Raw genomic sequence first — 72,089 nt, 5'->3', positions numbered from 1 at the left:
ATAATATCTGTTGTAATGAGCTCCTGAGGCCATCAAGTTATGTTTGTTGAAAGAGGCTTATGGACATCCTTGTATGCATATTGTTATGCAATCTTTCATGTTAATGCTAGTTCCTTTATTTACCTAAGAAACAAGTTTTTCGCGAAAGGATTTAATTTCTTTTTTGGAAATTTTCAAGAATTTTGTTAACTCTTAAACCTAAAAAGGTATTTTTTTTAAATGTTTATGACTAATATCAAATATTGCATAAAAATATATACATTTATAAATACTATTTAAAATTAGTTACCAAAAAATTTAAATTATAGTACCAAAATAATCCTTAAATATTTGAATAATATATTAAAATAATATCCATATAAATATTGAATATAAATAATATTTATATATAGTAACACTGAATTAAGATTTTTAAATATTAAATATGATTTATTTAAAATTATTATTTCGGTAATTATATTTTATTAGTTTATAATATTATTTTATAATAATTTTTTATAGATTATAATGAAAATTTAAAACTTGCTGTAGGGCCTAATTTTAGCCCGGGCCCAAGACCCACAAACAAATGAACAGAAATAAAAGTTTTTTTACCGACCAAATTACAAGCCCAGTTATTTTTAACTCAAATCTAAAGCCCAAAATAAAACTCAAATCCAAGCCCTAAATAACCCTAAAGCCCAAAGGGGCCCAAAACCTAAACTTTTCAACAAAAATCCCTAGTCCCCAGTACTTGCAACCCGCCGCTCCACTAACGACCTCTGCGTCCCACGCCACTGGGGCCTCCAAGGCCGCACTACCCGAGCCACATCAGTGGGATGCTCGCCCACGTACCTGCAAACATGTAGAAAAACAGTTGTAAAAAGGCTATAAAAGCCTCATGAAAATCCATTATAAGGGACTTTTTTTTTATTCTTATTTTTCCAGAGAAATTGGTTACGGATTGTATACAAAATACACACAAAAATCAGTAGAAAGCAACCAAAGAATATTTTCAAAGGTGATTATTTACTACAGCTTTATTTTGTTTCTTCTTTTTTTTTTCATTTTTTTCCTTCCCCATTCGAATCCACAACACGAACTAAAGATAGGAAAGAAAAAGAGGTACTCACCGCGCATCGTGCTCACACCGTCAGAGGGCCCTGCTTCGTTGGTCGCAAGCGACTTTTGGGGCGGTTGAAGGCTTGGGTATAGGCCTTTTGGCGAAGAGCAGAGGGGAGAGTGAGGGGATCTCAAAACTTTAGGGTTTTTTTTTAAAAAAAATCAAAAAAATGTTTTTTTAAAGCAAAAAAAATGATTTAAAACAAGTTTTAATTTTAAAAAATAAAACAAACAGCATGCCGGGGGGTAGAGTCTGTACGCGGTTTGACTGAATCCACGCGCATTTTCCCCTTAAATGGGTAATTTCCGCAATCAGTCCCCCTCCTTCACCCTAGCATTCAATCGAGCCCTGTTTAAATTTTTTTAAATTCTTTTAAATTGTCCCTGTAATCTGTGCGTTATTTCAATTTGTCCCTCCCCTTAGCGCAGTACTTTGAGATTTGGGGCATTTTCAGTTTTAGTCCTCGAACATTTGTGCTCATTTAATTTCGGCCCAAAATTCTGTTTTAATGATTTGTTTTGTTTATAAATTATCCCTTGGATTTTGTTTTTCTCACAATTAAGTTTTAGATATTATTTTTTTTAGAATAAACATGTTATTTTAACATATTATTTTAAATTATTTTGATTTCACACTTTATTTATTTATTTTATTTTCATGTGCATATTTGTCTATCTGAAACACTTTCATATATTGTTATTACTATTATATATATTATTTATATTAGGTTTTTTTTCATGTATATATATTATTTTGTTTGTCATTTACTTTTAACCTTTTATTCATATTATTTATTTTGAAATTTCATTTACGTATTACACATATTATCTTTTTTTTGGATACAGTTCAAACTTTCATTTAAATTATTTACCTTATAATATTTATTTTAAAATTCATTGTACATTACCATTTAGTATATTATTTCTTTTATTTTTCTATTTATTTTTAAATTCTTATATCTATTACCTGTTTTAAAATTTTTGTATAGTTTGTATAGTGATATTTCCAAATTTTCTTTTTTCCTATTATTCATTTTATTTTATTTTAAAACTTGTTACATTTTATTTGTGTAACTTATTTGGAACTTCTTTTAAAATTGGTTTCTTATTCATTAGCCCTTGGGTATAAATGGTGGTATTTATATAGAATATGATATGCTGCCATTGCATGTATTCTAAGTTGTTCCTTTGCATTTCCTTATTATTTTAGATTATTCATGAAATGTTATTGCCACGTGTTTATTCCTTATGTTATCGAATTATCCTTTTAAATAAAAATATATTTCATTTATTTATTATATTTTATTCAAAAAAAATTAAATAAGGCAATATTCGGTACTTGGGAGCTTTGAGAAAATTGTGCCCTAACTTACTCGTCGAATCTAAGTAATCGAGTAGCCTTCTTTAAATCAAAACAATTAAGTTTCAAATAAAAGTTTATTCTCAAGAATTCGAAGTGTTGTATCCTAACTCACTGGATATGGCTCTTTGCATCTCGAGATAAGGATTTCTAAAAAATAAATGAAATATTCTGTATTTGAAATTTTGAGAGACTGTGCCCTAACTTACTGGGTTCCGATTTTTCATTTGACCCAAATAACCGAATATATTTTTTTAAACTTAAAGGCATGACTTTTGAAAATTAAAAGACAAACTTATTTTCGAAGGTTTAAAATGTTGTATCCTAACTTACTGGGTGTGACATTTTATTTCTTCGAGATAAGAGGGTCTTAGCATTCCATGTAATTTATTCAAATGTTCTTTTTTAAAAATAAAAAAGGATTGTATTCTAAAATCTTTTCAAACATTCGACGTTAAGAAATTAATTAATCAATTCGGTACCAATTTTGAGCGTTACGAGGGTGCTAACCGTTCCTCGTAAGTAACCGACTCCCGAACCTTTATTCTCGAATTTCGTAGATCAAAATCATTGTTTTAATAAATCAAAATGTTTTATTAAAATGATCAAACTCAAGGTGATCCAATCATACGTCGAAAAAGATCGGTGGCGACTCTATTTTTTTGTTTTTAAGTCGACTCTTGTATTTCAAATTTAAAACTGGTTTCGACAGCTTGGCGACTCCACTGGGACCAATAAGAGAGTCAAGTCGTAAAATTGATTATTTTCTTTCCTTTTGTCGAAAATTTAAAATTTGCTTTTTAACATACGATCATTTTATTGCATTTTATTGGTTTTATGGTTCATCATTTTTTTTCATGTTTTGTATTTTTAGTTTTTATATCCCTTTGCATCATCTTGCATACCGTTGTGGTCGCTCCTTTTAAGTGGGAGTGGGAAACTATTTCCTTCGTGAGGTTTTCACCTCCGTGCAGGATAGTGGATCGCTTTCAGGATACATCCGCACCTTTGTTTTCGTGAGGTTTTCACCTCCGTTCAGCCATAGGGAAATGTATTCCCTTGAACTGAACTTGGTCCATATGAGCCTATAATGGGTGAGGATTAAGGAATTTACTGGTTCAGGTACCCTTTTCTTTAGAACTAAACCGCATGTAAAAAGCCCTAAAAGCTTACCCTAAGTAGGACTACGCCAAACCTTAGCAATCACCCAGATAGGTGTTTGATTTTTCCCCCCTCATTTGCTTTGACTTTTATTTTTGGTATATGATACTGACTTGTTGTGTTTTATTTTGGCCATGATTGCATGTCCTTTCATTTCAAAGAGGTGTCGATTCACATTCGATTACTAACTTAGGGAGCTTGTCATGGAGAACGAATTTCTTGATAAAGTGGAAGATAATGCGACTGTCCGTATATGGTCAGAGAAAACGTAATTAGAGAAAGGGGACAGTCTAGCCGAGGGGTATACATTAGAATTGTGTGATTACACTCGCATTAGTATGACAAAAAATGATCTTCAGGAATTAAAACAGATATGGGACCAGTGGGATGAAGAGACCAAGCAGTTGTTCTATGGTAATTATGGGGATTTGACTTACTTACTTGACGTCAAGGTAGACGAGCATTTATTCCGGGCCCTCGCTCAGTATTGGAATCCTGCCTACAGTTGTTTTACCTTTGGGAGGGTAGATTTGGTACCTACCATAGAAGAATATACAGCTTTACTTCATTGTCTGAAGATCCAAGTCGATAAGGCCTATTCGAGAGCCGCTTATGTCCCAACCTTTTTGAAGAAATTGATGAATATTACAAGGATGAGTGAGCAGGGGATTACTGCAAGGGTCAAGCAAAAGGGGGAATGTAAGTGCATCTCATGGAGGAATTTGAGGGATTTGATTCTAGTGCATCCTGATACGAAGAAGAGAGTTGATGTTTTTGCTTTAAGCATCTATGGTTTAATGATTTTCCCTAGGGCATTAGGGTATGTAGATGAGGCGGTCTCGGATCTCTTTGACCGACTTGACAAAGGAGTCACATCTGTTTCTTCAATCTTGGTTGAGACATTTAGATCTTTGAACGCATGCAGGAGAGCCGGCGAGGGCAGATTTATAAGGTGTGCGAAGTTATTATTAGTTTGGTTTCATAGCCATTTTTGGAAGGTAGATAAAGTTTCTTATCGGGTTTTCTCCGAGAATTACTCCCCGTTAAAGGAGGTAGCAACCACGTCTAGGAGAGACGACATATCAGAAGAAAATTGGATCTCGCTCCTTCAAAATCTCCAGGAGGAGGATATCGAGTGGAGAGCTCCTTGGTTGGTTCTTGACGAAATTCTTTTCCGATGTGGGAGCTTTGACTGGGTCTCTTTGCTCGAAATTCGGAGAGCCATTGGTATGCTCCTTTGCTCGAGCTGGGCAATATAGATCGAGACAGTTCATACAGCAATGCATGGGCTAGCTCAATTTGAATTCACGTGTGGGGGAGTTAACTACAAGAAAAAGATTAAGGAGATTTCTAATGCTTGGAACCAAACTCGCCAGATGAAGAGAGTTGCTGTAGGTCCAATGACGACCCCTGAATATGATGGTTGGTGGGGTAGAAGAATTAATGATAATATCCCCCGACCAAAGCAAGAAGGCACTCGACCGATAGAAGAATACCTTGAAGTAGTCTCCTCCGAGTTAGAGATTATAAAGCAGGACTTCCAAAAGAGAAATTTAGAGTTAAGAAAAAAGATAGAACAATTAGAGGAGAAAAAAATGCACTTGAGGTTAGATGCCAATGTTCAGAAGCTCGAGGCCGAGAAGTTAAGGAAGGGGAAGAGGAAGGCCGAAGAGGACTTGGACAGTTTGAAGGCTGACTACAACAAGCTACGTATGTCGATGAAAACAGCCAGATTGAGGAAGACATCGAAGCAGTGGCGACAAGAAATTCAAGAAGAAAAACTAGAGCTGATCAGTGGAAGAAGAGGTTTCATGATGCTCGAACATGTAAAAATGCCTTGAAGAAGAGTTTGACTGAAGGCCAAGATGAGAAGCAGATATTAGCAGCTCGGGTAGCGGAGTTAGAAAAGGCACTACACTAGCATCGGGTTCGTGACTTCGACATTGAATTAAGAGCCAACCTGATTAGAATCGAGGATTTGAAAGGGAAGTTAGAAGAACTCGAGTCTGTACTACAGAACTGTGAACTTCGAATCGAATTCCTTGAGTCGAATAATGAGCAGTGGAAGGAACAGTTCCGTCGATCGCAGGACCAGGTTAGGGATAGAGATCATATCATGGGCGAAGCCGTGGCTCAGATTCGGGAAGTGGCCGATCATTTACAGACCTTAGCAGTTCAGGCTGATGTGCTAAGTGTGAAGTATGAGTTAGAGTCAGACCGGGGTCGTGAGCTAGCTTGCCTTCTTAAGAAAGTTAAAAATTTGGGCATTATGGTAAAGTCGTATATATGATCTGTTTTATGTAAAGGATTTAGTTTTCTAATTAAGTTTTTTAAATGAAATTAAATCAGAATCAACGCCTCTTTAGTCTTGCATTCATCTCATGCATTTTCATTACATTGCATTATGTGCATTAACTTTCACAAAGGAACCCTAATTAATTAGAAATCTTTTTTTTTATAAAAGTTACCCTGGAACATCAATACTACACACGGAAAAAGACCAAAACTATGGATCAAAATCTGGAAAAACTGGAACAAATGCAGAAAGAAACGCAGGAGCAACTGCAAGCACAGATGCAAGAGCAACTGGTCAAGATTCAGCAGGATATGAAAGATCAGATGCAAGAATCGCAGAAGGACATGATAAATCAGCTAACTCAGTTGCTGCTCGGAGGGCCAGAAAAAGGAAATAGCCCTATGGTCAACCTTGAGGACGATAGTGAGATACTTGCTTACCCTCCAGGTTTCACCCTAGTAAATATCCCAGTACCACTGCAAAGGGTGTCTGTTAGTATCAAACCCAGTATCAGGCTGGTATTTCAGGACCGATGAATTTTTCGACAAGCTCGTGTTCTAAACCCGAGGACAATCGGGTAAATCCTTTGGTCCCCGACTTTGATGAGATAGCAGAGGTGGAGAAGGCAAAAGGAGAACTCCCAAAGCAGTTGGAAGTCCGATACAAATGGCTGGAGGAGAAATTTAAGGCGCTGAAAAGCGCAGATTATCAATATGGTATGGATGCTAAAGAGTTGAGCTTAGTTCCGGATCTAGTGCTCCCTCCGAAGTTCAAAATGCCGAAATTTGAGAAATACAACCGAACCAGTTGCCCTGAGGCTCACATCACGATGTTTTGCAGGAAGATGACTGGTCACGTCAATAATGATCAGTTGCTAGTTCACTGTTTCCAGGATAATCTGAGTGGGGGCTGCGGCCAAATGGTATAATTAACTGAGTCGCACCCAAATTAAATCGTGGAGGGACCTAGCACAGGCCTTCATGAAGTAGTATGGTCATGTGACGGACATAGAGCCTAACTGGATCACGTTACAGAACATAGAGAAGAAGTCAAATGAAAGTTTCAGACAGTATGCTCAGAGGTGGAGAGAAGTCGCTACGCAAGTTCAACCACTGCTCTTGGAAAATACAGTAGTGGAGCCTTAACCCCCTAAGCGGTAGGGTAATAGGTTGGAAAATAAAGATCTCCCCTAAACAGTAGTGGAGCAGATCGAAGATAGCAAGCCTTAACCCCCTAAGCAGTAGGGTAACAGGATGGAAATAATAGATCTTATCTCTTTAAATAGTAGTGGAGCAGATCAAAGACAGCGAGCCTTAACCCCCTAAGCAGTAGGGTAACAAGCAGAAAATTATAAAACTTATCTCCCTAAATAGTAGTGGAGCAGATCGAAGACGGTGAGCCTTAACCCCCTAAGCAGTAGGGTAACAGGCTAAAAATTACAGATCTTATCTCCCTAAACAGTAGTGGAGCAGATCGAAGACGGTGAGCCTTAACCCCCTAAGTAGTAGGGAAACAGGCTAAAAATGACAGGCCACCCTATCCTCCTAAGCAGTAGGGAACGGGTTGAAAATTACAGATCTTATCCCTCTAAGCAGTAGTAGAGCAGATCAAAGACAGTGAGCCTTAACGAGGCTACTTGAAGAAGAGAGGCCAAAGGAAGTCAAGACTCAGCAAAGACCGGGTAAAATTGGTCCTTTTAAAGTCTTTGCTTCATTCTCGTTACACGAAAATAAGCAAAGAAGAGCAGTTGTAAGGCTCAATTTTAGCCCGGGCCTAGGACCCACAAACAAATAAACAGAAATAAAAGTTTTTTTTACAGACCAAATTACAAGCCCAGTTATTTTTAACCCAAATCTAAAGCCCAAAATAAAACTTAAATCCAAGCCCTAAATAACCCTAAAGCCCAAAGAGGCCCAAAACCTAAACTTTTCAACAAAAATCCCTAGTCCCCAGTACTTGCAACAGCCGCCGCTCCACCAACGACCTCCGCGTCCCACGCCACTCAGGCCTTCAAAGCCGCACTACCCGCTCGCCCACGTACCTGCAAACATGTAGAAAAATAGTTGTAAAAAGACTATAAAAGCCTCATGAAAATTCATTATAGGGGACCTTTTTTTTTTACTCTTATTTTTCCAGAGAAATTGGTTACGGATTGTATACAAAATACACACAAAAATCAGTAGAAAGCAACCAAATAATATTTTCAAAGGTGATTATTTACTACAGCTTTATTTTGTTTCTTCTTTTTTTTTTTTCATTTTTTCCTTCCCCATTCGAATCCACAACACGAACTAAAGATAGGAGAGAAAGAGAGGGACTCACCGCGCATCGTTCTCACACTGTCGGAGGGCCCTGCTTTCTTGGTCGCAAGCGACTTTTTGGGCGGTTGAAGGCTTGGGCATAGGCCTTTCGGCGAATAGCAGAGGGGAGAGTGAGGGGATCTCAAAACTTTAGGGTTTTTTTTTAAAAAAAAATCAAAGTTAAAATGTTTTTTTTTAAAGCAAAAAAATGATTTGAAACAGGTTTTAATTTTAAGTAATAAAACAAACAGCATGCCAGGGGGGTAGAGTCAGTACGCGGTTTGACTAAATCCAAGCGCATTTTCCCCTTAAATGGGTAATTTGCGCAATCAGTCCCCTTCCTTCACCCTAGCGTTCAATCGAGCCCTATTTAAATTTTTTTAAATTCTTTTAAATTGTCCTTGTAATCTGTGCGTTATTTCAATTTGGCCCTCTCCTTAGCGCAGTACTTTGAGATTTGAGGCATTTTCAGTTTTAGTCCTCGAACATTTGTGCGCATTTAATTTCGGCCCAAAATTATGTTTTAATGATTTTGTTTTGTTTATAAATTATCCCTTGGATTTTGTTTTTCTCTCAATTAAGTTTTAGTTATTCATTTTTTTAGAATAAACATGTTATTTTAACATATTATTTTGAATTATTTTGATTTCACACTTTATTTATTTATTTTATTTTCATGTGCATATTTGTCTATCTGAAACACTTTCATATATTGTTATTACTATTATATATATTATTTATATTAGGTTTTTTTTCATGTATATATATTATTTTGTTTGTCATTTACTTTTAACCTTTTATTCATATTATTTATTTTGGAATTTCATTTACGTATTACACATATTATCTTTTTTTTTTTTATTTTTTTTATTTTTGATAAAGTTCAAACTTTCATTTAAATTATTTACCTTATAATATTTATTTTAAAATTCATTGTACATTACCATTTAGTTTATTATTTCTATTTATTTTTAAATTCTTATATCTATTACCTGTTTTAAAATTTTTGTATAGTTTCTATAGTGATATTTCTAAATTTTCTTTTTTCCTATTATTCATTTTATTTATTTTAAAACTTGTTACATTTTATTTGTGTAACTTATTTGAAACTTCTTTTAAAATTGGTTTCTTATTCATTAGCCCTTGGTTATAAATGGTGGTATTTATATAGAATATGATATGCTGCCATTGTATGTATTCTAAGTTGTTCCTTTGCATTTCCTTATTATTTTAGATTATTCATGAAATATTATTGCCACATGTTTATTCCTTATGTTATCGAATTATCCTTTTAAATAAAAATACATTTCATTTATTTATTACATTTTATTCAAAAAAATTTAAATAAGGCAATATTCGGTACTTGGGAGCTTTGAGAAAATTGTGCCCTAACTTACTGGGTTTCGATTTTTCTCGTCGAATCTAAGTAATCGAGTAGCCTTCCTTAAATCAAAACAATTAAGTTTCAAATAAAAGTTTATTCACAAAAATTCGAAGTGTTGTATCCTAACTCACTGGATATGGCTCTTTGTACCTCGAGATAAGAATTTCTAAAAAATAAATGTAATATTCTGTATTTGAAATTTTGAGAGATTGTGTCATAACTTACTAGGTTCTGATTTTTCATTTGACCCAAATAACCGAATATATTTTTTTAAACTTAAAGGCATGACTTTTGAAAATTAAAAGACAAACTTATTTTCGAGGGTTTAAAGTGTTGTATCCTAACTTACTGGGTGTGACATTTTATTTCTTCGAGATAAGAGGGTCTTAGCATTCCATGTAATTTATTCAAGCGTTCTTTTTTTTTTTAAAAAAGGATCGTATTCTAAAATCTTTTCAAACATTCGACGTTAAGACATTAATTAATCAATTCGGTACCAATTTTGGGCGTTACGAGGGTGCTAACCCTTCCTCATAAGTAACCAACTCCCGAACCTTTATTCTCGAATTTCGTAGATCAAAATCATCGTTTTAATAAATCAAAATGTTTTATTAAAATGATCAAACTCAAGGTGATCCGATCATACCTCGAAAAAGATCGGTGGCGACTCCATTTTTTTGTTTTTAAGTCGACTCCCGTTTTTCAAATTTAAAAATGGTTTCTGACACTTGCCATAGTTGTTTTCATTTTACTAATAAATATAATTTATCTCTAAAAAAATAAATATATTTATTTAAAATTTATAAGATATTAATAATATAAAAAAATATTTATATGATATTTTCAATCTATTTCTTACCCATGTAATATTATTATTCAACTCAATTATTTTATATACTAAGTTTTATCACATCCACACGATGTGGGTGAACAAAAATATTTTATAATAAAATGGTAATAAATTTATATTTTAATATTACTGACTACATGTTTGATCTTCGAATTCATAATTTTTAAATTTCATAACTTAATTAATGTCACTTAAATAATAAATATAATATAGAAAACATAATCCATTGAATCAACTATGTAAATACTTAATACATTTCAATCCCCTTTTTCTATTACTACTCTACTCTATTGTAGTTCCCCAAAACAAAAGTTGAAAAGAGCAAGGTAGTAGAAGGATGGTGAAGAATATACAAACAACAATTGAACTAATTTATCTATAAAGGCCTATTTTTAATTATTTTTATGGAAATAACCAATTTCTATATTATTTACCGAAAAGGATCGATTTTGGCAAAACGCGTCCATGTAGGAGCGTTTTAGGGTGAAATTTCAGCAAAATACGCCCCTAAGAGAGCGATTTTGCGATGTCAACACAAAACATGCTGACATGGACACACTTTACCCTGTGTCAACAAAAACACACTGACATAGACACACTTTTGCCCATTCTCAGGTTAAACTTTCAAAAAATATAATTTTTTAAAAATAGACAAATTTTTTTAAAAATTTACAAGAATAAGCCTTTATAAAGACCCAAAGTGGCAACACTATTTTCTTTTTATTATAAGGTGTCACCAATTAATATGAAAGTAAAACTAACGAAGCAGATTTTTATATAAACCTAAAGTCTCATTTCCCTTGTTTTCTTAAGTAATGAGAGATATGAGACATGTGTATATATAGACTCATGAATAGGTTTGTAGCTTGTTCCTAAACAATGTGGGATTATTTCATCTTTTAACTAACAACATAAAATTATAGGCTACACTATATTTTATATTTTTTTACTTATAAAGTTTAAATTTTTTTTACAAAAAGTTAACATTTGTTACATTATAAATAAAACTTTTAAACTCTATTAAAAAAATTATAAAATATAAAATGAGTATGGTAAAATATTAAAAAATAAATATTTAAAAAATTACTATTAGTTGAGTGATTATTTTGTAAGTTTTTATAATTCGATAGCCAAAAAATCATAGTTAAGTGACTACTAATGTAATTTAATCTAGATATATTACTATAAAAAATAATTATTATATTTTATGTATATTATATATTTCTATAAAAAAACTTATTTAACATAATTATATACTATGTTTTAATAGATTATCTATCTAGTCAAAATACATCTGAAATAAATTTATCAGCATTCGTTAGGTGATGAAAATTAAATTAAAATTAGGATTAAAAAATTAATGAGTATAGTAAAATATTAAAAACAAATAAATATTTAAAAAAGATATATTAATTTTTTAAAATTACAAAAAAATACTATTTGAGTACCAAATACTCACCATTTATTTATTAATCAAACATTCATAATATAAAATAAAATAAATAATAAAAAAATTAAAAGTATAACTTCTAAATTTAAATAATAGAAAATTATTTTAAAAATTAGAATTGCATGGATATTAACTTCAAACATTTAAAATTGAATAGAAGATTATTGCATGTATAAGTTTCATATGTGCAATTTATTCTTTTTTTAATAGTCTTTTTGTATATGCTAACAATTTTAAAATACAACAAGATTAAAGATCTCAAAAGATAATTTTATAATATGAGAAAGTATTAACAAAATATAAAAAAATAGACATTGTTTTGTAAAAAAATTATAAAATATAGTGTAGCCTTTAATCTTATGTTGTTAGTTAAAAGAGGAAGGAATCACACATTGTTTAGAAACAAGCTGCAAACCTAATCATGAGTCTATATATACACATATCTCATATCCCACATTGCTTATGAAAACAAGGGAAATAAGACTTTGGGTATATATAAAGATCTTCTTTGTAAGTTTTATTTTTATATTAATTGATGACACCCTAAAATAAAAAAAATGGTGTTGCCACTTTGGGTCTTTATAAAGGCTTATTCTAGTAAATTTAAAAAAAATTAGTTTATTTTTATAATTTTTTAAAAAAAATGTCCTTTTTTGAAAATTTCACCCCAAAACGCTCTTATGTGGACGCGTTTTGCCAAAATCGTCCATTTTCGGTAAATAATGTAGAAATTGGCCCATTTTCGTAAATATACTTGGAAATGGGCCTTTATAGGTAAATTAGTCCAACAGTGAATATGATTGATCAAGAAAGAAAATCCTATTTGAATATGAAAGCAGGGTTTGGGTTGAAATAAATAATAAAAAAAGTTCTACTTTACATCACAATAATTGTTAATAAAAACATAATAATCATCAAAATTTGATAAAAACAGGCGTGAGACTGGACCGTGTGAGACACACTGCTAGCACACGAGCGTGTGGCTTGGCCGTGTGACCCAAGTCAGAGAGTTACACGGGTATAGACATAGGCACCGTGTGTCCCTATTTCGAATGCCCACACTACTTGAGATAAGGACGTGTCTCCTAACCATGCAAGTCACACGACTGTGCGGTATTCTCTGAGTTCCCAAATTAGTCCCAACTTGTTTTTAACAAGTATTTTGGGCCTCGAGGGCTCAAATAAGGGACATTGTGTGTGAATTTAATTGGTTTTTTATCTGAATATTATATGATATCAATGTTTGAATTTATGTCTATTTGATCAATAAGCTTCGATCATGCTCCAACCCTATTTCAGCGACGGATGTGGGTTAGGGGTGTTACAATGTAACTCACTATTTATGATTTAGGACCACATGAGCATGGACATAGGCAAGTGTCCTGGTCATTTAACTCACTATTTGCGAATTAGGACCACAAGGGAGTGTGCCAGACCGTGTGGAGCCACACGGGCCAATTCTCTAAGCCGTGTGAAACCATACGGGCGTTTAAAGCTGTATTTGGAATTTTTTTCCTGAGGCCACAAGTATCATCCGAAACAAGCGCAGGCCCATTGTAGGCCCATACAATCTGAATTAGACTACATAACTTGCTATTTGATAATCTGATAATGAACAACTTGTGATCTGTACGTATATCTATTATGGTTGAACCTAAGTGAGTAAGATCTGTCAAAACGTAATATGCTATTGTCTATGTGTGCGAATTATCAATGTACGATCTGTATTATGTTAAGTTTTTTAGTACGCCTCTGCATCACTCTGTTGATGAGGAATATACGATATCTGAACATGTTAGACTGATTGTTACTGATTCTGGTTTATAACCGTGCATGTGACTTCATGGAAAATTTGATAAGTCTGTTTTACAAAACATGGACTCCTATATTTACTGATTCTGTTATTGAGATATAGCATGACTTACAAGTTCATTAGTCTTGTAACAACCAAATTTTTCAGTGGTATCGAAAAACAGTGATTCGAGATTACAAAATCCAATGAGTAAGTTTAGAAATTTTAATAAATAATAATTAAGTTTAGAAATTTTAATAAATAATAATTATGGGCCAAGCGTGAATTTAAAAGAATTTTTGAATTAGTGAATTTTGCGATTTTAAAAGAATTAATCAGGTAAATTGGGTTGAAAACGAGATATGAGACCTCAAATTCATAAACCGAGCCATAAATATTTTTAGAAATATTTATGGAGTGTTAGTAAGTCAGTATTAAAGTTTAGTCAAGAAATTTTAAGGTTTTGGTAGTCAATTAGGTAAAAAGGACTAAATTGAATTAAGTGCAAAATTATGAAATGTGATTAAATAGCTCTAGTAATAATTAAAGGAGAACTAAATAGGCAATTAAACACCCATTATTGGGCTGGACGGCATGTGTGTGTAGGAAAAATAAAAATCAAGTGTGAACAAGGGGCAAAATTGGAAATTTTGCAAATTAAGCATATAAAACAAGACAAAATTGAAAAATCTAGAGATATCATCATTCTTCTTCAGCAAAAACGCCATGAGAGGTCTGAAAGTTGCTGTTTTTCATAGTTTGACATATGTGAGTTCAATTCTTGCCCTTTTCTTTGAGATTTTTATGTTTTTGTGACTTTTACAATTAGGTCCAAGTGTTTAATTCATTAGTTTTTGATTTTATGGACAAAATTGAAAGCTACCATTGATAAATGTTGGCTTTTTATGATGAAATAAAATAGATTTGAAGATTTTACTTTGTTGTTTGATGATTTTATCAAGTAATTTCAATAGAAATTGATTTTAGAACCTAATTGTGAAAAAGTTGTGAATTAAGGTTTAGTGTTGAAATTATGATTTTTAAAGGTTGTGTAATAGTTTAGAATGATGGAATAAAATGTTAATTGAGAAAAATTAGCTTAAGTGATGGGCTAATTGAGCAAGGACTGAATTGTATGACCAGTGAAATTTAGAGGAAAAATGGTAATAAACATCTTGAACTAAAACAGTTTTGGACAGCAGCAGTAGGTTAATTTTGAAAAATCACCATAAATTTTATAAATTGAATCAGAAGATGAAAAAAATATTGAATTAAAGCTTATTGAGTCTAGTTTCTTATAGAAGAAACGGTGTAAGCAATTGAATTGTAAGTTATGAGATATAATAAATTTTGTGAGACAATATCAGAATGAATTCGGGTTCCTCTGTTCTGACTTTGTAAAATCACAAAAATTTGGAGAAAAATAATTAGAGGCTCAAAGTTATATTTTTTAGAATCCTTAATGAGTCTATTTTCAAGATAACCAATGAGAACATTATCCGAGTTTTGTACTGTAAGATAATTAATTTTAAGTGAAGAGAGGTTAAAACTGTCGGATAGTCAAACAGGGGAAACTTTAATGAATAAACTGTACTAATTGGCTAAACCAAAAATTATGAAAATTTTTTGGTGGAAAGATATGTGAGTCAAGTTTCATGAAAAATTTACGGATCTTAATTTGGATCTCTGTAGCTCAAATTAAAAATAATTTAGTGACTATGACACGAATAGACAGCTTTAAAAAAATTTGTAAGTAAATAGTGAGATCATAGATAATGTTACTTATAAGAATGCTATATACATTTAGGATGTGGAATGGAGAGGAGGAGAAGAAAAATAAATATATGAATTTTCAGCTAGCAAGGGTTTTGTTGGGTTTTTCACACAGGAAGAAAAACATAACTAAGTTATCCGGATAAAATATGAAGCTCTTGTTAAAGCTAGAGCAACAAAGTAATTATTCCGGATGAAATATTAAGCTCTTATTGAAGTTAGAGCAACAAGATAATAATTCCGGATGAAGTATGAAGTAAGTTTGAGATTCAAAAACTTAGGAGTTGTAAACAAACGAACAGAAGCAAATGGGATGAAAAATTTAGAGAAGTATTTCATATTTCATCCGGGTAACATACATACTGTTGTTTGTTCCCACCCTTAATAGGTTTACATTTAAAATGGATAATTTGTATGTTTTAGACTCAGGGATTAAATTGAATAAAAGAAAAACTGTAGGGGCAATTTTATAAAAATGTCAAAAATGACCAAAATGAAGGAAATGAATTGTTTTATTATTTAAATTATAAAATTGAATGAAACTATTAATTTAGATCAAGATCGGGTGAAAACATGTTTTAGGGATTAAATTAAAAAGTGTTGAAATTGTGGAAAATTTTGTTATTTTATAGAATTTATGGGGTTTTATCAATATAGATAAGAATAATTAGGTTCAAAACAAGGATTTAATTACAAGAACTTTATTTTTCTTTGTCTAAAGATGAAATCGTCATTAATCAAAAGTTTAGGGTAAAATGGTAATTTTGCCTAGAGATTAATTGAATGTATTAGAATATGAAATAAATAAAAATGATGATCAAATTTATTTATAAAGATCTGGGTGGCTCAAATATGAGACTTGAATGTGAAAAAGAAAAAGTTTTCGGATTAGTAAAACTATAAATACGAATAAGCAATGAAGTAAGTTTGTGCAACTTGAATTGAGTTATTGAACGTTTAAATTTTACATTTATGTGACATGAATGTGAATTGAATGTTTAAATGTATGTTTTGGGCTTTAAGGGCCCAATAGAGGGATATTATGATTATTTTTAGAATATGAATAATAAATTATTCAGAATTATCTGAAAATGCTCAGTAAACTCTAATAATGCCTCGTACCCTATTCCGGCAACGGATACGGGTAGAAGGTGTTACAAGTCTAATTTTGTAATAGCATGCCATGACACATTGCATGGGAGTTAGGTTGATGTAAAATGAGGAAGTTTCTGGCAGTTTAATGATCTGCATTATCTGGTGGTTTATCAACACTTCTGTTTCAACAGTTCGACTGTACTGTAGTGGCTTGACCACATGTATTCGATCTAGCAATTTTAACTGCAAAATACTGATGGCTCTGTCCACAGTTATCTATTGGTGTGATCTGGCTGAACTAGTTCTGGGAAACTGTATTTTAGTGTATAGCGGAGTTGGGTAGAATGTTTTTGATAAATCTACATTCTGGTTTGTTGAAGAATATTACATCTGCATAAACATACATGCTCTATTCTGCACTATTCTTTTCTTTTCCATTCAGCATTGCTTTGCTCTGCTCTGTTCTGTTATGTTCTATTCGGTTCTATTTTGTTTGAATTGCGTTGTTCTGTTCTATTTTTCTTTGTTCTGTTCTATTACCTTGGTTGAAATCCCTATGATACTCCAGATCTTTCTATACTGGTTATACAATTGTTATCAAATGCTTGCATTACTACGATTTATATATTACGTTCTGTTTATTGTTATTTGAGTTTGGTTATACGTGGTGTTTGGTGACTCACACTTTGTCTTACTTTTATCTGTCAGGAAGACATCTGACTTAGTATTGGACGACGTGTGGGAGTTCGGATTGTTTTGCACTGAGATAACTACAATTTAATCCTTTGGATCATTTGTAATCCATTTTGAACTTGTTTTATTTTTCTTTTTATAATCTCGTCAGTCTCTGTCAAGTTTATCTAAATCGTCTAAAATGAATTTCTGGTTTTCAAAGTTAAAAACTCTAGAAAGAAATACATTTTTACTACGTTGGTGTAACTCGTCCAAATTTAGTTTAAACTTAAAAATTGAGTTTAGGGTTTTACAATTAAAGCAACTGTCAATTTATTATTTAATTCCTTCAAAATAACTGCACATAATATATATCATAATATATCTATTACTGCTATTGGTCTTATACAAAGAGATGTATAAATAGAGAGGCAAAGAAGAGTAGAGCATTATGAAGGTATCAGTGAGACAAGACGGCAATGGAGAGGAAGATAGGTATAGTTGGAGCAGGTGTAAGTGGCCTCCTTGCCTGTAAATACATCTTATCTAAAGGTTTCCATCCAATTGTTTTTGAATCCCAAAGCTCCATTGGAGGGGTTTGGACCAAAGCGCTTGAGACTACAAAGCTCCAAACTCCCAAGCCATTTTATCAGTTCTCTGATTTTGCTTGGCCATTATCTGTCACTGAATATTTTCCCGACAAACACGTGGTGTTGGATTATATTGAGGCCTATGCAAAGCACTTCCACTTGCTTAACCACATCAAATTCAACACCAAAGTTGCTGGTATTGAGTATGAAGGTTTCCAGGACGAAGAGATCCAGTCTTGGAGTTTATGGGGTGGCACTGGCGAGCCTTTCAGCTCCAGAGGCAAGTGGAAGCTCATTGTGGAAGACTTGAATACGCTTTCAACTGAGGTAGGTATTTACATGCATGTCACTCCATCATCCATGTCCATCCGGCATCCATCATCCATCAACTTTTTTTTTTTGCAGATATACCAAGTGGACTTTGTAATATTTTGTGTGGGACGGTTCAGTGGTCTGCCAAACATACCAGAATTCCCCCCAAACAAGGGTCCGGAAGCATTTCATGGTAAGGTCATACATTCCATGGAGTATGCAGCCATGGATGATGAAAAGGCTGCTGAATTCATCAAAGGCAAAAGAGTCATTGTTGTTGGGTTCCAGAAATCTGCTTTGGACATTGCAATGGAGTGCTGTGCAGCAAATGGTAAATACAATCTATTTAAACTAACTCTTAGAATTCATCCATATTTGTTTCTTCTTTCAATTTGGTTTGCAGGGGTAGAAAACCCATGTACAGTTTTATACAGGACAGCACACTGGCATCTCCCTGATTATTTTAAAAGGGGGTTTTCACTGGCATATATGTATTTTAATCGGTTCTCAGAGCTTATGGTTCATAAGCCTGGTGAAGGGTTTCTCCTCGGTCTCTTGGCCACTATTCTTACACCACTGGTAACAAAAACAATAACTCCGAATCAAATGGCATGCCATTTATTTTCTTTGCTCTTATACTTTTTTTTTTCTCTGGTGTGATTATTTGACAGAGATGGGCATATTCGAAATTTGTTGAAAGTGATATAAAAAGGAAGTTTCATTTGGCAAAGCATGGCATGATCCCAACACATAGCTTCCTCCATGAACTCAGTTCTTGCTTGACCTCAACAGTCCCAGAAAAATTCTATGACAAAGTTGAAGGTGGAGAAATTAAATTGAAAAAGGCCCCAAGTTTTAGTTTCTGTGACAATGGCGTTATGGTGGAAGATGAGACAGCACCTATAGAGGCAGAGGTGGTGATTTTGGCCACTGGATTCAAGGGAGAAAAAAAGCTCAAAGACATGTTCGTGTCCCAAACCTTTCAAAACTTCATAGCTGGATCCCCTGATACTGCAACCCCACTCTACAGGTCAACTTGAAAACTAATGATGATGATGTTGTTTTGTCGGTTCAAGATTTTCATAAAAGTATTGTCATGTTTTCGGAACAGGGAATGCATTCAGCCAAGGATACCTCAACTAGCTGTAATAGGATACTCTGAAAGTAATGCAAATTTGTATACCTCAGAGATAAGATGCCGATGGCTAGCTGAACTTCTTGACGGCACATTCAAGCTACCAAGCATTGAAGAGATGGAAAAGGATGTGAGAAAATGGGATGAATACTTGAAACAATATTCGGGTGGATACTATCGAAGAAAATGTATCGGTGCACTCCATGTCTGGTACAATGATCAACTGTGCAAAGATATGGGGTGGAACCCTAGGCGGAAAAAGGGACTGTTTGCTGAATTCTTTGAACCTTATGGTCCCTTGGATTATGTCCCTTCTTGAACCTGCCTTCTTTTAATCCATTAGATGCTGACCATTGTTACTTTCTTTACTCTTGCATGTACCAGTTCATCCTTTGTTTGTTTATAATATATGGATGAATCCAAATAAAAACAGTAGCTTTCCAGCATATGGTTCATTACTTGATCAACTTTTCTACAGTTAGCCATCTTTCACAGCAACATGATATCTTCAACTGAAATACATTATTAAATGTAATAGGCCATTTTTCTGTTTTCCAATTTACCCTATGTGGTTGGGGGGAATGGTTCAGTTCTGGATTTTATCATTTAATTTTGAGGAGGTTAATTAAAAAAATTAAATTGTTTGATAAAAAGATTGATAATCCTATCAAACATGTTCTTCTTGCTATATATGCTTTATTAATATTTTCTTATCAATATTTTTAAAAAAAATCGTGTCAATATATATATATTTGTTTGGTTCGAGTCGCGCTAGTCGCGTTGGTTGTTCGAGCTTTATCTTGTTACTGTAATTCACAAAAAAAGTAACATAATTTTATTAATTTTTTAAATATTATTTTTTTAATCGCAGTAATTAGCATAAAATAATATTTCTTATTTAAATTATTGATTATAATTAACATATATTAACTTAACAATTCAAATATTATAATATAAAAATTTCAAATAATAATAATTAAAACATTTTTAACCTATTCGGTATACAATACAATTTTATTTTATGCAAGTAATGGAAAGTAAGATTACTCGAAATAATAACTAATTAATATAATTAACTCTAATATTAATTATTCTTAGAATTCTATTTAATAACTCTACTTTACATCAATTAAATTAGCAAAACTTTTGTTTTAATAAAAATTTTTTAACTAATAATGATTAATTATAATTGTAATTATCACAGTTTTTTTCTTATATTCAATTAAAAACTCTCTTTTAAAATTAGCACAATTTTTTAACTAATAATTGTAATTTAAATTCTAATTGTTTTTAAATGGGTAATAAGTTCTATTAAATTATAATTGTTTTTAAATGTATAATTATCATAATTTTTATTTTATTTTAAAATTTTAACTAATAATTCAAAATTAAATATTATAATTATTTTTAAATATGAATTTAGTAATATGATGAAAAATAAAAGGTATTATTATCAATTCAAAAGGTTTTCCAAACTCGTGTTTTTATATATATTATAGATATAAATTATTTATGGTTTTTAATACACTTCCTAACTTCAATAGTTCCTTTTGAATTTCCTATCTTGTCTGATTTAAATTTGGATGAGTATTTGGCACACTAGTAGTGTACATTTTTAATTCTACAAGCAAACTTAAAAAATTGACATGTGTCTCTTTTTTTAAAATATATATATTTAGTAATTTACTATATGCCCCTATAATATACTTGTCAACCCCAACCCTCCTTGTGGAGTTTAAAAACTTTAGTGATAGTGTACCAAATATCTTTCCTTTAAATTTTATATGAGCTAGTATATATGAGTATGTCAAAGGAATATACTTATTCAGATACAAAACAAAACAAAAACAAGAGATTGCCATATTCAAGACAAGTAAAAAGTTGAGGGAGTGATTATTTGAGGAGAAATCTTTAAAATGTCATTTGTTGAGTAATCAATTAGACTTCAACAATGTCAAGTTATTGTCCCTTGATGGGGGTTTTGTCTCTTGTACTTCGCCAAGAACCAGCATGGCGTGAGAACATGCCCGATAGGCCTGGTTCACAGTGTTGAGAGCACTTTGGTTTGTGGATCTATAAAGCTCAAAGGAGAGGTGTCAGTATTATTAGAATTTAACAAGACTTCATGTCAAGAAATCAACCATCATTTCATACTTAACTCAAGCCATCAGTAGCTTTATATACAACAAAGAGTATCTTAGTAACTAATGTAACAGAATAATAGAAATTACTAATTGTATTGAACTGACTAACTAACAGTTGTTAGCTGATAAGTATAAGGAGTGAGAATAGTTATGAAGTTACCTGAGCGAGGGGAACTTGAACCACCAACTTGAGGTAAGTGAGGTTATATTTGCATAATTATACCACACCTTACATAAATACCTATTTTGTGGGTTTTATAGGTCCACCAACTAAGGCGCTCTTGACTTTGTGAGCCAAATCCCCTAGGTACCACTCACGACACATTAGCTCTAGGTAAAGCACGAGAGACAAAACCCCCGTTAAGGAGCAATAACTTGAAATTGTTGGGAGTTTGGTCGACTATCTGGAAACACAAAAATATACACACTTTTTCATGCCCTTTTTAACTCAAATTCATGTAGTTTTGGTAAAATTATTGTTGAAAAATATATAAATATTATAAAATAATTATTTTGTACGTAAATTATTAACATAATGAATCTTAGTTAACTTTATAATTAATTTTAATCATTTTCAACAGATTTGCACAAATGATGAAAATTGGCTCGACAGACATTGCTAGAAGCTCAAAATCGAAAAGTGATTTTTGAAGCATCAAAACGAATAAATTTTTCTGCTAAAGACAGTCCAAATTATGTGTATTAATTCTTAATATAATTAATTTTAATTTTAATCCAATTTAATTTGGATTAAATAAATTATTATTAATTAATTATGAAAAGTAGCCTAGTTGAGCTAAACCGAGAGAATCGAACCAACCAAGCTATGGGCAGCCCAAACTGTCCAGCATGCTGACCCAATCAGCTTGCTTGGATGATAAATTGGCTTGCAAAAAGGCCCTTGAAGACTTCGTCAAACTACAAACAAACCCCTCCTCTTTTAGTGCCTTTCTAGATTTGCCCTAGCCTTAATATAACAAGTTTGAAAACTTCGAACTTGCCACATTGTGGCCGGCCATGGGAGGACTCTTTGGCTGCTGATTTTGGCTATTTTTAGCAGTCATTTCACACTATAAAAACCCCCATTGGCTGCTCTTTTCAACACACCACAACATTCTCATCTCTTTACTTCTCTCTCAACTTTCTCTCTTTATTTCCCATCCATTTTCCTTTGTCCTCCTGCTGATTTCACCTCTTGAAAAAGTCATTCATCCATCATTTGGAGTAGCATTCAAGTGTTCATAGAAGCTTTGGTTCGACAAGAGCAAGTAAAGAAGGAAGAGTGGAGCAAACCTGTAATGACCCGAATTTTACCGTTACCGAAAAAGTGTATTTTTGGGTCTCTATTTCTGAAAAATAGATTCGTAAATATTTATTAAAAATATTTACGAAGTAAAATGAGTAGTTAATTAGAGTTTAATTAAGTGAATTTAATTTAATTAAGAGTAATTAAGAAAAAAGACTAAATTGAATAAGGGGTAAAAGTTAAATTATAGATTAAAAGAAAATAAAAAGGACTAAGAAGGAAATTATACAAAAAGTATAAATTGAGGCGGTGTACCGTGAAGAAAATCTAAGATTTTTTTTATGTTTAGTATATTATTATATTATTATATAATAAAGATACTTTATGTTTTAATTATATTATATTATATTATATAAACTAAAGAAGCAAATGAAAGGAAATAGAAACAGAATGGAACGAAACAGAGAGCAGGGGAGAAAAAAAAAGAAAGAAGGGAGAAAAGGGAAAATTAAAGGTTTGAAGCTTTAAGCTTTAATAGGTAAGTCAATCAAGCCCTTTTTACTTAATTTTTGATGTTTTAGAAGTTTTAGAACAAAGTTTTGATGAAATTAAGTTGATATTTTGAAAGTTATTAGATTTCTAGATATTGTCCATGTTAAATAAAATGATGAATTAAGGGCTAAATTGATAGAAATTCAAGTTAGAAATGATATAAGGATTGAATTGTAAAGTGATTCATAAGTTTTATGCTTTAAGGACTAAATTGAAAGAATTTTGAAATTATGGTTTTATGATGAAAATAGATAATTATGTTTAAGTTTGGTTAAAAATTGAGTAGAAATAAAGTATGAATTAAGATAGAAAAGTAAGTGAATTTAGTTAGAATTAAATTGAAATTAAAGTAAATCAACATTTTGTACTAAGACTATTTTGGACAGCAGCAGTAGTCTAAGTTTGAAAAATCACCAAAAATTGTAGAAATTTAATTAGAGGATGAATAAAATATGGAATTAAATATTATTGAGTCTAGTTTCTTATAGAAGAAACGATATAAGCAATTGAACTGTAAATTATGAGATATAACGAATTTTGTGAGACAAGGTCAGAATGAATTCGGGTTTCCCCTATTCTGACTTTGGAAAATCACCAAAAATTGAAGAAACATAATTAGAGGCTTAAAGTTATGTGTTTAGAATCCATAATGAGTCTATTTTCAGGAGAAATCAACGGGAATATTATCCGAGTTCTGTACTATGAGATAATTAATTTTTAGTGAAGAAGGGACGAAACTGTCAGACAGCAGAATAGGGGTGAATTTAAAGAATAAACTGTACTTAATGGCTAAACCAAAAATTCTGAAAATTTCATTGTAAGAAGATTTGTGAGTCTAGTTTCAGGAAAAATTAGCAGATCTTAATTTAGAATTCTGTAACTCAAGATATGAATTAGTAATGTATTAATGATTATGAATTGTATTAATTTAGTAGTCAATGTGGTACCGGAAATCTCGGCTAAGAAAGGACAAGACAAAGTCAACGGGAGTTAGCTCGAAAATTACGGTTTGTATTTCTATAATCCAAACTTAGTTATTATTTGTTATATTTATATACATATGGCAATTGTTAGTGTTAGAATTATGATGTTTTACAATTGGAATGGATTGATTTTGGTATGCGATGAATTTATTGAATTTATATTGATTGAAATTATTTTGATTGAATTTATATTGATTGAATTATATAATATACATGATTTATGTAGAAATTTGAATATTGAATGAATGTTATATTGAAAAATATATTGATTGGAAATATGAGGAAATTGATATGAATATATGAGACTATGATATCTGAATATTTATTGAAAAGTGAATTGAATTGTATTGAATTATGAATTAATGTGAATAATTGAAATATATTGTTGAATTGAATGAAATTGTATGAATTGTGAAAATGGGTGAATATACGTGATTATCAGAATGGTATATTGATGAAAGAATTATTAAATTGAGAAAGTGAATGAAATACCCTATTAACTAGTCGGGCTGAGTCGGATATAATTGGCATGCCATAGGATCTGGAAGTATACGGGATTTGCCGGCTTTATCGATCAGGCACTTTATGTGTTGTATTTCAGGCACCTCATGTGTCGTATCAAGCACCTCGTGTGTCGTATCAGACACCTCGTGTGTCGTTTTAGGCACTTTATGTGTCGTATACTGATAAGGTACTATGTACCATTTTAGGCACAATGTGTCGTACTGGTGTGTTTGGGTTGGAATTCATGTATCCGTCAAAGTCCGGGTTTGTTAATAGGGGTAAATAAGTGAAAGATAAATCGAATAAATTTGATTGATCAAGCTATTGAAATGAAACGAGAAATTGAATTGAGAATTGAAAATTTTGATATGAAATTGAAAATATGAACCAAAGGTTCATGAAATGATTGGAGTTCGAATTGATGATATATGATGCCACTTGATGAATTGAAATGTGATTTGAGATATATGAATCGTATGTATATACTGAAAGCTATCAGGGATAGTAAGTTGATATGATATAAATGAAATTGACTGTTATTGAAATGAATTAAAATGGAATATGATTGATAAGTGTATAGTTGAATATAGTTTAATGATATTGAATTGTGAATAAATTGAGGAAAGCTATACCGAATAGTAAGTGAAAGAACGGAGTAAATAGTAATGGATTTATTTAAGAATTGAACAATTATGTTATTGTGTTTATTATATGAACTGTATAAAATTTATATGGTAAGTAGTTGAAATTTATCGATGAATAAATAATTGCATAATTGTAATTGTTATCATGATCTTAAGTATTTGTTATATTATTAAATGTTAAGATTATAGAAATACCACTGAGTATACCATACTCAGCGTACGGTTTGTTTCTGTGCGCAGGTTAAGTAAAGATAGTACGTTGAATCAGTATCCCAGGACGATCCCGAATTCATTAAGGTAAAATATGTTAAGTATTGATAATGGCATGTACCCAAGATGTTTAATGAGAGTCATTTAGGTTGTAAAAGTATTGATGAAATGAGTAAATTATGGTTGGCAACGGTATGTAATATGAATTTTGAAATTTACTAAAAATTCATAGTGATTCTAAATTAGTCCCGAATTGAAATTACTGTTCATATTGGACCGCGAGGGCCCATTAAAGGGACGACATCTTAAAACTAGGATGTGTGTGAATATTTATTTTAATTAATGACCGGAATTGGACTGTACTGACTGGTAATGTCTCGTAACCCTGTTCCGGTGATGGTATAGGGTTAGGGGACGTTACAAAACCAGTCAAGCCACGGTGAAACACCGGATTTGCTTCTTGTTCCTTATCCTTTTTAATTCTGTTGTTGTTATATTGAACATGTCCATGAATATTTGTGATGTTGATATGTTTAATTTAATTAATATGGGTTAAATTTAATTCGTGTTAGGTTGATTGCATTTCATCTTCTTAATTTATTAAAATTATATTTGTGTTGTTATAGGCCTCGGTAAGATGTTTGATTAAGTAAAACCATGACTAAGTTATTCTTACATTACAATTGTAAGGTAACAAATTGTAACACCCCTTACCCGTATCCAACACCGGAATAGGGTACAAGGCATTACCAAAACACATACACTTGTAAACGTATTTAACCGAGTTATAAAATTTCATCAAAATTAAAACTTTCAAAATAATTAACATGTTTCTATAACTTTTCACAATATATCCTCAAAATATTATAATCATAATAATTAGGGCCTACCAGACCCGATACATACTCATGCAATTTAATGCTTCATTTCCATTTCATTCAATTCGCAATTTCTCATGCTCATAATTTAAATCATATCACTAGCAATTTCCATTTAATTCACGTACAATTCAATGACATCAAATTCAAAACTAATACGTATTTACCATTTAACTCAATGTTTATTGATTATACCATTCAATAACACATTTATGAAATTCTCAATTTAGCAATGAAAATATCACTTTAGTTTGAATAACAACATCGTCCTGATATAAATACACTACCACTTATCCATTTACTTTAATTCTTTTGGGCCCATTTGTCACTTACCATCCTTAATCAAATTAGGGAACGGTCACGGAAAATTGAGTACTTCACTTTCACTTTGCCATAGTATAACTATGGTCTTACGTATGATCACTTATCACTTGTCCCTGATCAGATAAGTGTAGCCACCTATCACTTTGTTTCTTGATCAGATAAGTGTAGCCACTTATCACTTTGTCTCTTGATCAGATAAGTGTAGCCACCTATCACTTTGTTTCTTGATCAGATAAGTGTAGTCACTTATCACTTTGTCTCTTGATCAGATAAGTGTAGCTAAAGCTATCACTTATCACTTTGTCTCTTGATCAGATAAGTATAGCCGAAGCTATCACTTATCACTTTTCACTTGTCACTTGATCAGATAAGTGTAGCCGAAGCTATCACTTATCACTTTGTCACTTGATCAGATAAGTATAGCCGAAGCTATTACTTATCACTTTCCACTTGTCACTTGATCAGATAAGTGTAGCTAAAGCTACCACTTATCACTTTGTCACTTGATCAGAAGTACTCAAATCCGGCGTTCCGCACAATTTGATCATTTATTCATATATCAGGCTTACCAACATGTGTTAATTCATAAACCATTCATGGTATTATTTCATGCCAAATCATATACTGAATATACCATACACACATACTATGAAACTTTATTTTCACACATGAGCTTAAACCATGACCAATAATGCACAAAAATAAGCATCATTCATATTTCATCGTTTATGAGTTATAATCAAACATATGACCATTTATACACGAATCATTCATATATTTCCCAATTTTCCTCCTCCTCCTCTCCATTCCACATCCTTAATGTGTATAACACACTTAAACAACATTAACCATAATTTCAATATTCACTAACATGTATGTTCAAAGCTGTTTATCCGAGTCAGAGTCACTAAATTATTTTTATCCGGAGCTACAGAGCTCCAAATTAAGATCCGTTAATTTTCCCTGAAACTAGACTCACATATCTTCATACCATAAAAATTTCATAATTTTTGGTTCAGCCAAATAGTACAGTTTATTCTCTAAAGTTTCCCCTGTTTCGCTGTCTGACAGTTCCGACCACTCTTCACTAAAAATTAATTATCTCATTGTACAGAATTCAGATGATGTTTTAGCTTGTTTCTTCTAAAAATAGACTCATTAAGGATTCTAACCATATAAACTATAACTCATAATCATTTTTGTACAATTTTTAATGATTTTCCAAAGTCAGAACAGGGGAACCCGAATTCATTCTGACCTTGTCTCACAAAATCTATTATATCTCATGATTTACAATTCCATTGCTCACATCATTTCTTTTATAAGAAACTAGACTCAATAAGATTTAGTTTCATATTTTATTCATCCTCTAATTCAATCTCTACAATTTTTGGTGATTTTTCAAAGTTACACTACTGCTGCTGTCCAAAACTGCTTTAGTGCAAAATGTTGATTTCCATTTTGCCCCAAATTTCACAGTTTATACAATTCGGTCCTTTCTCAATTAACCCCTCAATTAATCTAATTTTCTCAATTAGTACTTTACTAGACATTATAAGTTGTTACACAACTATTGAAATTCAAAATTTCCACATATAACTCTATCTTCAAACTCTTTTACTATTAGGTCCCAAACATTCACTTTCTATTCAATTCTTTCAATAAAATCAGCATATGAATAATTTAAAGCTCTAATTTCATGCTAAATCATCATATACTTCCAGCACATATTCATATCAACTTTCAACTTCTTTCATAAAATCAAAAACTAATGGATTTAACAAGTGGGCCTAGTTGTAAAAGTCATAAAAATACAAAAATTTCAAGAAATAGTCAAGAATTGAACTTACTTGTAATAAAAATATGAAGAACCAGCTTGAAGAAGCCCTTCCATGGTGTTTTAGCTGATGAGAATTCAGAAAAATGAAGAGAAATCTAGATAATTCCACTTGGGTCCTAACTTTATTAAGCAAAATTTGCAATTTTCCAATTTTGCCCTTAATTCTCCTTACTTTCTTGCTGATTTCATGCCTCTGCCGTCCAGCCCAAATAGACCTTGGGTCTATTTGCCTTTTAAGCCCTCTTCCTTTTATCATTTAAGCTATTTAATCATTTCCCAAAATTTTGCATTTGTTACAATTTAGTCCTTTTTGTTCAATTAATTATCGGAACTTTAAAATTTCTTAACGAAACTTTAATACTAACTTTTTAACACTCCATAAATATTTATAAAAATATTTATGGCTCAGTTTAAAATCCTCGAGGTCTTGATACCTCATTTCGATTCTAATTATTTTAATATTTATTTATAGTGCACTATTCACTATTTCAAAAATTTTCCTAACTTCATATTTAACTTATACTTACTAAATTAATAATATTTTCTACCCATTTGTCGAATTTAGTGATCTCGAATCACCGTTCCGACACCTCTGAAAATTCAAGCCATTACATTTTTTTTCGTCGGATTTGTGGTCCCGAAACCACTGTTCCGACTAAGCCTAAGATCGGGCTATTACACTAATGAATTAATTATTTAAACGGATTGAAATTGTAATTAATTGACACGATACTCAATCAGTGCATGTTTAATCATCTAAGGTAGCTGAGGGTTAAATCAGTATCGAGCGATAGATTTGCCTTGCATAACTTGCAAGATTATTGTGATTAAATTGTTTCAAGGTAGAAATACACTGTTACCTCACGTAATCTTTTATATGCTTATGAAATTGAATTAGTTGTTTGAATTGGTATAGAAATATATACAAGAGATTATTTTAATTTCAAAAGTATGTATGTGCATTAACACATTTGCTTATTAAAATTTGTTTAATCAGTTGAATTGACATAGAGATATAGTCAAGAGATGAATGGATTTTGGTAAGTAAATATGTTCATAAGTTAGCAAATTACCGAGTTGCTGTAAAATTATTCATAACAACATAAACATGAGTTTAATAAATCTAAGTTAACAAATGTAATTAATCTAATACAATTATGTCATCTTGATTAAAATCATCTTTTGAAATTGTGCATTGAAACTTTTATTTTATTTTTATTTAATTTACTTTGTTAAAATCCTAGTTTTTAATCACCCTCTCAAATCAAAATATTTTTCTTCACCAAAGTGTTTTTAAATTGCATTGATAAATATTTTTTTTCACAGTTCCTGTGGGTACTATAACTCGACATTTACTTATCACTTAGTCACCAAAAAAAAAATTAAATTATAGTACTAAAATAATCCTTAAATATTTGTATGATATATTAAAATAATATCTATATAAATATAATAATTTTTATATATAGTAACATTGCATTAAGATTTTTAAATATTAAATATCATTTATTTAAAATCACTTAAAATTATTATTTCGGTAATTATATTTTATTAGTTTATAATATTATTTTTAATAAATTTTTTATAAGATTATATTAAAATTTTAAAACTTGCCATATTAGTTGTCATTTTGCTTATAAATATAATTTATCTCTAAAAAACCAATAAATATATTTATTTAAAATTTATAAGATATTAATAATATAAAAAAATATTTTTAACTAAGGATAAATATGATATTTTCAATCTATTTCTTACCCATGTAATACTATTATTCAACTCAACTATTATATATAATAAGTTTTGTCACATCCGTGTGTGAACAAAAATATTTTACGATTAAAATATTTTCTTTCAAAATTTATTTAATAACGAATATAAAAGAAGTGGTAATAAATTTATATTTTAATATTTCTATTTGATTTTTGAGTTCATAATTTTAAATTCTTTTTATTTTAAGATGACATAAAGAAACAAGATATTTCTATATATAATTTTATAATTGAATTAATAAACTCGCTTAAATAATAGTAAATATAATATAGAAAACATAGTCAATTGAATCAACTATGTAAATACTTAATACATTTCAATCCCCTTTTCTATTACTACTCTACTCTATTGTAGCACCCCAAAGCAAAAGGTGAAAAGGGCAAGTAGTAGAAGGATGGAGAAGAATATATAGACAAACTGTAATATGTGAATATGATGTATCAAGAAAGAAAATCCTATTTGAATATGAAAGCAGAGTTTGGGTTTGGGTTGAAATAAATAATGAAAAACGTTCTGCTTTACATCACAATAATTGCTGATAAAAACACAATAATCATCAAAATCTGATTAATCCAAAGGATAAACTAACCAGAAAACAACGTAAGCATCAAAGTAAAAGAAGAAAAAATTAAAAGCTTTTTGGCTAACTGATGGGGACCATGTAGAAAATAGCCATAAGTCTTTTGTTTTTGAGAATCTGGTAGCCCACTGAAGTCTAGATTGTTTCAAGCATTACTAGATGGAGACAAAACAAGACCGATATGATAACAATGTCCCATTTCAAACTGATTCTTGACACATCATTGCTTGGAGTCGATGTTGTACAAGATGAATCTTGGACCAGGGTAGTGAAGATGGTTGAGTTGTTAAAGCCAGCATAGGAACATGTGGTTCTATTGCAACCCGAGGTGGTGACATTGCCAAGCGATAAACCTTGAGAACCTTCACATTGCATTGATGGGCATCTTTCCCATCTCGATGGTCTGTTCTGGGAAGGTTCACAGTGTAATCTGACCAAACCAGTATCAGATTCTAATTCAATTAGCATATTGAAAACCCCAAAATTTCCTTAAAAAATAGCAAGGCGTTTAAACATATATACTCACGTCCAGTTGTTAGCAGCTTCGCAGGTGCATCTCACACAGCCGTTTGCAGTGAAGACGTATGTGCCATTAGCAGCGAGTAGAGGAAAGTCCAATGAGTCACTTCTTACTGATGAGTTACAGGCTGTAGAAAAATTAATAAAAATTAGTCAAATTAATCTAAAATTAATCTCACTTTCAAAGGTTGGACCACAAATCACGAATTCATTGAATCATGAATGGTAATAATAATTTTCCTCCATCCACACCCACCCACTCATTAAGCCCAAACACCCAACCCATTTAACAGCAAGAACAGAGCATTGGGAAACAAACATATTGGAAGGCAAAACATCCATCATACCATGAAATCAGACATTTACAAGTGGGTCCCACAGATTGAAGAGAAAACAAGTGGTGGTCAACCCATCCCATCATAATGATTTGACAAGACTATTGATTATTTCAATGGTTAAAATAATTTCCTTTAAAAAAAAAAACTACTACAGCTTTTTTGTTTTAGCAGAGGGGTAAAACGAAATTATTATACCTTTAAGAGGAACATCAATGGGTTGCTCAGCTTTTAACTGATTCTGGGCGGTGATAGTGATACCATTAATCCGAGCTAAAGTTGCCTCATCGGTTCCAAACTCCTGAGCAATCTCTAGCAAAGTACTGTTAGGTTCCACCACGTGTGCGTAATGCACCACTTTCTGACCGTCAACGTCATCGCAGCTACACGGCAACGGGATTTGCAGAGTGTCCCCAACAACTATCAAATCGGGATTCGAAATGTTGTTGGCAGCTGCAATTTGCGGGAACAGCACTAATTGCGAGAACACCTCGGCCGCTATGTGGTAAAGCTCGTCCCCTGGTTGAATCGTGTATGTGGGACCGCCGCTGGAAGTCCCGGTTCCGTTGTAACAAACACAATTGATGGGGACTCTGATGAGTTGTCGTGCAGCTATGGTGCGGTTGCGCGGAGTGGAAAGCGGCAAGTCGTTGGCTCCGAGGAGACTCTGGAAGCTCGTGACGTTGAAAAGCGAATGGATAGCGCCAAGGTTGGTGTTGTTGACGGTGATGTACCCGACAAGTGCACGGCATGAACTCGGGGAGCTACATCTGAATTCTTGAGCAGTGCACTGATCCAGGGTGAGAGCTAAGAGCAACCCAAGAATTATAACAAACAGTTTAGAGAACCCCATTTTTCTTTTTCGCATGCAGATTGAAGAAAACCTGGGAAAAATATTTGATGTTCAGAGAAAAATTAAACAAAGCATGTGAATGACTTGGAACTTTGTCTTAGTTTATATATATATTTAAAAATGTATTATGGTTATCGTGCTGCTTACAAGTCGTATTTTATGTATATGAGAAAAGGATATAAGTTAACTCCGTAGCCGCCATTGGAGTATTGACGCCGTTATTATATTAACCAGTCAACGCGTTTTCATAATGCTATATTATCAGCCATGGAGGGCATAACGCTCCTTTCTATAATTCGCGGCATTTTGAAAACTTTTATTAATCAGTCAACAACAGATCGAAGTTTCCAGGAACCAATCAGCGTGTCCCGCAAAACGCCAAAGGGGGCAAAGCTTGGAATACCAGTTAGTACCAATACCTTAAGGTATACGTAACCTTGTGTTCCCATTTGTCAAATCACATATTTAGCAAAGCTTTGTAACCTTTGTTGTGTGCAAGTAGACAAAGGGAGTTCTACAAACAAGCTCTGCAATTTTAAACTTGAAAAGCATTAATAAAAGTCGATAATGAACACTCGAAGGCATAAATGTATTAGGTACTAGGCAGGGCAGTCCATGGTCCATGCTTCTTTTTTCTTATTGAATTTTTATTAGGTATTTAGAGAACAGATTTTAAACTTTAGTCTTAAATTTTAAAATTTAAAAAAAAAAATTAAGTCTCTAATAAAATATCATATTTAATTTGGTACTTTGAATTTTAAATTGCGATCAATTAAGTTTTTAAAATATATTTTTCCTTAAATTTTCTAGTGATTCCTTAAATAATGACAAGATAAATTATCTCACACTTAACCTAGAAAAATGATGACATAGTAGATAATATTACAACTTACGTAAACTACTTAGTTGGTCACTCACATTTTAGGGTGTAATCATTTGCAATTTCGTCACTTAATTTTTAGGGTATTTTCATTTTAATCATTCAATCGCTAAATCTCTAATTGCGCTTAACTAAACACGCTACAAAACCTGTTTTTTTTTCAACACATTTCACAATAAAAGATCTATAATAATAAAAGATTTAATTTTTCTATTTTCTTGACATGGTAAATAATGTGGCTTTGCTAGGTCTAGCAACTATTACTGGCGTGGATCGTCGCGCTAGCACCGTTAACAAGTATGTCTACAATGTATCGGTCAAAAATAGAAAATGTTAGTCAAAGAGTTTAATTGATACAATTTAAAAATTTGACAACTTGATTAAATTTTCATAACCTGGTTTAATTGATTATTTCAAGGAATTTTTTACCCATTATGATTTCTTGATTGTTAAGTAACTTCAAAATTATATTTTTCAATCTTTTTCATAGTATTTGATTTTTATAAATCCAATGGGATCTATATTGTATATTTTTCTTATTATTTCTAATAATAATATTATTTTAATATGACATATTAAAAGTCTCCAAAATTTTAAGATAAAAAAACATTCCCTTTTCAAATTTCTAATCCAAAGAAATTAGTGAAATTATTTTAATATTTTTTTTGAGAAAATAGTTAAAATGGTTCTTGAGGAGCTGCAGCATGAAATCAAGACGTTATTAAAAGAGGATACTCATTTGAGTATTTTTGAATAATCAATTAGTAATTAATATATTTTCTTATAACTTGACCTATGTTTTTTTCTACCCAAAAAAAACATGAATTTGTCTAATGGAACAATTACGAAAACTAAGTTGAATTCTTAGTTGAAGAATTCATTTTTGGATGAGGCCCATTATCACCCTCATCTTCAAAACTGCATTTTTAACCTGTAACAAAACCTACACTTTTGGAAATTCTCAATTTCAAAACTTTTTTTTTTTTTACAATTTTTATCTTTTAGTAACTTTTTTATGATGATTAAACTTGTTGATGAGCTGGGCCGGGTAAGTTCATCTGAAAAGTGAGAGGGTTTGGATAAAAGTATAGATTTGAAAAATGGGATGGGACAAAAAAATAAAACCTGTTTTCTAAATGGATTAGGCCTCGAATAAACTTTTTTTTTGGCTTGGGCCTAACCCAAATTTGCAAAAAAGTTTGCTGCTTTTTTTATTACTACTGTCATTATTTTGCTATCATTTTGTTATTATATTATTACAATTTTGTTGTTATTGTTTGGATATTGTATAACTCTTATTTTATTATTAATTTTGCTACTATTTTAGATGTATTTGCTTGTTAAGTTGCACACTTGCAGTACTTATCTTAGTGATATTCAAGTATATTTTTTTTCTCATTTGTTGGGAAACATTTATTTTAATGTTTTTATTGTATTTGAATTTTGATGTATTATATTTTTTAAATTTATTTTTATATAAAAATAATATAAAAACTTTTAATACGGGCAAGCCAAGCTATGTTCGAGTTTTGGCATTTTTTATCTGGGTGGACTTGGACAAAATTTTAGGCCCATTTTCTAATCGGGCCAAGCCTAAATCTTTTACGTGACCCGATGCGAACCCGACTCATGAACAACTCTAATGGTGATCATTGAAGACATTTTCAATTTGATAACTTTTCCTTTTTTGTGCATAAAAGGTGGTATATAGCTAATTTTTAGGAATGCTGTTTCAATATTAGGATTTATCAACTTTTGAGGGGTCAAATTAGAAGTATTTTAGTAAAGGTAAAATTTTAGTAGGATGTAAATATGGAATTATTATCTTCTATCCAAAGAAGACAATAATTGAGTGGATTCCTACAAAGCAAATTAAAAAGATGGATTAAGGAAAGAAAATCAACTCTTAAAACTCAAAAAACTTCAATTTTCATGGACTTGTGTCAAAGTGGATTGCAAAGTAGCTTTAGATAATGAATTAAATAAAAAGAGACAAATCCAAATGCAAAAGGATATAGTTAAATAACGTTACTAGCCCTTATTTAGAATATAATATATTTATATCGGGTAAAACACTAATTTTCTATCTCCTAAAATGTACTAGTTTCCCCAGTACTCTATGAAATTGTTATTAACTAAAAATATTAATGAAACAATATTTGAATTATTTTGTATATTTATTTATTTATAAAAATATTAATTTATTTTTTTATTTTATAAATTATGTTAATAGTATGATAAAAATATTAATTATAAATGGTAAATATTATTCTATCTTGTATTAAAAAAAATTTAGAATATAACGATTTTTTTTAGAAAATATAATTCTTCATAAGAAGAATAAAAGAACATAAATTTTAATAAATTTCTTTTCAAAAAATTATAACAAAATATTCAAAATTTTATGTGGATTTAATATAATTTTTTATTAGAACTTGGATTTGCAATTAATTAATTAATTAGTTATTTTGATTTTGTAATAGCTTTTTATTATATTTATGAAATCAATATATACATGGAATTTAAAAAAAAGGAAATAAATATATACATGAAAATTCGAAAAGACAAATAAATATTAAAATGCCAAATGGGATAAAAATACAATGTCGACACAAAATTATTTTAAGAGCTTGTAAATTGTATATTTTATATTTAAATTAGTAACGGTTATATTTTAATATTTAAAATATAATTTATATATTTAAATTAAATTTTATAAATAATTAATATTAATTGCTTTAAAAAATTTAAAATTTATATTTTATATATAAAAATATTACTAATGAGTTACAATAAATTATTTATTTATATTTTCACTAAATTATTATAATATTAATGAATTTAAACATTATTTAAATTTATATTTTTATTTCACAATATTATATCTAAAATAGATATTTTATTTCTTAAAAATATTTTTTACCAATAATATTAAACTAAATTATTTAAAAACACTTTTCATAAATATATTTCCTTAACACTATTCAAAAGCAACGAAAAACTAGCCTGATCTTGCAAGTCGGCTTATTTCATTAACTTTATATGAAGCTGATTTTAGTGAGTGTAGAATTCACCAAGATGGGCTGCACTTCCTTATAACATGGGTTGCCAAAATTTGCTTTTTTTTCTTTGGGCTATTAACAACTAATCAATTAAGACTTTTTCCATTTATATATATATAAGTAAGTAAGGGTTAAGTCAGAAAAATTTTAGAGGGATAGAATAAAATTTTAATTTTTAATAGTTTATATTTTTATAATTTTTAAAGAAAAAAATTAAATTTTTATAATTTTAGGAGGGCTAAAATGTAATTCTACCTTTACTAATTTAAAATTTTAAAAATTTTAAAGAACCTAAATAATAATTTTCTATTTTAGGGGGTCGGGGCCCTTGTTAATCTCCTAAATTCGCCTCTGCATATAAGTCTAAGAAATCAAATTAAATGAATAGCTAAATTTATAAATTAGTTAATAATTTAAAATATTTAAACAAATTTATAAAATAAAATAAATTATAAATTTAAATGTTATTAAAAAATAAAATAATGAAATAATATATCTTTTCATGTTAACGCTGGCACATAAATAACCCCACCACCATCACTACTAAAATTAATTTGATTATGAATTTTTTTAAATAATTTGAATTTTTAGTTTTCGAAATTAAGAAAGCGACAGCTTTTTAAATTGGAATTACAAGCAAAAAGGCCAGCCACATTATTGGCCTTAGGCTTAGCTTGGATGCGTGGTATGTTTACATCCGGTGAGATTAAGGCTTAGTTTGGATGGACGGTGTGTTTACCTCCGGTGAGGTTAAAAACAGCGGTGGCGGTGAGATTAGTCATTGTAGCGGTGAGATTGGATACTGTAGCGGTGAGATTAGAAACAGCGATGGAGTGTGTGTTTGGATTCAAACGCAGCTGTAGCGGTGAGGTGAAAATGAAAAATGACTATTAAGGACATCATATTAGAATTGATATATAATAGAAGTTTTTAAATTATTTTACTTATATAAAATTATTAAAATATGTGAATTTATAAATTCATTTAATAAAATATTAAAAGGTATATAATAGAAGTTTTTAAATTATTTTACTTATATAAAATTATTAAAATATGTGAATTTATAAATTCATTTAATAAAATATTAAAATGTATCTTTTAATATTTTATTATAAATATTTTAATGAATTATATAATCAATTTAAATTATTTATTAGATAAAATGATAATAATTTTTAATTTTTTATAGTTAAATATTCTTTTATAATAATGATAAATATTATTTTCGCAAATAGTAACATTACAGTTGAAGAGCTTTCGCAGTTATCTGTCAATGAATTTAGTTGTTTTCTTCCCAAATTTGAAAACAAATAAGATTGGGGAAGAACTTAGGCCAAAATTTAAAGGATAAAATGGTAAAATGATATAAATAGAAGTATGGGTATTTTCCCAGTTGCCTTTAACTGCTGCTCTTTGCTTCAGTCCCGTTTCACTGTTGCAGTGGGATTGAATTTCTTTTTCACTGCACTGGACTGGTGAACCAAGCAGCAGACTAGTGAGGTTGAGTACCCCAACTGTACTTCACTGGTGAAAAAAGCTCATCCAAAGGCAGCTTAAACATAGCGGTGGCAGTGAGATTAGTTACTATAGCAGTGAGATTGGATACTATAGCGGTGAGATTAGAAACAATGATGTGGTGTGTGTTTGGATTTAAACGCAGCTATAACGGTGAGGTGAGAATATAAAATGACTATTAAGGACATTAGATTAGAAATAACAATGTATTTATGTTATATTATTTAATATAAAACATAAATTAAAATTATATTTTTTATAAAATGATAATTAAAATATTAAAATCATATACAATAAAATTTAAATATTTTTAAATTATATTCATAATAAAATATCAAAATATTTTACAAATTATATTTAAATCAAATAATAAAATATAAATTAAATTGTATTTATACTAAATTTATAAATAAAAATTATAAATTTATTGAAAATTAAATTATATTAAATAATGACATATTAAACTTATGTAATGTGTATTAAATAAAATAAATAATAAAGGAAGAGTTGGAGGGGTAAAATAATAATTACCCTTATTTTTGGACTTCCAAATTAGCCCACCAGAGCTTTTAACTCCAGCCAATATTTTGGGTTACAGTGAGGTGAGAAATGCTAACTGTTGTGCTTGCCAAACACCACATTTGGAGCTGCATTTCAGTTCAAATTTTTTTACTTTTTAAATCTCATCACACTGGAGCTTACTGGTGATCTAAAGGTGCCCTTAAATAACATTCTATTCCGGACTAGAATTTCAGAAAATACTATTTTTTTAAATTAAGAAAATAGATCAAATTTTTAAAAATTTATGGAAATGGATCGATTTTTGTCACATCAATGCTCTATATTATTTTTTTTGCCACATATTAATGTAGAAATAAAACCTACAAAATAGGCTTTTATATAAACTCAAAGTCTCATTTCCCTTATTTCCTTAAGTAAGGTAGGATATGAGATATGTATATATATAGACTCATGAATAGGTTTGCAACTTGTTCCTAGACAATGTGATATTGCTTCCTTAAATTGTAATATATAGACAATGTATATATATAGACTCATGAATAGGTTTAATTATAAAAATTAAATTTAAGATGATTGTTCAATATAAATTGTGATTTTTTTTAAAGACATAAATTATGAAATTTAAGTTGTCAATATGTGAATTGATTTTTTCTTAAGCAATTGTGATTTTTAAGAAATTTAAGTTGTCAATATTTGAATTTAAGTTGTCATTATATGAAATTGTGATTTTTAAGGAATATATTTTAAGAAAAATTCAATTAACATATTGACAACTTAAATTTTATAATTGAACAATTATCTTAAATTTAATTTTTATAATTAAACATATTCATGAGTCATGTTAGAATTAAGTGACCCAAATTCTTATTTAAATAAAATACGATGGAAAAAAAAATAAAAGTAAAATCCATATAGAACTAGACTTCTTTTATTTTATTTTAGAATAAGGTTTTTTAAACCTTATTAAACTCCATCTATTTTATATTGATTAGGATAAGGTGTTTCAATCCTACTAGAATATGGCTTTACAAGCCTATAAATAGACGTAGTCTATTCCTCTTGTATTGATTCAAATTTTCGACATAGTGAATTTTCTTCTCCTCTACCCGTGGTTTTTTCCCCGAAAGGGTTTCCACGTAAAATTTGTGTGTTATTTTATTTTTCTTTATTTTATTTTATTTTATTTTTTTCACAAGTCATATATACACATATCTCATATCACATTTTGCTTAAGAAAATAAAGGAAATGAAACTTTGAGTCTATATAAAGGCTTGTTTTGTAAGTTTTATTTCCACAATAATAGGAGGCACGAAAAAAAAAATGGTGCTGCCACTTTTAGTGTTGCTGTGGCAAACAGCACTTTCAGCTAGAAGTATTTTTTTATCAGTATGTTGAAAAATGTTTTTCTAGGTTTTCTCTAAAAACACTTCCAGTTGAAACTGATTTACCTAAATCTATTTATTCTTGTAAAATTTTAAAATTTAGAACTATTTCCGTAATTTAAAAAAAAGGGACAATTTTTTTGATATTTTAGCCTCTATTCGCATTTTTAACTCCATCGTATGAATTGGTAGGCGGTGTAATTTCACTTTCACCCTCCTTAGATAATAAATTATTTAGGTTAAAATATAGTTGTTCTTGTTAATAATGCTTTTATTATGTCAGTAAATTGTGTTTCATTTGTCTTAATTTTGCTTATAATGATTGGGATGTAGTATTTAAGTTGACTTATTCCATCTTTATCATTGTTTCAATCAACCAATTCAGTCGGCTTTATAAAAACAATGTTAAATTGGCAATTGACTTGATTTTATTGACAAAGAAGCCTTTCGGCAATGTAAAAACAAACATAAGAATATGTATATACAACAACAATAAAACCCAATCTTGGAATGCCGGTCTTACACAGCAATGTGAAAGAATAATAAAATAAGAATCATAAGCTCAAATATCAAATTATAGCATATGGTAGAGGAAGAGTATACCACAACAGCTAACTTCAAGTCATGAGTTAGATAGTTATGCTCATGCGTTTTTAACTGTCTCAAGGCATAAGCCACAATTTTGTCCTCTTGCATCAACATACAATCGAGTCCCGAATACGAAGCATCACTGTAAATCACAAAACCTTTTCCAAGCTCCAGTTGACTCAAAATAGGTGCTTCAATCAAAACTGCCTTAAGTTGTTCAAAACTTTACTACCTTTCATCAGTCCACTCAAACACCATGTTTTTTTGAAGTAGTTTCGTTAAGGGTGCAACAATAAAGGAAAACCCTTCAACAAATCTACAATAATAACCGACCAAACCCAAGAAACTCCCAGCTTCAATAACACTCCTAGATGGTTTCCACTCTAAGATCGCTTCAATTTTCTTTGGATCCACATGGATTCCATCTGCTGGCACAACATGGCCTAAGAACGTCACTTCTTTTAACCAAAATTCGCACTTACTCAACTTCGCATACAGCTACTTATCTCTCAAAACCTGCAAAACAATCCTCAAATGTGCATTGCGGTCATCTTCAGAACGAGAATACACCAAAATGTCGTCTATGAAAACAACCACAAATTGATCCAAATATGAATGGAACACATGGTTCATCATATCCATGAACGCAATAGGGGCATTAGTTAAACCAAATGACATGACCAAAAACTACTCATACCGAGTCTTAAAAGCAGTTTTCAAGATGTTAAACTTCTTCACCCTCAACTGATAATACCCAAATCTTATTCTTGATGGTCAACTTATCAAAAAAGTCATCAATTAGAGGAAAAATATACTTATTCTTAATGGTCAACTTATTCAACAGTCTATAGTTGATACACAACTGCAACATACCATCTTTCTTCTTTATAAACAAAATCGATACATCCTAGGAAGATATACTCGGTTGAATGAACCCTTTATCAAGCAACCCTTGTAATTGAATCTTTAACTCCTTGAGTTCTTTTGGTGCCATACGATATGACGCAATAGACACCGGTGCAGTACCAAGATAGAGCTCAATACCAAACTCTACTTCACGTTCCGGTGGCAAACCATACAACTCTTCAGGAAACACATTAGGAAAATTCTTAACAGTAAGATTATTCTAAACTTTCAACTCCTTGCTAACTGAGTCCATCACATAAGCTAAGTAAGCTTCACAACCTTTACCCATCATCTTCTCAACCTTGATAGCCGAAACCACATTTGACATTAATCCCGGTCTTTCACCAATAACAATTTTCAAACCATCACTATTCCTCAAAGAAATTCGTTTCATCTCAAAATCTACCTTAACCTTATGTTCGATTAACCAGTTTATAATAAGAATCACACCAAAACCATAGAAAGGAAATTTCATAAGACCCACAAAGAAAACATGTCTTTGAATAATAATGGGACACATTAGATACACTCAATTCACCACAACACTATTACCAAAAGAGCTATTAACAGTCATACCCAAACCAATAGTCTCTACAGGAATCTCTAACTTACATGTCAATTCACTCAAAATATATGAATGGGTAGAACCAAAATCAACCAAAGAGAATAATGGAATAGACTGCAAAATGAAAGTACATGCGATAACATCAGTCGAATCCTGATAATCCAGCTCCCTAATAGCATAAACCCGAGTTGAACCTCTAAACTCAACCTGAGTAACAGCAATATAAGCAACAACTTGCTGCCCAACTGGTTTTCCATTACCTCTACCACGACCATAGCCTCTAACAGGGGCCGACGCAAGTGCAAAACACTGAGTTTGTAAAACCTCAACCCTGTTTGGACAATCTCTCAACATATGTTCCTTAGAGCCACACTTAAAATACCCAGCTGTCAACTTGCGGCACTCACCAGGATGCCTACTCTTACAATGTGTACAAAGAAGCCAACTAGAACCACCCGTTGAACCCCTAGTACTAACTACAACATGACTTTATTGCTTAGACTGACTCAGTCGGAACCCACGTCTCGTGCCTCCACCAAAACTCTAATTATCATGCATTCTCTTATGCGATCAACCAGATGAGCCATCGGAACTCTCAACCAACTCATCAAACAATTTTGCGTTCTGAGCTACCAAGGAAACTCGGATATCATGATTAAGCCCAAAACGGAACCTCAACAATAGTCCCTATCAGAAAAAACCGTCTCAGGATCATACTGACTAAGCCGCACAAACTCTGACTCATAATCAGCCACAAACAAATTACATTGGACTAAGTCTAAGAACTCATGTTTATGAGCTTTCATGTATTGCTTGCCCATAAACTTCTTCTTAAAAACCTCAAGAAAATAACCCTAAGTCAAACAGTCAGCAGTAGTAGCACTTAAAATTATTATAACACTTGTCAATGTTTTTGATCAAGTATTCTTTGTCTTCTTTGACAGCTGATAACTTAGGACTTCCAATCATTTTTTGAATAATCCAAATTTGATATGGCTGATAAAATCTTTCTTTTTCAGCAATACCAATAAGGCTACTCATTTGAATATAGAAATAATAATAGAAATCATCTTGATTTACTATTTTTGATAATATAGATCTAATAATTACAGGAAAATCTTTAATAAATTAAAAGAAAAATTTTGAACAGCTATTTCTTTAAGAAAACCCCATTCAATACTGCTTATATCAAATGGTTCGTGATTAAGTCTAAACTTTATAGTAGGAGTTTCTTCTCCTAATTCATTCATAAAAACATATGCTTGTAAAAAGTATTCAGAAAAAATATTTTGAAATTGATTTTGCTGATTGCAAATAATTCTATTTATTTTTGCAAAAATTTCTATTGGTAAAATTTTTCTGACTTTATTATATAAATATATTCTAAATACTTTATTTATAATAGGACTATTTGTTCCTTTATGAATAAAATATTGAAATATATTAAGAAAATTGTTTATCTCCTTAATATCCTTATATTCTATATCAAGCTCTTCCCAATCTCTATATAAAATAGATTTTAATAATAATTCATGAGCTTCATTTTCTTTAGTTGTTTTTTCAACTAAGAATTGTGAAAACTTTGTAAGAGCTCTTTTAAAATTTGCTCTTTGTTCTAAAATATGGATTTTCTATATTTCATTTATAAAATTATAAATTTTACTTGGTAATCCTGAATTATAAAAATTTTTATTTCTGGAATTTGTTGTTGTTTCAACAAATTTTCTGCTCCTTTGATCATTTCAGCATAACTGGCTTGAAATGCTGAATTTGGATCTTAGGACCAAGGGTATTGACTTACCATACTTGGTGTAGAAAATAATTGGGATCCAATTGGTGGTCTTACCATTGGATAGGGAATATAATATCCTTGGTTAGAATAGAATGATGGCTGTGAAGATGTCTTAATAAATCCTTGATTAGGAGTTATTGATTTCCCTTTGTTGGATTTTTTAAGGACTATAGTCCATTCTCCAACTTGTTCTAGAGGTTTTTTACCTCTATCCATAAGGCCTGCAAAGATAGTCAGCAATAATATTATCAGTGCCTTTTACATATATAACTTCAAAATTAAAAGTACTTTATTCATTATACCATCTAATTCTTCTAGGTATTGTTTTCAAACTTTTGTTAGTTAAGAATTGTTTAACTGCCTGATTATCAGTTTTTATGATAATTTTTTTAGGGGCTAAATATATAAGAAAAGTTTTTATTCCTTTCTTTATTGCTAATAATTCTTTTTCATATATAACATAATTAATTTCATTTGGTTTAAATTTTCTTGAACTATATCCACATACTAATTCTTCATTATTTGTTGTTTTAGCTTTTAAAATACATCCCCAATAATTTTGTGATGCATCTGTTTCTAAAATTAATTTATCACATTGTTTAGGTAAATAAACCCTTGGAGTATAATTTATTTCTGATTTTAGATTTTTTTATAATTTCTGAATCTTTTTTAGACCAGTTAAAAGGTTTATCCTTTTTTAACTTTTCATATAGCTTATCTATTTTTTGAGATAAGTTAGGAAAGAAATTTTTGCCATAATTGACTACTCCTAAAAATTGTTGAAGTTGTTTTTTATCTTCAATATTTTCAGGAAATTCTTTTATTTTTACTATAATATGATCTTGTAGTTTAAGACCATCTGCTGATAAATTTAATCCTAAAAATTCTATTTCTGTTTTTTCTAATCTATTTTCTTAGGACTCAAAATAATTTCATATTTTATGAATTCTTGAGAAATAATATTTAAATGTTTTCTAGTTTTTCTAGTGCATCTGAAAATATTAAAATATCATCTATATAAACTACACAAATTTTTTTATATTTATTAAATATAGAATCCATCTATCTTTAAAATATCTGAGGTGCATTACATAACCTAAATGACATTAGGCCCCGTTCTTCATTCCTTTTCTGATGGGCTTTTGCTCAAAAAAGTGCTTTTTCTTTAAAAGCAATAGAGAACAAACAGCAATGTTGAATTTTTTTAACTTAAATTAAGCACTTTTGCACAGATGAAAAAGGAGAAATTTTTGGCTTTTCTCAGCCAAAAGTGCTTCTTGGCTGGTATTTTACTATTTTAACCTTGCTGCTTTTTCTAGACGTTAGAAGATTTTTTTCCCTTTTTCTTGTCTAAACTTTACTTTTCTTCTCTAGTTTGTTCCTCTTCTCCACTGTCGGTGAGTTGTATCTTTTCCTTCTCATCTTATTCTCTTTGATTTTATGAAATAATTATGAAATACAGTTTAATTTTTTCACATGTTTTTCAGCTCAGTAACGTCGGCATCCTGTTTTTCTTCATATTCGAGCTTCTCAACATTCTGCAACTGCTGTTTTTCTTCATATTCGAGGTTCTATCCTTTTCATCTTTGAGAGAACTTTCACCCTTGTTTTCATTGTTATGCAAGGATTATGCTTAAAAGAGAAACATTTATGCTGTCTTTGTAGTTTAATTTATTTTTTCTTGTGAAAATAATATACACAGTGTAACCTGCTGCCATTAGCTAGATGAGTTTTTACTGCTCATAAAATAATCTGTGATGGTCTAATACTGGCTTGCATTTGTGTGGTAGATATTTGAGTGATCAACCATTTTTGTTTGGTTAATCTGTGTCAGGTTGGCTTAGATTTTGGATGATTCTGTTTGGTGTTGGCTTAGCTTGGCTTGGAAAGCAATTGTTTAGCTTACTGCAATCAACATGTTTGATTAATAATTTATTTTTTAAGATTATATATAAAAAGAAAACCTCTTACAATTGTTTTACTCAAGCAAAAATCCAAATTCTATGAGAGTGTCTAAAGTCGATACAATCTATATAGGGTAATTTTGCAAAGGTTTCGAATTCCACATTTGCTAAGATTTAGGAGAATTCAACATTCATCAATTAAAGTTGTCCATTAATTGACTCTATAACAATTTATTTGTTAGTAAAAATTTTAATAAAAGATTTAAATCATATTTAAAATTTTAAATATATTAATAATATTAATTAGTGAGATTTAGATCGTATTTTTAATAAAATTTATAAAATATAATTTCATTTATTAAAGATTATTTTTTATTCATTGAATAAAACCAATTTCATTAAAATTTAAGGAAAAAATTATTATAGAAAATTAATTTGATAAATAATGTATAAATGAAAAGCTATCATAAAGAATAAAAATAAAACATTAAAATCGATTTTATAACAAATTTATTTAGTATAATTTTTATTATAATGAAATTATACTAAATTTTATTACACGCATATTATAGGTGAAAAAGTATAATTAAAATCATAATTATAAAAATAATCAACAATTGAAATATTAATAAAACGATAAAATTTTTATGAATAATTTTTTTGTAGACTCATGGCACTAATTTAATTAAACATATTATATGATAGTACAGAGTATAAAATTTAGAATAAAAATATAGTGCTTAAAAGTTTATAAAAAATTGATGTGTTAAAATATCATATAAAAAACAAAGATAATGTGGTAAAATAATAATGATTAAAAAACCTAAGCAGAAAGAGTGAAGCCAAATAGCAGAGAAATCCAAGAGTTCCAATCCCCTTACCACAAAATTTCATTTCAAAAAAGAAAAAATCGTTTCGTATATAACATTTGGTTAACACATTACATCATGTATATAGACAGTACGAATTTTCAATGATTTAGTAAAAAGAACACCACCTTAAATAAGCATCCTCGCTCCTCAGCACTTTCTACTAGGTTGGTCCAATGCTCGAAAGTAGAACTATTATTTATATCAAATGATTCATAAGTGCCAATCATTTAACATAAGGTCTACGTATGCTTTCCAACATTTTTACAGTTTTCCTTAGTTATCCAATCATCCTATGTGCGTGATTACCCTAGTATTAGCTTGTATATGTTTTAGCGTTAAACAACATCTCTATGTTTTATTAGTATGCTTGTTTTGTCATTGAAGCTGCATGGTTTAATTGTGTTTGATGCTATTATTAGTTGTGTTCTCTTTCTTGGTTATTATTCCGGTCTTGGAAAGTTGATTTTGATTGAGAAAAAAAATCTTAAGATCCTATCTTGATTTTGATACACATGTAAAAAAAATATACTTTTGTGACATTTGAATTTCTTGATTGCTTTACTGGCTGAAACAAATCTGTTCTTATACACAATAGATGAGTACGTCGGCGATTGAAGTTAGTGGTGAAAAAGTGAAAGCAATGTGGGATAAGAGATTGACAGAAATATTTTGTGATATTTGTATTAAAGAGATATTGAAAGGCAATAGGCCTGTACTCATTTCACAAAAGATGGATGGTTGAAAATAATGACCAACTTTGAGAAATAAACGGGCAAGGCTTTTTCACAAAGACAACTTAAAAATAGGTAGGATGCCCTAAAAAAAGAATGGAAAGCTTGGAAGAGACTTAAAGGCAAAGATACTGGTCTAGGGTGGAATCCTATAAAAAGAAACGTTGATGCATTGGATGATTGGTGGGAGAGTAGGCTAAAGGTACATTAATAATTCTGAATATTTTTGTTTTTTTTCTTATTTATGAGTTTATTGATAATTACTGTTATTAAACTATCATTTGATATGTAGGTTGTGCCTGAAGCTCAAAAATTAGAACATCGGGCATTGATCCTGGATTCGAATGGAAGTTAGACCAAATGTACATGGGGATAGTTGCAACAGGTGATAAAGCATGAGCACCTTCTTCTAGTACACTCCGTAGTGATTTTTTTTAAGATGTTAACAATGAAATACCTGAAGAGAATGAAGAAGAAAATGTGAGAAATGATGTTCACATTTCAGATGATGTTCAAATTGATGGAAACGGTCAAAAAAGAAAAAACCCTGAGATATCAAGTTCACATTTTAAAACTGGAAGAAAGAAATCCTAAAAACAAATTGGAGGGGCTACAAGATTGTCCAGTCAAATAGAAAAATTATGCAATGCAGCTGACAATATGAGTCAAGCCACATCTAGTTTGACTCCTGTTATTGATCCATATGGTATTCTACAAGCAGTCAAAATGCTCAACAGCATGTCGGAAGAATTTCTAGAAGTTAGTTCGCTATACTTTTTCGCACTTAGATTATTGCTCAATAAGGACAAGCGATTTATGTTTTTATCAATTAATCCCAAGATTAGAGCTTTGTGGCTTAAGACGGAAATGGAGGATAGTTGAAAATTTTCTGATCTTCTAGGGTTCAGAGATATCTATTATGTGACTAAACAAAAATGCTAAACTAGTTTTATCAATAGTTATTTATGTTTGGTTTTTGGATATTGAATTTATGTTCTACTTATTTATGTGTAATCTAGTTTTATCAATGGCTGTTTTTGTTTGGTTTTTGGATATTGAATTTATGTACTACTTATTTATGTGTAATCTACTTTTATTAATAGTTGTTTATGTTTGGTCTTTGGATATTGAATTTATGTTCTACTTATTTATACTAAATTAGTTTTATCAATAGTTGTTTATATATGATTTTGGATGTTCAAATTTTTTCACAGGTGATGAGTATAGTTGAGAATTACAGCGGTGATGAAAGTGATGATGAAAGGGAAGAGAAAGAGATTTCACAACGCATGGAATGTTTTAACCGATTATTTGTTGTTGCATCTTCTTCCGTGCAATTATATTACGAGAAGTATATATTGAAGCAACCATGCATGAATTCAAAACAGTCAGGTGAGACATGGATTCGAGAGATCCTTGACAGTCACAAATTACGTTGTATGATTAATTTTAGGATGTCTAAAATGGAATTCACAAGTTTGTTGAGAGTTTTGGAGACAAGATACAACTTGCAAACTTCAAAAAACATATCTTCTAGTGAAATGTTGGGAATTTTTTTATACATCTTGGGCATCGGTGCAAAAGTTTCCCAATGTCGAGAAAGATTTTAAAGGTCTGGATCAACAATAAGTCGATACTTTGCAATTGTGCTTGAGAAAGTTTCAAGGATGGCCACTGATCTAATTGCACCCGAAGATCCTTTTTTTAGCTCAATACCCGAACAAATACATAATGATTTTAGATATATGCCGCATTTTAAGGTTAAAATTTAATTTTATCTTATTATATTTTTAATATTTTTGGTCGACTAAAAATATGCACGAGACTAATATGATTATTTGTTCAGGATTGCATAGGTGCAATTGATAGTACTCATATTGCCATTATTCTTCCACCAAATGAACAAATTCCCTATATTGGAAGAAAATGTATCCCTACTCAAAATGTTATGGCAGTATGTGATTTTAATATGTGTTTCACCTTTGTCATGGCTGGATGGGAAGGATCGGCACATGACACTAGAATATTTCTTGATGCAATTCGAGATCCAAAATATAAATTTCCGCACCCACCAAATGGTTAGATATTTTATTTATATGTGATTTTAAAAAAAAATAAAGTATAAGTTCTTTAATTGATAATTTTTATAAAAAAAATTCTTGAATTAATTGTTTGTTATATTATGACATGTAGAAAAATTTTATCTTGTTGATTCTGGATATCCTCAAATGAAAGGTTATCTTGGACCATATAGAAGTCAACGATATCATTTACCTGAATTTCGTAGAGGTAGACCGGTATCTGGTAAAGAAGAGATATTCAATCATTCACATTCATCATTACGTAGTGTAATTGAACGAACTTTTGGTGTTTTGAAAAAAAATGGGTCATTTTAAGGGATATGCCAAGTTATAGTTTTGAAAAGCAAAAGATGATCGTTGTTGCTACAATGACGATACACAATTTTATCCAAAAACATGTCGGTCGAAATGATGCAAATTTTATGGAATGCGAAGATATTAACTGGGCATATGAGAATATTATTGATTCAGAAAATGCGCATGGTCGAGAAAGTGGTGATGATGACGACGATGATGATGGTGATGATGACGGTGAATCAAGCAATTCAAGTGGTTTTGAAATGGAATTAACAAGAGATGTTATAGCTTCTAGTTTAATGAATTCACTTGAAATTGTAAATGCTATTGTAAAATTTTTAGTATTTATATTTGGTATATAAATATTATCCCTTTTTGAAACTTTAATCCAAATATAAGTATATATTTTAATTTGTTAGGTTTATGTTTTCTATGTTATGTTAATATTTAATATGAGTTTTACAAATGTGTTAAAAGCATTAATTAAAAATAAAAAATAATTTTTAAAATACTACAGTTCTGTCAATATCTAATTACAAATATTTAATTATTATATTTAAATATTTAAATATAGTTTATATATTCTAATTAAATTTAATAAATAATTAATATTAATTACTTAGAAATATTTAAAATTAATATTATATATTAAAATATTAACAATAAGTTATAATAAATTATTTTTTTTTCTAAAATATCATAATATTAACTAATTTGAACATTATTTAAATACATACTTGTTACTTTATAATATCATGTCTAAAATAGACATTTTACTTCTCAAAAGCCTTTTTGACAGCAATACCAAACACTTAAATTTTTCAAAAGCACTTCTCAAAAGCACTCTCAAAAGCACTTTTTTTCACAGCACTTCTTAAAAGCACTTTTCAAAAGTATTGTCAAACTGGCCCTTACTCTCCATTGATAATGACCATTAGGTGCACTAAAGGTTGTTAAAGGCTTAGATTCTTCCGTTAACATTATTTGCCAAAATCTTGATTTACAATCAAATTTACTAAAATATTTTGCTTGTTTAGCTTGATTAATTAAAACATCTTTTCTTGGGATAAAATATCCATCAAAAATAATATTTTGGTTTAGTCCTTTATAATCAATTACATCCTAGCTTTTCCCTTTTTTATTTCAGCACGGTTTCTTACCATAAAGGCTGGACTAGAATGTGGACTATTAGTTTTTTCTATTAATCCTTTTTCTAATAAAATTCTTTGATTTGTGTATCAAATTCATCTATCTCTTGTTTAGTATAGATCATAGGTTTAACTCTAATAATTTTATTACGATTTTCTAATTTCATTTCACAATATCTAGGACTGTTTTGCCATAATTTTAATGGTTCTTTACTAAAATTATTTTCTAAAATTTTAAACAACCAATGACTTGTTTCAAGTTGTTTAATTTGTTCTTTTCTTATTAGTGTAAATCCTTTTTCATACACAAATTTATGATTTTCTACTAAAGGTATTTCTACAGAAGTTATATCTGCTGACAATATTACTAAATTTTTATCAATAGAGAATAGTAAATGATGATATATAAAATTATTTCCTAATAATATGTCTCCATGCATTTCAGGAAAACACAATATTTTAGGAATTACAAATCTTACATTATTTATGTAGATTGGTATGTTTCTAGCCTTAAATTGAATTATGGTTTCTTTACCATTTATTCCTATGACTTTAATTGGGTTTTTCATTAATTCCCATTTTTCTACAGGAATGGCATTTTCTCTACAACTACTGGTGGTAGCTCCAGTATCTAATAAAGCATGTAAAGAATATGTTTTATATTCTCTAAATTGAAATGTAATTTCTATATATGTATAATATTTCCTAGGTTGAAAATTTGAAAATGTAATAATATCATTTTTTTTCCATTTTCTTTTGTTGAATAATTGTAGAAGATTGTATTTCTTCCATTCTAGTATTTCTAGAATTTCTACTAGGTTCAATAGGAAAAATAGGTATTTGAACTGTTTTCATTCCTATTGGTGTTGAGCTTGTACTTATATTATCCTCATCTTCCTCTGTTTGAGTATTTGAGGGTAAAACTAAATTATCATTTGTATTTGTTATAGAATTATTTTTAAAATATAGTCTATAGAATTATTTTTAAAATATAGTCTATCTTCTGACGACATATATTCTGTCTGAATTCTTAAACATAAACACTCTTCTATTAGAGGATCTGTAATAGATATAAAATAGTTTGGTTTAACTTTAAAACCTATCACACCAATATGTAAATTAGACTGAATTCATCAAATAAGTGCTTTTATTGGATTATAAAATCTTTTACCTAATAAAACTGCTATTATAGGTATATCATGACATTTTCTAAATAAAGCTCTAATTGTTATCAAAATTATACCTAAATGTACATATCTAACTTGATGATATTTCTTTTTAATCCTCTTAATTTTTTCTTTAGTAAATAATGAGATTTTTGTTAATCCTCTTCTAGTATCTTTAGCGACTGTATTGCCACTAATTTTCTCTATATGTCTTTGACTCCATATTTTGAACTTAGATATTTTATATATTTCTTCTTTAGAATATGATTTTTTATTTATTTTCTCTATCATTTCATCAGAAAAGTCTTTTTCTTCTCCGATTAAATTTCCTAGTTTTATATCTTGTTGCTCAGACTTAGGAATTTCTTCTAATTGATTTTTAGAACTACTTCCTACATTAAACATAAATATATATTCTTCATTATCTGAATCAGAATCTGTTTCCGATATTAATTCATATAATATTTCCTCTTCATAGCAGATTTCTAAATCTTGTTCTTCAAGACTTTTAATCATTTTTTAGCACTTTTTCTTTTATTAGGACAATTTGGTGCTATATGACCTTCTTCATCACATATAAAACATTTACATATTTGGTTTTTAGGTTTTTCAGAAGTTTTTCTTCTAACAATTTTTTTCTTTTTCTTATTATTACAAGTATATCTTTTATTTCCTGGTTTCCATCTAATTAATTTATATTTTCTATTTTTCTTTCTATGTTTTTTATAAGTATTAGAACATGTTGTTTTACATCCAAACTCCCATTAATTTTCTAAAATTTTTGTACAGTGACTATAACTTAATTTATTTTTTACTTGTTTAGAAGCTTTATTTTGTAAACAATGTAAAGTTATTCTTTCTTTAGCAAAATTTATCCTATTTCCTATAGAATCTATATTTTCTTTTGCTACTCCTACTTCTTTACTATGTTTATCTAAATAAGATACATATTTCATAAAGTTCTTCTATTAATTTTAAATATTCTACTCTTTTATTTTTATCAATACTTTAAGTAAATCTAATTTTCCAATGTTCTATGAGTTTTTTATAAGATTGAAAATCATATTTTTGTTGAGTAATATATTTTCTATTCTATTTTTCAGATTTTTTATTTCTATTAATAGTAGAAGATGACTCTTTCGAAGAAGTTTCTTATTCATCTGATAAATTTAAAATTATATTACTATTACCATAATACAAATGACCTAAATCTATGTCTGACTCTATATTATTATTAACTATAACCTGTTAAATTATGATACTACAGAAAGTAGTAGTTCTAGTAATTCTGATAATCAAGAAGATTTAAAGGTTACTAATTATAAATCTGATGAAGAAAATATTTCAACAGATGAGGAAGAAAATATAGAAATTCCAGAACCAATGGATATTGAACAAACAGATCCTTATGGTAAAAGAAAATTAGAATCAAATATTCAAAAAGATGATTATCTGAGAACTTTAAATAAAGATTACTAGACAATTGAAAATACAACTAGGATTTTTGGTACGCAAACCTAAAATATAGCTACTAATGAAATTAAAACTGAATATACAGGAGAATCATCTAATCAACAACCAAGTCAAACTATACCTATACCACATAGGATAGATGATTTAAATAAAAGAAATGTGGCCCAAGGAGGAATATAGTTAGACTTAACTAATATTTCAATATCAGACTATAAACAAAACTATAGATGATTGGGCATAGTCAATGACAATTGTTGTAAACAACAACAATACTTGGTCAAAAGAGAAATTCTTAAATTATTTTGTAGGAACTTTTCAAGGTGATGTTTTACAATTTTTAAGACGGTGAGAAGAATCTGATACAGGAAAAGTCCAAAAAGGACAATTAATTAATCAGATAGGTACTCCTAAAGATCTTTTAAAAGGATTAACAAATATTCTAAAAACAGAATTTTGTGGTTATTTTGATAAAAAAGATCAAGATAGTATATCTAGTTATACTTTGTCAAAAATTAAATTATGTGATATAAGATATTTAGAAGAATTTTCTAAAAAAATTCTTCATGAATATCAAAAACTAAAAAATGAAAATATAGAATTTTGAAAAAACTAATATTTTCATAAATTACCCCCACCATGGGATGAGATATGTATAAAGAAATATGTATCTTATTTAGATAAACATAGTAAAGAAGTAGGAGTAGCAAAAAAAAATATAGATTCTATAGGAAATAAGATAAAATTTGCTAAAGAAAGAATAATTTTACATTGTTTACAAACTAAAGCTTCTAAACAAGTAAAAAAATAAATTAAGTTATAGTCACTATACAAAAATTTTAGAAAATGAATGGGAGTTTGGATGTAAAACAACACATCTTAATACTTATAAAAAACATAGAAAGAAAAATAGAAAATATAAATTAATTAGATGGAAATCAGGAAACAAAAGATATACTTGTAATAATAAGAAAAAGAAAAAATTTGTTAGAAGAAAAAAGTCTAAAAAACTTAAAAAACAAATATGTAAATGTTTTATATGTGATGAAGAAGGTCATATAGCACCAAATTGTCCTAACAAAGGAAAAAGTGCTAAAAAAATGATTAAAAGTCTTAGAGAACAAGATTTAGAAATCTGCTATGAAGAGGAAATAAATCCTGAGGAAATACTATTTGAATTAATATCAGAAACATATTCTGATTCAGATAATGAAGAATATATATTTATGTTTAATGTAGGAAGTAGTTCTAAAAATCAATTAGAGGAAATTCCTAAGTTTGAGCAACAAGATATAAAATTAGGAAATTTAATCGAAGAAGAAAAAGACTTTTCTGATGAAATGATGGAGAAAATAAATAAAAATCATATTTCTAAAGAGCCTCACCGTCAAGTAGGGTCATAGTACAGTCCAACTTCTCTATGTCAAAATAGGATATTTGCTTGAGGATCATTTCAACTCCTTCCAACCAATACTCAGCTACGGTTGGATCAGTCCCTTTTACTCTAGAAAACTCTTTACCACCTAATGCCTGCAGACGTTCAAGCAATAACCCACGATTAACAGGTGCAGGAGCAGGGTTAACACCAGCAATCTTTTGGAACGCTCCAATCATAGCTTCCATCAAAGGGCCAACACCCTCATTAGGTACGTTCACTTTACACATCGACATAGAATGTACAGAGGATGTACCATCGTATTGGGCATTCGCATTCACATTTACACGGGGCATATTGAATATAATAATCTAACATACACAAACATATAAAACTTGTAAGTAGTGGGAAAATCATCCAGGTCACATTCCTGTAAGAAAATTTTAGAACAAAAGCAATAAGCTCCCATTCCTACCCCAACTTTAAACAAATCATGTGATTCAAAATATAGATATCTCATTCAAGTCAAGCATTTAGAGAAATTTGGGCACATGGGTTTCGCAAACCTAGTCCGCACAATAATAACTTAAGTCCGAGTGTTAGATAACCTAAGCTCCGATACTACCAAATGTAACACCCTATACTTGGTCCAATCGCTAAGCCTGAGTAACAGGACGCTACACCGTCGTCATTACATCACACATTACATAACATCTCACTAGCATGTGAACATTCTCAAATTTGAACATTTATAGAGATTTCAAGTCAAGAATACCCTGGGCGAGGTTAAATCATGCTAGACATACATCAAACGAACTTATAACAAAATAAAAGCATGCTTTAAGACCACTTAACAAAAATTCAAAATAAATCATGTAGGTATCGATACTCATTCAATGATATCGATAATTCTCATAGTTGGTATTGATAATTCTCATAAATGGTATCGATACCGCTTAGAAAATCGATACCAAATTAGCATTTTGTTTTCCTATAAAAATTTAAACCAACAAACTATCTATACCTATCGAAAAGTATCAGTAATTCTATCCTGAGTATCGATACTCGAGACATGGTACTGACACCAAATTGAGTTACTGACTTCCTACACAATCGAAATATTATAGAGGTATCGATACTAATGCTCGATTATCGATACCTCTACATCAAACAATAAAGATAACACCGAAATAGGGCATTGAACTCAACCATACACTTACTAAGTCATCACACACTTATAATATCATAACCCAATCATCAAAAATATCAAGATTGGTAGTTTCATGCATCACCAATCATTTAAACTAAACAACCCAATGAATTAGAATCAACATCCATAATTTTTACGAGAAATAATAATGAGCAAACGTAAAAAACATAATGGCAATGACAATCGAAATTCTACCACATTGTCTTATTCTCACAATTCAAAATAATAGTTACAAATAACCTATTCAAATGTTATTCTACTTAGATCACTCATTTGGAAACTTTTCACATCGTAACATTAATAGTCTGCAAAGGTTTTAAAAGGAATGGGTGAGCTTAAAGAAACTCAATGAATGATTAGAACATCCATCAAATAGACATGCACTCATACGTTAACTGAAAATAATCAAAGCTCAATTACATGCGCACTATATTAAAAATATATGTTAACATATTCAATTATTACTAATCATCACATTTAACTCATTTTTCCACATGTTCATGCATACATCGCATATTAATATCACATTTTATGAAATCACATTTAACGATAGTTTGACACTTAAGGCTATGAAACATAATAGTGGGCTCTATTACCATACATCGGATCCACGAATCTCTAACACACCAAATGACTCATATAGTCGAACATATCCCAAAAGCATAGCACATAGCTAACACTCTCTTACACACCAATATATCCTGTGAATAGAGTCAAGCTCACATTCCATTATCTCTCCAAATTTTTCCTAGGCCTTAACACCCCTAAAACACAACATATAAGTGATTACTCACAATCCTATGACATGCCAACTATATCTAATAGTCTCAAAGATTACAAGGCTAAAATATTATAATAGCCCATTTTTAGTCAAATCAGAATAGTGGTTTTGGGACCACAAATCTGAGGTTTAAATATTTATTTTATCATTAAATTGAGGTCTACAGCATGATAGTATGCTTTTATGAAATTTTCGTTAAGAAATTTTATCGTTTGAGTGCTTAATTTGATAAAAAGGACTAAATCGCGTAAAGTGTAAAAGTGGTGTTCTAATAGCTAAAGGTGTTTAATAGCTATAGAACTTTAAATTAAAGGTCCTTAAGTGGTAGTTAGACCATTGATGTGTTAGTGGACATTTATGAGATTGGTATTGTTGAAATGTGATTGAAATTAAAAGGTTAATTAAGTAATTTAGTCTTCATTTAGGGTTCGATAACTTTGAAGCTAGATTGGTAAGTGATTTTTATACTATTTTTAATGATTTTTATATTTTTGAGATCGTTGCAACTTAATCTAGCTATCCTAGGGACTAATTTTTAAAATTGTTAAAGGTTTAGGGTTTTTCCATTGATAAATCTATATGTATTTTGATGTTTGATGATAGAAAATGTATGCTTGATGTTAGATAAACAACATTTATAAAGTGATTTTTGAAAAAAATTGTCATTTAAGGATTTAATTGAGAAATGCTAAAATTTTGTGGTTAAATTATGAAATAAATGAGAAATATGAGCTACTAGGGACTTAATTGAAATTTGGCTAGCATGGGTAGGGATCAAATTGAATCAATTTGTATTTTATGAGATAAGGACTAAATTGTAAAAATATTGAAATATTAGGGGCAAAAGTGTAAAGTTTCCTTAATATGTATTTTGGACTAACTTGAATAGAATGATAATTAAATAAGTTAATTTTGATTACATTTAGATCAGGAAAAGTGAAATTCAGATTTAGATCGGGGGAAAATAAAGTATCGGACTAATCGACTTATTTCGCCATTTTTGCAGTCGAGGTAAGTTCGTATGTTAATAAACATTATTATAATATTGTTTTAAATGCTTTAATATTGAATAAATTGTGTATACAACCATGCGAATATAATCGACGAAGATTTGGTAATTGAGAAATCCCGATTGAACCTTAGGAATATATTAGGATACAAATGATATGTCATTAGGGGTTATGTGACTTGGGTGTTGGTTCGTATGTCCTACCGGTGGCTGATTTATCCAGCATGTGTTGCAGATTCTCGTCAACTTTGTGAGCAGCACCGTGCAGCTTCGTCTTGACCGTTAGCTTGTGTGAGCAGACTCGTTGATAGCTCGAGAGTGAGCATTATATGTTATAGGAGATTGTGATAGCTTCGGCTATGTATGTGGCACTTAGGGTGTGAAATTCAGAAGTATCCGATATTATTCCGAATGGTTCAACGGGTATATTGAAGATGCAAAATGGTGAGAAATAGATATGTATCAGTACATGTATGTATGGAAACTATATAAGCATTGACTTTATGAAAGATGTGAGTTCATGGTTAAATATGTAATTGAATACAGGTTATATTGTGATTAAATGTTTTGTAGTATGTTATGTTCATATTTTTGAATGGTAATTGAATGTTGAGCTTTGTTTATTATTTCATACGAGCTTACTAAGCTTTATATCTTACATTGTTTATTTTTTCGTGTCTTATAGTGAAATCAAAGTTAGCTCGGATTCAGGAATCGTCGGAGACCTCATCACACTATCAAGCTATCACTTTGTTACTTTTGAATCTATGTATTTGGTTTTCTGGCATGTATAGGAGTTATGGTCATTTTGATATATAGTTTGGTAATGAAGTTAGTCTTTTGAAATGACTTGTAAATGTTAAGTAACTGGTTTTGTGCATAGCCATATAAGTTGGCTTATTTTTTGTTTATTTGATCATGTATATATATGTTCAAATAGCCTTTGTTATGTGTTTGATAATTAATATGTGATGTTTGTTGAACAATTGGTTTTATGGATACTAAATAATTGAAATTTGAGATTGGTTTGCTTGTGATTTAGGTAAATTGATGCATAATGGAAGATGACCATTTAGGTGATGTGAAATGTAGAATTTGGTATGAATGGAATAGCCTACTTTGGTATTTGTGTGTATTGTGGATAATGGTATAGAATTTGCATGATTTAGGCTTGATTGAGATCGTTTTGAATGCCTAATTATGCCTTGTTTTTTGCCAAATGGTTTGGTGTAAGTGTATGCAATTTGGGTGGCAAGATGGCTTGGTAAATAGCCTATTTTTGTCCAAACATGTAGAGACACGGGCGTGTGTCTCAATCGTGTGTGACACACGGTCAGATGAAACAGCCGTGTGTCCTCTAGCGTTGACTTAGAAACCAAGTCAGTGTGCTCCACATGGCCCAGCACACGGGTGTGTGACTTGGCCGTGTGGCATAAGCCAGTATACCCTATAGGTTTGGCACGACTTAGCACAAGCCCTGGCACACGAGCTTTTGAGGCCATTTCGAAGGGCACACGGGCTGGTCAAACGGGCGTGTGGTTGGCTGTATGACCCAAGTCAGAGAGTTACACGGGGTCGGAGACGGGCTGAGACACGATCATGTGATCCCATTTCGTATATCCACACGGCCTGTGACACCGGCGTGTCTTTGGCCTTGTGTCTCACACGGCCGGGCCACACGAGCGTGTGTCTTTTATATTTTATAAAATTTTCTAAGTTTTCCAAAAATTTCATAAGTTATTAGTTTAGTCCCGAACCACCCCGAATGCATGTTTAAGGCCTCGTAGGCTCGTATTAGGGACAATGTGAATAATGTTGAATAATTTATCTTTGAAGTAGAAAAGTGTATGAGTAATGTATGTTTACTTGTGTTATTCGTTCGGTAATGCTCCGTAACCCTATTCTGGCGTTGAATACGGGTGAGGGGTGTTGCAAATGTCCACAATTAAATCACATGCTTTCTCACTGATTTTCTGCACACTTTCATTGATGTTTGCATTATTAGTACATCATAATCATTTTCATTTGGCATGCAAATCATGCCCATAATTAACATATTGTACAAATACTAGCTCTAGCATGTATCACATATCATTTTAACACATCATATTTCACAGTCCACATCACATTATGACATACCACACAAAATGAACAAGGGGTATAAGAAAACTTACAATCGAAACTTAGAGTAGGGATTTAGGCTACTCCTAAGCTCCCAATTAATACTATGAATCGTGTTTACAAGCAATGATTCCAAACACTCATCATTCGTTCTTTCGCCCTGTCGCCGAAAACTTAAACTAACTTTTCCTTGCCTTTCTCTTTACTTATAGAAGGTCCTAATTATTCCAAAGTTTTACCCCAATAATTCACACAATACGCACCATTATCATTCAACCAAGGACTCACCAAAATCAACTAAAAATACAAGCTTAAGCTAAATTCTCATGACACTGAAACTTCAACAAGCTTAGCCGAAACAAAAAAAATCTCAATACATACTCGTTCCTATCACATGAAATTGATTCCAATTTTTGAATTAATCATCCAAAAAATGTTCTCAGCCTTCAAACTACTCAAAACTATATAGAATCATGGTTCCAAAATTTTGACATACTATGGAAATTTTCCACGAAAATTGAATAAAACATTGGATTTCTTTAACGAAACTTTAAGGGATATTTAGGAACCTTCTAACCATATCAAAACTAATTGAAAAGCACTTTGAAACCTCATTTTTATTCAAAACTCTAAAATCCACCATTAACGACCTAATTTTCGCTATTTATTCAAAACATTTGATTCAATAGGTAAAAACTCTATTTAAAAGACTAGATAACATCAAAACTAATAGGAAAATGAATCGTTACCTTTTATGGGAGAAAATCAGACGTTTGGTTAAAAATTCAGAAAACCCACAAGTTTAAGCAATGGTGAAATTAATGGTGTTTTTTTGTGGTTTTTGTGGAATTCTAAAGAGGTTGAATGATAAAATGATGGTAGAAATCAAATGAATTGAATATTAAGAATTAAAATTGGATGAATGAAACTTGGGTAAGCAAGAGACGGCTAAACACAAATAAAAAGGAAAAGGGTTTCGTGAGTTCCTAAAGGTGGGGGAAATATTAGGTTGATTTTAAAATTTTAGGTTATTTACCATTTTAGTACTCCTAGTTTTAACCTCCTTTTGAAAACGATTCTTATTTCAAAATTAAAGATCATTTGAACATTTCACCAAAAAAAAATCATTTGAACATCATTTTCAAAAAAATTGATTTGATTTTCTAAAAGCCATATACGAATACATTTCTGTTTTAATATGCTTCGAAATTTTTGAGCACACTAAAGCTAAAATCCCTAAAGTACACTCAAAACTATGTGACTCAATTTTGGGGTGTGACAGTGAAGACAATGTAGGAACACTCACCATCGGGGTAGGAATTGATTTAACATTACTTATAATGGCTCGTTCTAGTAACTCACAAGCATACTTTTGTTGTGAGACATGCATACCATTCACTTCTTTGGTAATTTGAAGCCTAAGAAAATAATGAAGATCACCAAGGTTTTTAATAGGAAACTACGGATGAAGAACATGAATCACTTCAGTTATATATGCCTCAAGAGCACTTGTGACGAGTATATCATCTACATAGACAAGTAAAAACATACAACCAACAGAGGTCCTTTTAAAAAATAAAGAAGAATCAACTCTAGAACTTTGAAAACACAATGTATCAGTCAAGAAACTCCTTAGGGTATCAAACCAAGCAAATGGTGCTTCCTTAAGCCCATATAGTGAATATACCTCTTCAAGTAACATGCCATTAAAAAAAGCATCATTTACATATGTTTTTACATCTTCCATTACTGTGAGACTGCCATAGCAATCACCTTTTGAATTATATTTGCCTTGACAACAAGACTGAAGGTTTCATGGTAATCTAAACCAACAGTCTGAGAAAAACCCTATGCCACCAATCGAGCTTTATTCCTAGTTACACTCCTATCAGGATTCTATTTTATTTTGGCCAACCATTTACATCCCACTAAATTACGATGAGCTAGAGTAGACACCAACTCTCATGTGTAATATTTTTTTAAGGCCTGAAGTTCATCATCGGCAGCTTTCTGCCACGAAGGAATTATCATGGCTTCATGGATATTCTTAGGCTCAATCATACTCAATTCAACACCATAAGTCTTGGGGTTAAACACTCCCACCTTACTCCCAAGAATCATAGGATGCACATTACTAGGTAAAGGATATTCATGAACAACAGTAACTATTGGCACTAGAGGAGTACGATCATCTGAAGAATGTTTTGCAAAATCAGAATCCAAAAACTGTAGATAGAGGGTGAGGTGTCAACTCTAATACTAGGTGACTTCACAAATAATGACAGAGTTGTTAATGACCAAGGGGAACCAAAAGAAGTAGCCACTTTAGAAGACCCGGATAGTGATTGAGCAAAAGGAAATGTTTGCTCATCAAATTTTACAAGTCATGAGTTGTAAAATCTGCCATGATGACCAACATATTTATACCCTCTGTAATTGTTAGCATATCCCGAAAAAATACTTTGAGCTGAACTATACTGTAGCTTGTAACAGTTGTAGGGCCAAAGAAGAGGATAACACCTGGAACCAAACAGTTTGAGGAATTGAAGATTTGGTTGTTTACCAAACAACTTCATAATAAGAGAAAGTTCCCCTAAAGCTTTAGTAGGTAAGCAATTCATAATATATATTGTTGTAGCAAAAACATCACTCCCGTATGACAATAGAAGTGAGGCTTGAGCTAAAAGCACCAAACCTATTTCAACAATCAAGGGATGACGACGTTCTACCAGACTATTCTGCTTAGAAGTATGTGGGCAAGAAAGTCTATGATTGAGATCATTGTATTATGAATACTTTGGAATCTATTATTTGTTTATGATATAATGAATGATATGTGAATAATATGTAATGACCCAAAATTCACGGGCATTGAAAAAGTGTGTTATCGGGCCTCCGTCTTAGTAAAACGAATTCATAAATATTTATTAAAAATATTTACGAAGCTAGTTGTGTGTTTAATTAGGTTCTAGTTAGGTGAATTTGATTTAATTAGGAGTACTTAAGAAAATGGATTAAATTGTAATAGAGGTAAAAGTTTAATTATAGATTAAAAAAAAGACTAAATAGGCAATTAAGCCATTTTAGTTAATTGAGGCAGTTTAACATTGAAATATCAAAGATTTTTAGTTAAGATTTTTTATAATATATTATTTTATTATTATATTAATGTTACATTATATTATATTATTATTATAATATTATGTTATATTATATATATATATAACAAAAGAAACAAAAGAAATAAAACAAAAGAAACAGAATAGGTGAGGGACGAAACAGAGAGAAAGAAGAAAGAAAATGAAAGAAAAGAATTTAGGGTTTTCAAATGTTCAAATTCAAATTGGTAAGTCAACTAAAGTCCTTTTCTTGTAATTTTTGAGTTTTTATGATCCTAGAACAAAATACCACTAGATATATGTTGAAATTTTGGAAGTTATTAGATTTTTATATACTAATTTTGTTGAGTAAAAGTGTGAATTAGGGATTGAATTAATAGAATTTCAAGTTAGAAGTGAGAGAAGGATTAAATTGTAGAATAGGTTATAAATTTTGTGTAATAGGGACTAAATTGCAAGAAATTTGAAATTAGGTATTTATGATGAAAATTAGAGAGTCAAGTTTAAGTTTAGTTGAAAATTGAATATAAATAAGGTATGAATTGGGATGGAAAAATAGTTGATTTTAGTTAAGGTAGAAGTTAAATAGGAAATTTAAGTATTTGATGTGAATAATTGTTCTATTAATAACTGTAAACTATTTTAATTTTCGTAGCTAACATCGAATCGGAGACATCGACTCAGAAGGGAAAGGAAAAGATTGCCGGAGAGTAACTCAGGAAAAATTTTGGTTTGTTTTACTATAATTCGAATTTATTTATTATTAATTGTGAATATGATTAATATGCTTGGTATGAGAAATTAAGGTAAGTATTGATATTGAATTGAATGAAAATGTATTGAATTGTGAAAATGTGTGAATATATGGATTGAATATTGGTTGAAAAGTGGAAAAATGATTGAATTGAAAATGTGAGAAATTGTGATTGAATTGAGGTTATATGTGATTTAAATACCCTATTAACTAGTCGGGCTGACTCGGATATAGTTTTCATGCCATAGGATTGGAAGTGTTCAGGAATACTTCGACCTCGAGTCGATGAGACACTGGGTGTCACTATATTACTTCGGATAGATTCAATGAGGTAGTGGGTATCAATTTACTTCGGCTTGACCGATGAGACACTGGGTGTTAATTATTTGCTTCGACCTATCCGATGAGACACTGGGTGCCATATTAGAATGTTTGGTTGGATCCGTGTATCTGCCAAAATCCAAGTCTTGTTAATAGGGGTGACAAATGAAATGGTAAAATTCAATGAAAGTAATGATTTTGATTGAGAAATGAAATAAGAAATTGAAATTGAGAAATGAGAATGAATGGATGAATCAAAGGTTCAGGGAATGATTGATGAATCAATGAAATAAGATTATGAAAATGCATAGTATGAATCATTGTTCACTAATAGACAATAGAGTATTGATGAATGAAATGAGTAAAGAAAAGCTATTTATAATGGTTATGGTTGTTATGTAATGAATAAGTATATTTTGTTGATTTGTAAATCTTAATAAGCATGATTTGTATGTTTTATCAAGTAATTTGAATTATAGTAATACGACTGAGTATGTCCATACTCAGCATACAGTTGTTTTCCGTGCGCAGATTAGTTAAAGTCAAATGTTCCAGTCGAGAATCCAAAGCCAATCCCGATCTCAGAAAACTTTGGTGATGTATATTTCTTTTTGGTAAATGTGGCATGTACCTAGGTTATGTATATGTTTCATGGTGGATTTTGGTTGTAATAGATGACATATGTTATTTGAATAGACATATGAAAGAATAAAAAGATAAAATGGCACATATGATATTAAACTTTGAAATGGAAATAGAATGAAATTTCTAAACTAATCTTAATGTTGCTTGTGAATGTTTAGTGAATAGATTATCAGGTTGGTGTCTTGATATGTTTTAAATGTAATTGTATATAAAATTGTAATGGTCGTGATATTGGTTTGAATTGGGTATGTTTAAAGTTTGCAGGGTTGGTTAGATGATTATAAAGGGGTTATATTGAGCCCACACAGTCCGATTTATACGATGTGAGCCCTATATTTGTTAAAAAAAATTTAGAATTTCATGGAAAATTTCTCGAGCATTCGAATTAGTCTCGATTCACTTCTAACACGTATTTTGGGCCTCGAGGGTCCATTAAATGGACACTACTAATATTTTATAATATGTACGCTATTTATTTGTATGATGTTCGTAATTTGTCTGAAAGGACCGGTAATGCTCTGTAACCCTGTTCTAGCGATGATTTAGGGTTAGAGGGTGTTACAATTATTGGTATCAGAGCTATTCAAGTTTAGCCGATTCTCAGACTAAATTGAGCTTATAAATGAGTCTAGAGGTACTTGCCACTGTTGAGTCGAAACTGAGTCAGGATTTGGATGGTGATATAATTATTTTTTTTGTTTTATAGTTAAAATGTTAGATGAACGTATGGATGATGTAAATCAAGAAATGTACACCGGAGATAAAAAATTAGATGAAACAAAATCAGCTACACCGAGTGTAAATCTATTAGGCAATCAACCTCCTAATATAGAATGGGAAAGTGTTATAGACATAGATTAGTCCCATTTACTGAGAGTTATAGTCGATGCCTTGCAACGAGTAGCAGGGACTGCACCTGCTACGACATCTAGTCCTTCTACTAGACGGGCCCCAATCAAAGAATCACGTAAATACGGTGCCATATAATTTTTGGGTTCGAAAGGAGTTGATACATCGACAGCTGAAAATTGAATGGAGTCAACAAAGAGAGTTTTATAGCAGTTAAAATATACCCTCAGGAGAGTTTGCTGTGTGCTGTCTCATTATTACAAGGGGAAGCCTACTTAGGGTGGGAATCAGCGATCCAACATTTACCGACAGAGTAGGTAACTTGGGATTTATTTCAGAAGAAATATGTTGGAGAACTGTACATAGAAGATAAAAAACAAGAGTTTTTAATGTTGAAACAAGAGATGTTAGTGGTGGATTATGAACGGGAATTTTCCAGACTTAGCAGATGTGCTTCAGAATTTGTACCAACAAAAGTTGACAATTGTAAACGGTTTCTACGGGGTTTGTGAGATGAATTAAAGGTACAGTTGGTATCTCACTGGATTACTGAATTTGTAGATCTGGTTGAAAGACAAAAAATGGTGGAGTAAGTTTTAGGTCTCGATAAAAAGCCTGAAATTACTTGATCGACTGTGAAATGTACCTAAACTACAAGTTCAAATCCTCAACCAAAAAGGTCAAGAGAATCTCGAGGTGGTTGGAGACCAAACTTTAGATCAGGCAGAGGTGACAGAAGTTGGGGAAAACAGACTACAGTTTCCAGTATGTCTTTAGGCAACAAAAAAATGCCAAATCAATCACTTATCAAGCTAACTATCATCAACCAATTCAACTACTAAATTCCATATACAAATATACCAAATCCATATACCTAAAATCATTACAACCTGCATAAATTTCAAATGCAATAACTCATCCTCTTATTATCTATTTTATGTTACAAAACACCATTTAGCTATATTAACAACTTCAGCAAACATATTCAAAACAAGCCAATATCTAAGGCATAATATACATCTCATATATCACTTTTCAAGCACATCACTTAGGTCAACTTAAATGACCAAATACATACCAACATTTCAACCAAAAGTAAGCCAACTCACATGGTTAAATTCATAACTCAAAACATACCAAAATGACACTAGCCTATACATGCTATATACCATATATACAAAGCTTTAAAAGTACCAACAAATTGATCGATAGTGTGATGATGTTTCCTGATGATCCCCAAGTCTAAGTTAGCTTCGATTATCAATAAAACATGGAAAGAACGCACAAAGTAAGCTTTAAAAGCTTAGTAAGCCATATACAAATAAAGCTATCATATGAATCACATCATTTCTATCAATAAGCCAAGTACAAGTAAACACATATAGATACACAAACTTTTCTCAATAAGTACATATACATTTTCTCATGTAAACTCATCAATTACTTCACTTTCTAGTACTCATATAAATCTCGTACGTACTTGAGTCATCTAACTCATTAAAACATTTTTTTCTTGACTTATCTTTTCCCTTTAAACCATTCAGATTCGTTAGGGATATTCGAAAATTACATAAGCTCATAAAATGCCATATCCTAGATATGGTCTTACATGTTATCACATATCGATGCCACTGTCTCAGACAGGGTCTTACACGAATCAATATCCGATGTCAATGTCCTAGATATGGTCTTACACGTAATCACAATATAATGGCAATGTCCCAAACATGGTCTTACATGTAATCACAACTCGATAACCTAATGTCATGACATTCATATCCTATGCTATTCCTAAGGTTCGTAAGGGACTTTCATATGTCGTAACTTCTTCGATTCTTACTCGTATTTGCTCGTTCAACATTTATGGAAATTCAATTATAATAAAACATATATAATTCATTATAAATATATTTATTTGCATATGAAGAATTTCAGAAATTAGGGTACGAACTAGCTACTACTCAAAGCAACAATCACAAAAACATAAAAATCATCAAAAACCAAGCAAAATCGTACTTTAATTGCTTGAATTTTCAAAAATGAATGAAAAACCCTAGTTGTTCTTATTCTTCCTTTAAAATTCGGCTATAAAGATGATAATGGTACCAAAATTTGATTTCGTTTTACTTAATAATTCATTATTAAACAATTTACTATTTTAACCTTTATTAAACCATTTAAAAATCATCATATTAATACTCATTTATGTCCATTCCCACTATCAATGGTCTAATATCAACATAAGGACCTTTCATTTAATAAGCCATAGCAAATAGACACCTTTATCATATATAATGCAACTTTTGTATTTTACGCGATTAAGTCCTTTTTACCAAATTGAGCTATTACACGATAAAATTAGCTCATGAAATTTTCAAACATATATATTCACATGTTGTAGACACTAAAAATAATGTTAAAATAATTTTTACGACCTTATATTTATGGTCTCAAAACCACTATTTCGATTTAGCTAAAACCGGGTTGTTATAGAGTGATATAGTTACTCAGCAGTTAGAGGCTAGCGCCAGCTAGAGCATATTTAGTCCAGACTCGAGAAGAAGGCGATGCTCATGACGTGGTAACAGGTATATTTTTGCTCTATTCAGAACCTGTTTATGCTTTAATTGACCCCGGGTCTTTACACTTGTACATTAATTCAAAACTAGTTAACGAGAAAGTTAGAATTTGAAACGTCTAGAGTATCTGTAGAGGTGTCTAGTCTGTTGGGACAAATAGTGTCCGTAAACCAAGTATGCCAAAGATACTCATTAATGATACAGAATAGAATTTTCTTTGTTGACTTGCTAATAATGCCATTCAGTGATTTTGATATAATTCTTGGAATGGATTGGTTGTCTGAGCATGGGGTGGTTTTAGATTGTTATAAAAATAAGTTTACTATTCAGACTAAAGATGGAGGCAAGATGGAGGTAAATGGTATTCGTGCTAGTGGGTCAACACGTATCATTTCAGCAATTCAGGCTAATAAATTACTCCATCAGGGTTGTGCAACTTATTTGGCTTATGTTATCAATTTTGATTCTGTTGAAAGCCAATGCAGCAAAATTCGAACTAATTGTGAGTTCCCTGATGTTTTTCTTGAAGAACTACCAGGATTACAACCAGACAGAGAGGTTGAGTTTGCGATTGAAGTTTGTCCTGGTACAGCTCTGATTTCAACACTCCATATCGTATGTCACCCACAGAATTAAAAGAGTTGAAGGTACAATTACAGGATTTGTTAGACCGTGGCTTCATTCGACCTAGTATTTCACCGTGAAGAGCACCCGTCTTATTTGTTAAAAAGAAAACAATTTGATGCAACTTTGTATTGACTACCGGTAGTTAAATAAGGTGACAATTAAGAATAAATATCTGTTACCTTGTATTGATGATTTATTGGATCAGTTGAAAGGAGCTTCTGTATTTTCGAAGATTGATTTGAGATCAGGCTACTATCAGTTGAAGGTAAAAGAAAGTGATGTACCAAAGACAGCTTTCCGTTCGAGGATGGACATTATGAATTTTTAGTAATGCCTTTCGGATTGACAAATGCCCAGCTGCTTTTATGGATCTTATGAATTGTACTTTCCAACCATATTTGGACCGGTTTGTGGTGGACTTTATTGATGACATATTGGTTTATTCAAAGTTAGAATCAGAACATGATCAACATATCAGAATAGTCCTACAAATATTACGAGAGAAACAGTTATATGGGAAACTTAGCAAATGTAAATTTTTCGAATGTGGTATTTTTGGGACATATTGTGTCTGCAGATGGAATCAGAGTTGATCCGAAAAAGGTTGAAGCAATTGTCCAGTGGAAATCACCGAGGAATGTGTCTGAGGTATGTAGTTTCTTGGGATTAGCTGGATACCATAGAAGATTTGTAAATAGATTCTTGAAGATAACATTGCCGATGATGAAGCTGCTACAAAAGAATGTTCCTTTTATTTGGGATGATCAGTGTCAGAGAAGTTTTGAGATGTTGAAGGAAATGTTGACTGAGGCACCAATTTTGACTTTGCCAGAGTCGGGAAAAGATTTTGTTATGTGTAGCGACGTTTTTTTAATTAGTTTGGGTTGTGTGTTAATGCAAGACAGAAAGGTAATAAGTTATGTTTCTCGTCAACTGAAAACACACAGTGTAATTACCCGACACATGATCTATAGTTAGCTATTGTAATTTTTGCATTAAAGATCTGGAGACACTATCTGTACGGTGAGAAATGTTATACTTATACTGATCATAAAAGTCTCAAATATATTTTATCTTAAAAAGAGTTGAACTTGAGACAACGTTGGTGGATTGAGCTTCTAAAAGACTATGATTGTGTTATAGATTATCATCCAGGAAAGGCAAATGTAGTAGTTGATGTATTGAGTAAGAAAGCTGTAGTTGAATTGCGAGAAATTTTTGCACAACTCAATATCCGTGATGATGGAAGTTTGTTGGCTGGGTTGAGAGTTAAACCAATGATGTTTGATTAGATTAGAGCAACACAGCTAGAGGATGACAAGTTGATGAAGAAAAGAGAAATGATACAGAGTAGTATGGTAGAAAATTTCAACATTGATGAACATGATTGCTTAATGTTCTAAAATCGGATTTGTGTTCTAGCTGTTTCTAAGTTAAAAGAGTTGATTCTCCGAGAATCACATCATAGTGTTTTCTTTACACCCCGGAGGAACAAAAATGTACCAGAATTTGTGAGAATTGTACTGGTAGCCAGGGATGAAAAGAGATATAGTTGAGTATGTTAATAAGTGTTTGACTTGTCAATGGGTAAAGGCAGAGCATCAGGTTCCTACTGAATTATTACAGCCTATTAATATTCCCGAGTAGAAATGAGACTGTATTACGATGGATTTTCTGACGGGGCTACTATTATCAGCAAGTAAGAAAAATGCCATTTGGGTGATTGTTGATCGGCTTACAAGCTTGCTGAGGTTTATATTCGAGAGATTGTGAGATTACATGGTATTCCTTTATCTATAATTTCTGATCGGGATCCAAGGTTCACATCGAGGTTTTGGAAACAGCTGCATAAGTTTTTGGGTACTCGACTTAATTTCAGTATAGCTTTCCATTCGCAAACTGACGGATAGTCTGAACGGGTGGTTCAGATTCTAGAAGATATGCTACGAGCTTGTACATTGATTTTGAATCAGGTTGGGAATGTTATTTACCATTGGTAGAGTTTGTCTATAATAATAGTTTCTAATCAAGTATCCAAATGGCTCCGTATGAGGCTCTATATGGTCGAAAATTTTGGTCGTCTATATGTTGGATAGAATTGAGTGAAAGAAAAATAATTGGGCCGAACTTAATTCAAGAAACAGAAGAAATGGTTAAAAAGATTCGAGAGAGATTAAAAGTAGCTTTTGACAGACAAAAATCATATGCAGATTTGAAGCGTCGGGGTATAGTGTATTCTGTCGGTGATAAGGTATTTCTTAAGATGTTGCCTTGGAAGAAAATCTTGAGGTTTGGTCGGAAAGGAAAACTGAGCCCTCGTGGAAAGAATTAGGCCAGTTGCTTATCGGATAGCTTTACCTCTGGAACTACAGAAAATCCATGATGTTTTTCATGTTTCTATGCTATGGAGATATAAATTAGATCATTCTCATGTTATTTCTACTGAAGATATAGAAGAAAAAGAGTTAAGAGATAAACGGGTTCCTTTAGTAAAAATATTGTGGAGAAATCATAATGTGGAGAAATCAACTTGGGAACCAGAAGAAACAATGAGATCTCAGTACCCCCCATATCTTTTCAAGTAAATTTCGAGGATGAAATTTATTAAGGGGGGAGAAATGTAATGACCCAAAATTCATGAGCATCGAGAAAGTGTGTTATCGAGCCTCCGTCTTAGTAAAACGAATTCGTAAATATTTATTTAAAATATTTACGAAGCTAGTTGTGTGTTTAATTAGGTTATAGTTAGGTGAATTTGATTTAATTAGGAGTATTTAAGAAAAAGGATTAAATTGTAATAGAGGTAAAAGTTTAATTATAGATTAAAAAAAGTAAAAAGGACTAAATAGGTAATTAAGCCATTTTAGTTAATTGAGGCGGTTTAACATTGAAATATCAAAGATTTTTAGTTAAGATTTTTATTATAATATATTATTTTATTATTATATTAATTTTACATTATATTATATTATTATATTATATATATATAACAAAAGAAACAAAAGAAACAGAATAGGTGAGGGATGAAACAGAGAGAAAGAAGAAAGAAAAGAATTTAGGGTTTTCAAAGGTTCAAATTCAAATTGGTAAGTCAATTTAAGTAATTTTTCTTGTAATTTTTTAGTTTTTATGATCCTAGAACAAAATACTACTCGATATAT

General features: G+C 30.7%; 3 protein-coding genes and 3 long non-coding RNA genes across 9 annotated transcripts; 2 read left to right on the top strand and 4 right to left on the bottom strand.

Annotated features, from left to right (window-relative positions):
- Positions 1-569: 569 nt before the first annotated feature.
- Positions 570-1,643, bottom strand: LOC107925375 (uncharacterized). The gene is made up of 2 exons (XR_001691960.2): positions 1,113-1,643; positions 570-834 (listed from the first exon to the last, which is right to left on the bottom strand). It is a non-coding gene; the product is annotated as an uncharacterized lncRNA (long non-coding RNA).
- Positions 1,644-7,481: 5,838 nt separating this feature from the next.
- LOC121229182 (uncharacterized) lies at positions 7,482-8,418 on the bottom strand. Its single transcript, XR_005926869.1, has 2 exons — positions 8,241-8,418; positions 7,482-7,959 (listed from the first exon to the last, which is right to left on the bottom strand). It is a non-coding gene; the product is annotated as an uncharacterized lncRNA (long non-coding RNA).
- An 8,852-nt stretch (positions 8,419-17,270) lies between these two features.
- LOC107925383 (probable flavin-containing monooxygenase 1) lies at positions 17,271-19,717 on the top strand. 2 transcript variants are annotated; one of them, XM_016856044.2, is made up of 5 exons: positions 17,271-18,151; positions 18,230-18,467; positions 18,540-18,715; positions 18,808-19,166; positions 19,248-19,717. In XM_016856044.2, exons 1-5 carry the CDS (start codon positions 17,714-17,716, stop codon positions 19,588-19,590), a joined length of 1,554 nt encoding a protein of 517 aa, XP_016711533.2. In that variant the 5' UTR covers positions 17,271-17,713; the 3' UTR covers positions 19,591-19,717. The 2 variants fall into 2 exon arrangements, with proteins under 2 accessions (XP_016711533.2, XP_016711532.2); XM_016856043.2 differs by having other exon boundaries at positions 17,312-18,151; positions 18,230-18,715.
- A 1,313-nt stretch (positions 19,718-21,030) lies between these two features.
- LOC121229180 (uncharacterized) lies at positions 21,031-28,693 on the bottom strand. Its single transcript, XR_005926865.1, has 3 exons — positions 28,607-28,693; positions 21,576-21,819; positions 21,031-21,344 (listed from the first exon to the last, which is right to left on the bottom strand). It is a non-coding gene; the product is annotated as an uncharacterized lncRNA (long non-coding RNA).
- A 2,134-nt stretch (positions 28,694-30,827) lies between these two features.
- LOC107925343 (lysM domain-containing GPI-anchored protein 2) lies at positions 30,828-32,854 on the bottom strand. Its single transcript, XM_016856006.2, has 3 exons — positions 32,002-32,854; positions 31,476-31,596; positions 30,828-31,379 (listed from the first exon to the last, which is right to left on the bottom strand). Exons 1-3 carry the CDS (start codon positions 32,669-32,671, stop codon positions 31,085-31,087), a joined length of 1,086 nt encoding a protein of 361 aa, XP_016711495.1. The 5' UTR covers positions 32,672-32,854; the 3' UTR covers positions 30,828-31,084.
- Positions 32,855-45,155: 12,301 nt separating this feature from the next.
- LOC107944881 (uncharacterized) lies at positions 45,156-49,346 on the top strand. 3 transcript variants are annotated; one of them, XR_005926844.1, is made up of 6 exons: positions 45,156-45,266; positions 45,357-45,437; positions 47,241-47,578; positions 47,669-47,761; positions 47,882-48,135; positions 48,591-49,346. XR_005926844.1 is itself a non-coding variant. In XM_041112638.1 (2 exons), the coding sequence occupies exons 1-2, from the start codon at positions 48,037-48,039 to the stop codon at positions 48,984-48,986; spliced, it is 495 nt and encodes a 164-aa protein (XP_040968572.1). In that variant the 5' UTR covers positions 47,759-48,036; the 3' UTR covers positions 48,987-49,346. The 3 variants fall into 3 exon arrangements, 1 of the variants encoding a protein (XP_040968572.1); XR_005926848.1 differs by lacking the exon at positions 47,882-48,135; XM_041112638.1 differs by lacking the exons at positions 45,156-45,266; positions 45,357-45,437; positions 47,241-47,578 and having other exon boundaries at positions 47,759-48,135.
- The last annotated feature ends 22,743 nt before the right edge of the window (positions 49,347-72,089 follow it).

This window comes from Gossypium hirsutum, chromosome A01 (assembly GCF_007990345.1).
Source record: "Gossypium hirsutum isolate 1008001.06 chromosome A01, Gossypium_hirsutum_v2.1, whole genome shotgun sequence".
Lineage (NCBI taxonomy): Eukaryota > Viridiplantae > Streptophyta > Magnoliopsida > Malvales > Malvaceae > Gossypium > Gossypium hirsutum.
Note: the sequence above shows the minus strand (reverse complement) of the source record. Positions and strands in the feature narration are given on the sequence as shown.

Bases quoted from the DNA above. Each gene is read 5' to 3' on its own strand.
- LOC107925383 (XM_016856043.2), top strand. From the start codon at position 17,714: ATGGAGAGGAAGATAGGTATAGTTGGAGCAGGTGTAAGTGGCCTCCTT. The intron at 18,716-18,807 runs GTAACAAAAACA...ATTATTTGACAG, and splicing joins CCACTATTCTTACACCACTG to AGATGGGCATATTCGAAATT. The intron at 19,167-19,247 runs GTCAACTTGAAA...TTTTCGGAACAG, and splicing joins ACTGCAACCCCACTCTACAG to GGAATGCATTCAGCCAAGGA.
- LOC107925343 (XM_016856006.2), bottom strand. From the start codon at position 32,671: ATGCGAAAAAGAAAAATGGGGTTCTCTAAACTGTTTGTTATAATTCTT. The intron at 31,597-32,001 runs GTATAATAATTT...ATTTTTCTACAG, and splicing joins CATTGATGTTCCTCTTAAAG to CCTGTAACTCATCAGTAAGA. The intron at 31,380-31,475 runs GTGAGTATATAT...TGGTTTGGTCAG, and splicing joins GAAGCTGCTAACAACTGGAC to ATTACACTGTGAACCTTCCC.
- LOC107944881 (XM_041112638.1), top strand. From the start codon at position 48,037: ATGAGTCAAGCCACATCTAGTTTGACTCCTGTTATTGATCCATATGGT. The intron at 48,136-48,590 runs GTTAGTTCGCTA...ATTTTTTCACAG, and splicing joins TGTCGGAAGAATTTCTAGAA to GTGATGAGTATAGTTGAGAA.